At 40.4% G+C, this 72,089-nt stretch overlaps 4 protein-coding genes and 1 pseudogene across 4 annotated transcripts in view; all 5 read left to right on the forward strand.

Annotated features, from left to right (window-relative positions):
* Positions 1-2,960: 2,960 nt before the first annotated feature.
* LOC113042620 (tripartite motif-containing protein 16-like) lies at positions 2,961-8,591 on the forward strand. Its single transcript, XM_026201601.1, has 7 exons — positions 2,961-3,052; positions 3,952-4,516; positions 4,721-4,816; positions 4,896-5,132; positions 7,173-7,332; positions 7,458-7,505; positions 7,719-8,591. Exons 2-7 carry the CDS (start codon positions 3,956-3,958, stop codon positions 8,240-8,242), a joined length of 1,626 nt encoding a protein of 541 aa, XP_026057386.1. The 5' UTR covers positions 2,961-3,052; positions 3,952-3,955; the 3' UTR covers positions 8,243-8,591.
* A 6,471-nt stretch (positions 8,592-15,062) lies between these two features.
* On the forward strand, positions 15,063-21,228 carry LOC113042708 (tripartite motif-containing protein 16-like; annotated as a pseudogene).
* A 6,776-nt stretch (positions 21,229-28,004) lies between these two features.
* LOC113042709 (uncharacterized) lies at positions 28,005-44,047 on the forward strand. Its single transcript, XM_026201731.1, has 14 exons — positions 28,005-29,128; positions 29,338-29,433; positions 29,513-29,746; positions 30,328-30,487; positions 30,642-30,689; positions 31,448-31,955; positions 34,753-34,885; positions 36,707-36,832; positions 38,095-38,643; positions 38,993-39,082; positions 39,162-39,395; positions 42,736-42,895; positions 43,025-43,072; positions 43,291-44,047. The coding sequence occupies exons 1-14, from the start codon at positions 28,559-28,561 to the stop codon at positions 43,833-43,835; spliced, it is 3,501 nt and encodes a 1,166-aa protein (XP_026057516.1). The 5' UTR covers positions 28,005-28,558; the 3' UTR covers positions 43,836-44,047.
* Positions 44,048-48,723: 4,676 nt separating this feature from the next.
* On the forward strand, positions 48,724-56,754 carry LOC113042639 (tripartite motif-containing protein 16-like). The gene is made up of 6 exons (XM_026201619.1): positions 48,724-50,041; positions 51,060-51,155; positions 51,235-51,468; positions 54,881-55,040; positions 55,171-55,218; positions 55,426-56,754. Exons 1-6 carry the CDS (start codon positions 49,469-49,471, stop codon positions 55,950-55,952), a joined length of 1,638 nt encoding a protein of 545 aa, XP_026057404.1. The 5' UTR covers positions 48,724-49,468; the 3' UTR covers positions 55,953-56,754.
* A 5,633-nt stretch (positions 56,755-62,387) lies between these two features.
* The window catches only part of LOC113042619 (tripartite motif-containing protein 16-like), a 24,233-nt gene continuing 14,531 nt past the window's right edge, over positions 62,388-72,089 (forward strand). Inside the window, exons 1-3 of the mRNA XM_026201600.1 lie at positions 62,388-63,035; positions 63,276-63,371; positions 63,451-63,684. Of these exons, the coding sequence (XP_026057385.1) occupies positions 62,463-63,035; positions 63,276-63,371; positions 63,451-63,684 (903 nt within the window). The 5' untranslated portion in view covers positions 62,388-62,462. The remainder of the gene's footprint in view (positions 63,036-63,275; positions 63,372-63,450; positions 63,685-72,089) is intronic.

Below are 72,089 nucleotides of genomic sequence, written 5' to 3' on the forward strand. Positions count from 1 at the left end.
ATAAACCAGGGCAATGCCGAATCCAATCAGCAGAATACCTGTTATCATGGTTCTGAATAGGTAGATATAATGTCCTCCATGGAAAGAGCCACCAGACACATGACCCGCCACCTCTCCCACGTGTCCATCGTGTAGCCAGCTGCGAACGTTCCGGCAGGGCAGTCAGGTTCCCCCGAAACCGAAAGATGGTGTCAATTGCCTTGAGAGACCAGTTATCAAATCCATGATTTTTTGTTGGAGAGCAGTGCAGAGAGAGTCTCTCAGAGTATACGAGACAAGAGGAGCAAAGCAGGGAAGGTAAGGGAGAGGAGAGGGAGAGAAAATGCGAACGCCTTCGTTGAGAGCCAGAGAGAGATCCCAGTCAAATAGATCAACTTATAAAGGTCTTTGTATTTACTTAAATAGTGTGTAAAAACTAAACTCAGGAATGAGGCTCCACAGGACCAGGAATGAGGAACCTGCTTAACTTCAGAAATGGAAAATAAGGGATAATGTCTTACCTATCCTCAAGGCATCTTAAGTGTAAGTGACTTTCTTCTTTCAGACGAATATAAATGGAGGTGTATAAAAAATGATCCTTGCTCTTCCAAGCTTTAGAATTGCAGTAGACAGGTGTAAAAGTACTCAAACAAAATGCATCCATCTATAATAAAACATACCTCACACAACTCCTAGGGGTGAAAAAAGACCTCCAGTAGAGAATCGATGCATTTTTGTAAGAAGAATATACAGATTTAAAACATTATAAATAATAGCCAACAATCATGTCAATAAAGTTATGTCTATTTCTGTTATGTTTAGTTATGTCTATTCCTATGTCAGCAGGTGGTGATAAATGAGCTTCTGTTTTAGCTTAGCATAAGCAAGTTATTAAATATTTGACTCAAATGATTAATTAAAATCACTGAATCATTAACAAATGAAATAGTGGACTTAAGAAAAAAAATATTTATATTATTAATATACTTAGGCCTATATTTGTTCATAAACAATTCCTCAATGAAACACCACTAATTATTATATCTTTACAAATACACTTACGATAGACTTACTAATGACTTTAAATTTACTGTAGTAAGTAATACAGAAACACTCATTTGGGCAAATAGTGCTAATGACTTGTTTAAGACTTGAAGCTTAAAGTTGAGGACGTGCAACTCGATTTGGACTTGCACATCTTGACAATGGATTTGACTTTGACTTGTCTTTCTTGACCGTAGACTGTATAAAAACATGGAAGTAGTGTCTGTGACGTCACCCATAGATTTTCAAAGAGCATTTTTGGCCGTCACCATCTTGGAAGCATGTCACTCCTGGATAATTGAAAATGGGCCAAAAAGATGCAAGCTTTTTGATAGACCATGCCCACCTAGCTCGACGGCGATGACAGCGGTGGCAATCCACCTGTCACTCAAATGTTCACGCCCTTAATTATGCAGAACTTTAAGGCTTAATATAATTAAAACAGATAGGTTATAAAAAAATTCACCCCCTGCACAGTTGTCATGAAGGGCAAAAAAAAAAATACAGGCTGTAAACATGTTTTTTTCTTCAGTAAAGTTGGGCATTTTAACATGGGGAGTCTATGGGATTGACTACCTTTTGCAGCCATCCTCTAGTGGCCAGTTGACGAATTACAGTTTAAGTCACTTCCGTGTTGGCTTCATGAGAGAGCGGGAGGTTGATGCTTGGTCTTGACGAAGGACTTGACTTGAGACTTGTCTGTCTTGACTTAGGGCATGTTTGTCTTGACTTGAGATTTGTCTTGACTTGGGACTTGTCTTGACTTGGGACTTGTCTGTCTTGACTTGAGACTTGTCTTGACTTGTTATGTGTCTGTCTTGACTTGGGACTTGTCTGTCTAGACTTGGGACTTGTCTTGACTTGGGACTTGTCTTGACTTGGGACTTGTCTGTCTTGACTTGAGACTTGTCTTGACTTGGGACTTGTCTTGACTTGGGACTTGTCTGTCTAGACTTGGGACTTGTCTTGACTTGGGACTTGTCTGTCTTGACTTGAGACTTGTCTTGACTTGGGACTTGTCTTGACTTGTTACTTGTCTGTCTTAACTTGAGATTTGTCTTGACTTGAGACTTGTCTTGACTTCAGGCTTGTCTTGACTTGGGACTTGTCTGTCTTTACTTGAGACTTGTCTTGACTTGTTACTTGTCTTGACTTGTTACTTGTCTTGACTTGGGACTTGTCTTGACTTGGGACTTGTCTTGACTTCAGACTTGTCTTGACTTGTTACTTGTCTTGACTTGGGACTTGTCTTGACTTGTTACTTGTCTGTCTTAACTTGTCACATGTTCGTCTTGACTTGAGACTTGTCTTGACTTGGGACTTGTCTGTCTCTACTTGAGACTTGTCTGTCTTGACTCAGGACTTGACTCAAGACTTGAATGCAAAGACTAGAGACTTACCTGTCACTTGCAAAACAATGACTTGGTCCCAATTCTGCGTGCAACTATTCAGGACTCTTGGACTCTTGTTTGCCAAAGAAAATTTAGACTTTTGTTTCATGACTTTTTAAACTTTTGCCTTTTAAAACACTTATGGATTGGTCTTTTTCAGAAACTGTTGCTTTGATATAAAAAGTTAACTATCATGTTGGGTGCAATCCGAAGGCTGAACAGTTACAAGACCTCTGGCACAACACAATATGTGTGAAACACAAAACAGACTGAAAGACTTGTGTTGAAAGAGAATGGTAATGTGGAGATGACTTTTTGTAGGTAAGTGTGTGATAGATCAAAATGGTAATAGAGAAATGTCATAATATAATCCAAAAAGGAACATGATTAAAAAGAGTTTTTAAAATGATAAAAAAGTTTAAAATAGTTTGTTCAAAACATGTAAATGGTAAGTTAGTTTGCATGGTTTCTTGTGGATCAGGGATCTATTAGTTAAACTAAGGTATGTTAGTGATTGATTAGTTTTGCCTGATGATACACTAGGGGGAACTTTGGCGGGTTTTTCTCAGTCTGCATGAAGTTTCAGTAGAGAGAACACCACTGGAGTTTGTTGTCATTAATATTTTCCCCCTTTACAGGTAATATGAATAATGCTTGGTAAAAAGTGTAAAATAGATGAATGCATAATATTTCATTTGAACTGTTATATGTGTTTAAATAAGTCATAACTGATGCACAGTAAAGAGCATTGGTAAGAGGGAGTGTAACGACTCCATTTTGTGGACGGAAAGCACCAGATGCATGTGAAAATTGTAAGTTAACAAGTTAGACTTTGATGTTTAATGTGTAAATGAGTGTTTATTCTAAAATGAATTGTTTATTTGTGACTGGAATGTGTTTCTAATGGGAGAACAATGGAAAGGATACAGAAGAAATAGACAGAGACAGTCTCTCTCTCTCTTTCTCTCTCTCTCTCTCACACACACATTTACATTAAGACATTTTCAGTATGTATACATGAGAAATGAGTAACTGAATAAAGGAATGGTCTAAAAAGTACATGTTATTTACAAGAGAAAATGTTTTGATTATTTCAAGTGTATCAGTTGATAGTTAACTATTTTTACAATTAGTCTTGTTACAGTATTAAAGTATAATAATTCTGGAACCTTAAAGAAACTGAGCAATGTTTTAAAAATGTGCTTTATTGGAATTTTTCTTATAAATCTGCATAAAGTTTCAGTAGATTTCAGTAGTTTCATATCATATTAATATTTCCCCACTTGTGTGATACAGTAATTTTGTAATAATTAGGATGCAGTTATTACGGCACTTTTTAAGGCTGTTGTCCTGCTTCTCTGTAACTTGCATTTTTTGTGTGTTTGTCTAAAACTGACATCTAGTAGATATTTAATACAGACACGCCAGTTTTACACACATCACTCAAACTCAGAAACAGGAATCACACGACTTAATGGAAAAAGAAAGTGAAAGTGTGACTGAGATGCCATGTGTTTGTGTCTCTGTATTCATGCAGTAAAATGGCAGAAGCCAGATTTTCTCAGGATGAGTTCAATTGTCCAGTGTGTCTGGATCTCCTTGAGGATCCAGTGACCATCCAGTGCGGACACAGTTACTGTAAGAGCTGTATTACAGGCTGCTGGGATAAAGAGGATCAGATGAGAGTCTACAGCTGTCCTCAGTGCAGACAGACCTTCAGCCCAAGACCTGCTTTAGCTAGAAACACCATGCTGGCTGAAGTGGTGAGGAAACTGAAGAAGAACAAACCTCCTGCTGACGCTGGAGCTGTGCAGTGTGACGTCTGTACTGGAGAAAAACACCTAGCCGTCAAGTCCTGTCTGGTGTGTCAGGAATCTTACTGTCAAACTCATTTTGACCGTCATGAGGAATTTCATTCACGTAAGCCACACAAATTGATTGATGCCACTGGACGACTGCAGGAGATGATCTGCCAGAAACATGAGAAACATCTGGAGATGTACTGTATTACTGACCAACAATGCATTTGTGAGCTATGTACAAAATATGAACATAAAGACCATGACACTGTATCAGCTGCAGCACAGAGGACAGAGAATCAGGTATTTAACACTAGCGCTTAAACTTGTAGTGTGAAATAACCTTTAATATTCATGATAATTTGTGTTCAATAGTGGTAAACAATCAATCACCCTTTCTGGAATTTACAGCCATTAGTTATCAGTTCGATCTTTTCTGTATTCATCTTTTCAGATGATGATTTAGTGGCAGTAGTTTTCTGTGACTATAATCTATTCGTCCTGCAGATTCAGCTGAAGGAGACACAGAAGACGTTCCAGCAGAGAATCCAGCAGAGAGAGAAAGATCTCCAGCAGCTGAGAGAGACTGTGGAGTCCCGTAAGGTGAGTCTGGAGAAGAAGAGAAGTTTGTCTCCGTCTCAGTTCAGACTCACTGAAGCTGAATCACTGTGTGTCCTAACAGCGCTCTGCACAGACAGCAGTGGAGGACAGTGAGATCTTTACTAAATGTTCCATTGAGAGAAGCTGCTTTGACCTGATACAGCTCCTGATTCCTGATATCAGAGATCAGGTAAAGATTGCAGTGAGTCAAGCTGAAGAACGCCTGGAGAAAATGGAGAAGAAAATCAATGATCTGAGGAGGAGAGACGCTGAGCTGGAGCAGCTTTCACACACACAGGATCACATCCAGTTCCTGCAGGTAACACAGATCTAGAAGAACAGGATCAGAGGGGACTTGAGCAGATCCTGCTGTGACAGAGACTCACTATTCATGAGTGTCTTTTTAATATGTATACATTGCCTGCATGTTAAACTACACCATGAAGACCACAAACATGAAATGATGCTGTATATTAGCTCTCAGTCCCCACAAAGATTTCAGAATAAAATTAAAGGTGCTGAAAATGATTTGTTTTTAGCTGAAACTGTGTTCCTTGGTGAAATTGTTACATGCAGCATGACAACAGAGTAGTTGATCGAAGTGCAAGCTTTATTAAAGAGCAAAACAACACTCAGCAATGTGTGAGTGCATCATAAATAGTACTCCTAATGGGAAGCAGATGTGTCCATAATCAGTTCAAAAGGAGTCCGAGATGAGACGGTCAAGGTAAGGGATGGAGATTCCTCTAGAGGAGCTCATGTGCACTCCAGCTGGAGATCATGATAGAGACCTCCCCAAGACGCGGCTTCTAGATGCTCCCCAAAGGGTCACAGGAGGAGGGCAGAGGCAATGTCCCTGTGGAGGTGGATCGGTCTGCTAAGCAGGAGGAGCCGAAGACCACCAGAGCGGAGCTGAGGACTAAAAGGGTGGAACTGGTGGAGCTGAAGAGCAACAGGGCAGAGCTGAGGACCACTACTGAGCAGATGGGGCTGAAGATCCCTACAGTGTAGCTGATGACCACCAGGGTGGAGCTGATGGTGGTGAGGACCACTATGCAGCCGTAAAAGGACAGGCAGACAGTTCAAAGATGGCCTCCTTGGCTGTGATAGGACAAGCTGAGAGATCGGAGATGGCTCCACCCACAGAGGAGCTGAAGTAGACACCTTTGACTCGGGAGGAGCTGGAGCAGACTCCTGGACTTGAGCGAGCTGTGGATCAGACCCACAGACCGAAGCAGATTCATGGACTGGAGCAGGCTCAGAAGTAGTAGAGCAGTGTGTAGCCCAAACACAAAGGATGGCCATTACAGGGAGAACTGAGGACAGGGGAACAGCTTCCATGGTGGGACATCCATGATGGCTGGGAGCTCAGGCATGTCAGCAATCTTGGGAAGAGACTCTGGGCTGGCGGCAATCTTGTGAAGGGACTCTGGAGTGGTGGCCTGCAGGATGAGGTTCTGGAATAGCGTCCATGTTATGAACTGACTCAGGTGCCGGGACCAAAAGACAAGAAGGGGCTAAAAACACTGTAGTGGCAAGCATAATAACTTGACATATGGTGGTGATCTTGAGGAGTCAAGTTCCATGGCCACCGGAGCTTGGTGAGTCCTGCCCCCCACCCTCCAAAAAAATGTTTAAGGGAAACATCATCCTCAACATTCCTCACAATGAAGGAAAACCCACATAAAAGCAGGGCATAATCCAGAAACTGACCAAGTGACCCTCGAAGACCATCACAAGTGAGTATCGGCAATTGTTTATTATGTCCATTTACAGAAAAAGACAATGAGTGAAAAGTTCAGGAGATCGGAGATATATGCAATATCCAAAAAGACTTGAACGTGGTCCTCAAGGGAATGCATTCCCTGATAGAGGCAAACTAACCTGATTGCTGGGTCCATGATTTCACAAATTTCATGCAAAGTCAAACACTGCATTATTTGCGGCACCTTGCATTTTTGACTGAAATCCGGATGAGTCTGATTACTAATATACAGCATCGTGTTCTGAAGTTTCAGTGTCTTGAACTGCTCTGAAGTTGAAAATAACAGTCAAACTAATCATAGCCTTTGAGCTGCTCTACAATGAAAGTCTGTTGATGTGCTTAAGGACATTAATGCTCTTAGCAGATGTTTTATCCACACGGTTTCCTAGAAAGTTCACATTTAGTGTAAGTGGCAAATATTAGAATCTGTTGCTCTAATGTGATTCAATGAATATGAGAAGAATGAAGCTGATGCTGTGAAAGTCCTGAGGTGAATTTCTGAGGATTGAGGTGAGGTGATGAGGAGATGATCACTCAATTCAACAAGAGGTAAGTGTGGAGCTGATGAGTTTTATTTCTGTTTGTTTTCTGTAGAGTTTCCAGTCTCTCTCAGCTCCCCCTGAATCTACAGATGTACATGACGATCCTTTCAGATCTGTCTTCTCTTTTAATGACCTGAGAGAATCTGTCCATCAGCTGAGAGACAAACTGGAGGATTCCTGTAAAGAGGAGCTGAAGAAGATCTCAGACAGAGGTAAAGTCCTGGAGATCCATCTGCTCTCAGAAACGAGTTCATCATCATCTCATATCATGACGAACATCATATTAGAAATGACTTAGAAATGGATAACACTGTTCACATCTGTTTTTTTTCCACAGTCACATTCCCCAACATTGTTCCCAGGCCAATGAATGACTTCCTACAATGTAAGTCAGTAAGAAAACAAGTAGAAAAACTCACTGAATGTGTTCATGTTTATGTTTAATTTTCAAGAAGAGTTTCATAATTGATTATTCAGAGGATTTGCACAGATATCTGTACTGAGACACTGATGATACAGTGAACACGAAGAGTTCAGCTACATGAAAAGATCAAACAGATTCATAATTCCTGATTCTGATGTGTTTTATCTCCATCAGATTCCCATCAGCTCACTCTGGATCTAAACACAGTGAATAAACACCTCCGTCTGTCTGAGAACAACAGAGTGATTGCTGGCACTAACACAGTCCAGTCTTATCCAGATCATCCAGAAAGATTTGATTATTGGTATCAGGTGTTGTGTAGAGAGAGTGTGTGTGGGCGCTGTTACTGGGAGCTGGAGTGGAGTGGGAATAATGGTGTGTATATATCAGTGTCATATAAGAGAATCAGCAGAAAGGGTAAGAGTAATGATTGTTTGTTTGGATGTAATGATCAGTCCTGGAGTTTCGACTGCTCTCCTTCCAGTTACTCATTCTCACACAATAACATACGGACTGATCTCCCTGTAAAGCCCACCAGCAGTAGAATAGGAGTGTTTGTAGATCACAGTGCAGGAACTCTGTCCTTCTACAGTGTCTCTGACACAATGAGCCTCATCCACACAGTCCAGACCACATTCACTCAGCCGCTCTATCCTGGGTTTGGTGTTTATAAAGAATCATCAGTGAAACTGTGTTGATGAATCAGAATAGAATTGAAAAGAGATTCTACTCATAATGCTTTGAGCTGAATGGTAAATCAATAACAGTAAGATGTTATAGTCTTTTTTTTCTCTTCATGACATAAACACTGCAGTTGAACTTCTTTCACTGAAACAACATGTCAGAATAAATATCTGATAAGTTCCCTTATATAGACAGTGTGAGTACTGCTGTTCTGTGGTCTTCTAATTTTCCGTTTGTGTTGATTGAAATCAGGCATTTAGTTTTTAATGTAGACACATCAGTTATTTTTATTTTTCCTATCAAAATTACCTATCAATTCAAATGATTACAGTCAATAAATGTTTTTCATGATTCACCTCATATAGCTCCAACACTTTTTTGGTGTTTTTTGTTCTTCTGTCCTCTGGTGTCACAAGTCGCTGATTTTATTTTCATGCATTTTTATTTGTGTGAGTGTGTGTGTTTGTGTGTGTGTTCAGTAGTTGCTTCACTCAGCTGACCTATCAGCAGTGCTGGGTAGTAACTGATTACAATCAGTCTGGATTACATAATCAGATAAAAAAATTAAGAATTAAAATGGAAAGAAAGAAAATGTTCATAGTTACTTCTAGTTACACTTTATTTTAAAGCTGCAGTCTCCATAAGGTTTTTGGGATAAAAATTATTTAAAATAAATCATTGAGCAATTAGTGTATAAAACTATATCCTTACCTTAGCCCATTTCACAATAGTAAGCTTTTAATGTTTTCCAATTTGAGTGGCACTAGTAGGTTTTCATGGGGAATACTAGCATTCCACCATTCGTCTTTGCATCATTATGTCACATCTGTAAACAGAAAAAAAATAACATTTTGCTTTTGAGGATGGTGCAGGTGACAGATTATTTATAGCCTTTTCTCACAGCAGCTAGAATAATTAAAGGATTAGTTCACCCAAAAATTAAATTTCTGCTGTGTTTTGAGTCTCGTGAAAACAATGTTTCTAGTCTTACTTGATCTTAGTGCTGCGTTCGACACCATAGATCATGACATACTCATAGATCGATTACAAAACTATACAGGTATTCAAGGGCAGGCTCTAAGATGGTTTAGATCCTACCTGTCCGATCGCTACCATTTTGTTTACTTAAATGGGGAGTCATCTCATTTATCAACAGTAAAATATGGAGTGCCACAAGGATCCGTCCTAGGTCCCCTTCTATTTTCAATATATATGTTGCCCCTTGGTAATATTATTAGAAAATACGGAATTAGCTTCCACTGTTATGCTGATGATACTCAGCTATATATCTCAACGAGACCAGATGAAACTTCCCAATTATCTAAGCTAACAGAGTGTGTTAAAAATGTAAAAGATTGGATGACACACAATTTTCTCCAATTAAATTCGGATAAGACAGAGATATTAATTATTGGACCAAAAAACACTACACAGAATCTTGTAGATTACAATCTGCAACTAGACGGATGTACTGTTACTTCCTCTACAGTCAGAAATCTGGGTGTTATATTAGACAGCAATTTGTCTTTTGAAAATCATATTTCCAATGTTACAAAAACTGCATTCTTCCATCTTAGAAACATTGCCAAGCTACGAAACATGTTATCTGTTTCTGATGCAGAAAAGCTAGTTCATGCATTCATGACCTCTAGACTGGACTATTGTAATGCACTTCTAGGTGGTTGTCCTGCTTCTTCAATAAACAAGCTACAGGTCGTCCAAAATGCAGCAGCTAGAGTCCTTACCAGGTCAAGAAAATATGATCATATTACCCCAATTTTACAGTCTCTGCACTGGCTACCTATTAAGTTCCGTATCAGTTACAAATTATCATTACTTACCTATAAGGCCCTAAATGGTTTAGCTCCAGCGTACCTAACTAGCATTCTACCATGTTGCAACCCATCACGCACCCTAAGGTCACAAAACGCTGGACTTTTGGTCGTTCCTAGGATAGCAAAGTCCACTAAAGGAGGTAGAGCTTTCTCACATTTGGCTCCCAAACTCTGGAATAGCCTTCCTGATAATGTTCGGGGTTCAGACACACTCTCTCTGTTTAAATCTAGATTAAAAACACATCTCTTTCACCAAGCATTCGAATAATGTATCTTTTTAATTGTGAGTGTAGTTGCATCTGTTCAAAGTTGCATTTTTATTCATTAGCTTGGGTTAAACTAATTTTACTTTGTTGGATCAGCAGCTATGCTAATGATGTCTGTATTTTGTTTCTATGTTTCGCCACGGGATTTACATCCCGTGGTAACTAGGATTTAAACAAGCTCCAGTCTGGATCCAGAACACCTGAGAAGAGATGATGCTGACCCTCAGAGGACCCCAGATGATGCTAACCTTGAATCAACAAACAGAACTAACAATTATTGCTAAATGTGTGACTGAATCATATAATAACTTAATAATATTGATAGTTCATCGTCTAGCTGACTACGTCTTGTATTATTATTATTATTTTTTCTAAAATCCTGTCAAATGTGAACAAACTACTAGCTACTACTAAATATTGTAGAAACATAATTTTCTGTAAAGTTGCTTTGTAACGATTTATTTTGTAAAAAGCGCTATACAAATAAACTTGAATTGAATTGAATTGAATTGAATGTTTGTATACTGGAGCAAAGGAAGCAAAGTTTCCTTACTTTAGCAAAGGAAAACCAGTCTCCTCTTGATTTATATTGAAATTCTCTGACATTCTTTTTTACACATTCTTGTTATGTACTTCTAATAAGTAACCGTTATTTTGTTTTGATCTCTCTAGTGCATTTCCGCGTGCATCACTTCTGATCAGGGCATTCGCAAAGTCAAACGACATCCACCTGAAACTGCTTCCATTTACAACAGTGAGCGCAAGCTAGAGTCAAGTGATTATTACATTTTGAATATGGATATTTTTCTTACAAAATGCATCGAAGAGGCCCTTTTTTATGGATGGGCGCTTTTTATTTAACTTCTTTTGGACTGATGCATGCAACACCCACTAATTGGCATTAAACAGCTTGAAAGATCAAATACAATTTTTAATACATCTCATATACACCATGTCAACTATGATGTTGTTAACATTAACCATTAAAAAAAAAAGTTAAGTGATCATTAGATTTAATCATCATTGGTAGCATGATTAATTGTAATGTTTTTTTGTTTAGTTGGTCAGAACTAAAATGGCAGACTTGTTACTTATTCAGATGACAATATCTCATACTATATACTTATTCTAGTAAATACAATAACTATGTAATAACTAGGTACTAACCCTGAACCTACCCCTAAACCTAACCCATGTAGTTACCTTGTGTTACCAGAACTTTCTTAGATTAATACACTACAATGTTAGAACACGTACTGTAAAATAAAGTGCAACCGAAAATTCTTATTTGGGGCATGCTTCAAAGACAAAGAATCTGTGATTCCTAAGTACGGTATCCACACTGGTAGATACAGTACTCCTTAAAACATTAGATTAAAATCTGTGCTGAGGAGCAGTACTGAAGCATAAAAAAATCAGTAAAAAAAGTCTCTCACACGGCTCCAGGGGGTGAACAAAGGCCTCCTCGATGCATTTTGTAAGAAAAATATCCATATTCAAAATGTAATAATCACTTGACTCTAGCTTGCCACTCTAAATGGAAGCAGTTTCAGGTGGATGTCGTATGTGTTCGGCTTTGCGAACGCCCTGATCAGAAATGACGCACGCGGAAACGCAGCGGAGAGATCAAAACAAAATAACGATTACTTATTAGAAGTACATAACAAGAATGTGTAAATATGATAATTCTGCAAATAACTGTAACTGCAGGTTCCAAACAGAGATGCCGACACAGAGAAAAAACTTACAAACTTCAGCTTTTTTTACAGTGCAATTACACAGTTAAGTACTGAATATTATTAATTAACTATGTGTACTTACTATATTGTTAGGGTTTGGATTAAGCTTTGTGGGTTCGAGTCTCGGGCCGGCAATACCTTGGGTGCCGCAGCACAAATGGCTGCCCACTGCTCTGGGTGTGTGTTCATTGTGTGTGTGTGTTAGGGGTTGCACCGACTAATCGATAAGTCACTTGAACTCCAACAAATATCATAATTAAGGTATACAATGACACTGATCACAATATTACTCTGATGGGCCAGACTCTGACTGGTACAGTGCAGCTCGTCAAGAATGTTTTCCATGCTAGTATGTCTGAGGTGCTAGCAAACCCTACCACTGTTGGGGTATGCCACATCCAGGAAGGGATGCAGCGATTAACTGGTTTCACAATTAACCACAACCTTTTATACTGCATACAGATGCGTCAGCTCAAGGCTTACGTGCAGTAATATGTTATTATTTTGGTATTATTTGCTTATTACTATTATTATTAGAAACTTTGTGTGATTGCTTATGAGTAGTTGTCGTCAGATGTAATAAGTGCAATCATTCTGGCAATAGAAACTCAAGAAGGACCCAGCATCCCATGGTCAGTCTCATCTATTGAGACATGTCCAGCAGCTCGGAAAATATCTCCATTGTCTGTAAATGAAATCAAAGGGGCTCAAATGAATGACCATGAATCATGTCTTGTATATGAATGCAAACTGTCTGGTAAAACCAAAAGTGAAACTGCTCAAAACAGTCAGCCTAAAAACAAAATGCCTGTTTCACGAAGGGGGGAAACACACCATCAAGGAGGGTATCCTTTGCCTAGCCACTTACACCTGCACCCAGTTGGTCCTGCCGGAGATGGAATGATCTTGTGAGAGCTTCACAATCAAATGTGCCATCAAGGTACAGATCACACACTCTCACTCATCTGTGAACATTTCTTTTGCCAGTATATGCAGGCAGACATTGAGAACTATGCTTGTTCTCTATTAAAATGCTGGACAGTTACAAAAACTGTGGCGCTAGAAAAATTTGTGTAAAACACATAAGGGATGGTTAAAATTGTTTGTTTAAATTATGCAAATGAAAAGTTAGTTTTCGTGGTTTCTTTTGGATCTGTGATCTGTTAGTTAAACTAAGGTGTGTTGGTAATTGACTAGTTTTGCCTGATGATACACTAGGGGGAACTTTCGCGGGTTTTTCTCAATCTGCATTAAGTTTCAGTAGAGAGAACACCTCCGGAGTTTTGTGTCATTAATATTTCTCCCTTTTCAGGTAACAGGAATAATGCTTGTTAAAAAGTGTAAAATAGGTTAATGCATAATATTTAACTTTTTATAGTGGATATTTTAAATGCTTTATATGTGTTTGATTGAGTTAAAACTGATGCATAGTAAATGGATTGGTAAGAGGGAGTGTAGCGACTCCATTTTGTGCACGGAAAGCACCAGATGCACGTGGAAATTAGTCTTACAAAGTTAAACTTTGATGCTTTATGTGTAAATGAGTGTTTATTCTAAAATTAATTGTTTAGTTGTGCCAGAAATGTATTTATAATATATATATATATATATATATATAGAGAGAGAGAGAGAGAGAGAGAGAGTGAGAGAGAGAGAGAGAGAGATGTTTGATGTTTGAGTATGTATTTATAAGGAAATATGTATTTTAAGAAAGAACAATAGTTTAAAAAGTAAATTTTTATTTATAAGAGAGTATTTTGATTATTTCAAGTGTATCCGTTGTAGTTAACTATTTTTTACAACTAGTCTTGGTACAGTATTAAATTATAATAATTCTGGACCCTCAAAGAACACAAGCAATGTTGTGAAAATGTCATTAATTGCAATTTGTCTTCAATATGCAAATAGTTTCAGTAGAGTAAGTTTCACAGATGGAATTTTATTCAATATTAAATCCCCTTTTGCAGAGTATAATATAGTAATTCTGTAGTAATTAGGATGGAGTATTACTGTACTTTTTAAGGGTGTTATCTTTCTTCCACCCTCTATGCTCACCTTGGCAGTATTATCGCCATTGGCTAGTACATTTTTTAGTTTACTTGCCAGAATAATATACTATTTTACATATATATGTACTAAACTACTAAATGATTCCCCCAAATCAGCTTATCTTTGTGAAATGGCAGAGCTTCGTAAATATCTAAATGTACACTGTTAACATCAGTCAATCAAGCATTATATTATGATTATCAATATAGCACCATTTAGAACTAAAACTTGGTAACCATGTACAAATACATATTTGTAATTTTAACTGAACTTAGGATTGGTGCTTAAGATATTGTTGGTCATATATAATAGTAATTATTATTAAAAGATAATACTACTACTACTATTACTACAAACAGCTGGGTTCATGAATATTAATAATGTTGTCAGCGTTTGCTCGAAATGATTTGCTGAAATCAAAACAGGGACTGTAATAGATAAGCGTCAGCCAATGAGATCGTCGTTTGTGCAGTTAGTTAGCGCATTAGTATTCGAGAAACCGGCAGTATCTTAAATAATTCTAAATGAACTCTTTTTCTTTGACAGGATGCTGCGCATCCATTGAGATGAATTAAAAAATAGCACAGATAGCTTGAGGTAGAGTAAACTCTGAAGCACTGAGTCAGAGTTTTCGGTAGGTGAAAATATATCAGTGCTAAATTTGCAATTAGCCTTCAACTCACGCACTGGCAAGTAAAATCTAAGAATTTATTAGCCAATGGCTAACGATAGAAATTATTTAGTCAAGTAAGATTTAGTGGCATATGCGAGTGATTTAGAGAGTGTTTGCCTGAGACTGACATCTAGTAGACATTTCATGCTTTACAGACTCACAGACACGCCTGTTTTACACATGTCACTCAAACACAGAACTTTTTCTTTTTGACTGGAGGGGAAGTGCGATTGAGGTGTCGTGTGTTTGTGTCTCTGTATTCATGCAGTAAAATGGCAGGGGCCAGATTTTCTCAGGATGAGCTTTCATGTCCAGTGTGTCTGGATATCCTGAAGGATCCCGTGGCCATTCCCTGTGGACACAGTTACTGTAAGAGCTGTATTACAGACTGCTGGGATCAGGAGGATCAGAAGAGAGTCTACAGCTGTCCTCAGTGCAGACAGACCTTCAGCCCAAGACCTGCTTTAGCTAGAAACACCATGCTGGCTGAAGTGGTGGAGAAACTGAAGAAGACCAGACTCTCTGCTGACTGTTACGCTGGAGCTGGAGATGTGCAGTGTGACGTCTGTACTGGAGAAAAACACCTAGCCATCAAGTCCTGTCTGGTGTGTCAGGAATCTTACTGTCAACATCATTTTGAGCGTCATGAGGAATTTCATTCACGTAAGCCACACAAAGTGATTGAAGCCACTGGACGACTGCAGGTGATGATCTGCCAGAAACATGAGAAACATCTGGAGATGTACTGTATTACTGACCAACAATGCATTTGTGAGCTATGTACAAAATATGAACATAAAGACCATGACACTGTATCAGCTGCAGCACAGAGGACAGAGAATCAGGTATTTAAAACTAGCGCTTAAACTTGTAGTGTGAGTCAAGATTTAATCTTCATGTTAATTAATGTACAATAGTTGTAAACAATCATCCTTTCTGGAGTTTACAGCCTTTTGTGATCAGTTCCACTTTTACTGGATTCATCTGTTCACATAATGATTAAGTGCCAGTACTTTTTTTTTTTATACTGACTGTCATCTGTTTGTCCTGCAGAAGCAGCTGAAGGAGACACAGAATACGTTCCAGCAGAGAATCCAGCAGGAAGAGAAAGATCTCCAGCAGCTGAGATAGACTGTGGAGTCTCATAAGGTGAGTCTGGAGAAGAAGAGACGTTTGTCTCCGTCTCAGTTCAGACTCACTGAAGCTGAATAACTGTGTGTCCTAACAGCACTCTGCACAGACAGCAGAGGAATACAGTGAGAGGATCTTTACTGAGCTCATCCTCTCCATTGAGAGACGCTGCTCTGGCCTGGTACAGCTCCTGATTCCTGATATCAAAAATCAGGAAAAGATTGCAGTGAGTCGAGCTGAAGAACAACTGGAGCGACTGGAGCAGGAGATCAATGATCTGAGGAGGAGAGACGCCGAGCTGGAGCAGCTTTCACACACACAGGATCACATCCAGTTCCTGCAGGTAACACAGATCTAGAAGAACAGGATCAGAGTGGACTTGAGCAGATCCTGCTGTGACAGAGACTCACAGAGAAACAGTTCATGAGTGTCTTATTTTATAATCATCAGAGTCTCATCAGATCATCTTCTTTTGAAAGAGGCACCACTTCGGAAATATCTTCGGAATCATTTCTCTGAGCTCTTTCTTCTGTAAGATATATTTAGCGGCAAAACACCCTAGCACTACCAACAATTCAAAACCTCACAAAACTATTTTTTACATATTCAAAATCAGATCAGGTGATTTTCAAAGCAGATAAAATGTATTTTTATTTGCCTGCATGATAAATCTGACCATGAAGACCCCAAACATGAAGTGATGCTGCATATAAGCAATCATTCCCACAAAGATTTTGAGTTTTTAGCTGAAAATGTGTTCCTTAGTGATATTGTTACAGGTGGCATGATAACAGAATAGTGGATCCAAGTGCAAGCTTTATTAAAGAGTGTAATCAAAACAGGCAGGGTCAACAGATCCAAATAACAGGTGTTGGTCAGGGTAGGCAGTAAATGATTACAAACCAGGGAACAATTCAAAGACAAAAACACAAATGCAAGAAAACAAGGAAATACTTAGAAATATCCACTAACAGCCAAACAAAGCTTAGCAATGTGTGAGTGTGCGACTTAAATAGTCCTCCTAATGGGAAATAGATGTGTAAATAAGAACTTTCTAGACTGGGGTTTCTGGGAAATGGAGTCCAAGGTGAGAAGGTGAAGGTAAGGGATGGAAATTCCTCTAGAGGAGCTCATTGGCACTCCAGCTGGAGATCATGACAGGGTCCTCCCCAAGAATCAGCTTCCAGATGCTCCCCAAAGAATCACAGAATTCCAGGATGAAGGTGGCATGGAGGCGGAACAGGGGGAAGGATGGAGGGCAAGGTCCCTGTTGAGGTGGAGGACCTGGAGACTGAGTCAGAGTGGAATGAGCAGGTGGAGCCGAAGACCACTAGAGTGGAGCTAAGTCCGGATGGCATACCCCCAGAGGTGCTGAAGAACTGTGACTTTGATGACATCATTCTAGATTTCTGCAACCTTGCTCTGCTGCACAATCGGCTGCCTGATATGTGGTCTCTATCAAACATCGTGCCAGTGCCCAAATCCGGAGACCTCTGGAAGCCTCTGGAAACCTCTGGATCTGATGACCAACAGGGTGGAGCTGATGGTGCTGAGAACTACTCTGCAGCCATAACAGGACAGGCAGACAGTACAGAGATGGCATCTTTGGCCTTGACAGGAGAGTCTGAGAGATCAAAGATTGCCTCCTTACCCGGGACAGAGCAGGCGAAGAGCTCATAAACAGCCTTTTTGTCTGGGACAAAACAGACAAAGAGCTCAGAGATGGCCTCCTTGTATGGTATAGGACAGGTGAAAAACACTGATATGGCCTCCTTTTCCGAGACAGGACAGGCAAAAAAAACACAGAGATGGCTTCCTTGTCTGGGACAAGAGAGACAAAGAGCTCAGACACAGCCTCCTTGGCCAGGACAGGCAAAGAGATCATTGATGGCCTCCTTGTCCGAGACAGGACTGACCGAGTGTTCAGAAGTGGGCACCACTGACCAGAGAGGAGCTGAAGTAGACTCCTTCGACACAGGAGGAACTGGAGCACACTCATGGACTGCAGCAGGCATCAGACCAGACACACAGACCGGAGCAGGTTCTGAAGCGGATTCAGCAGATTCAATGCAGTGTTTAGCCCAAACAGGCAGGATGGCCATTAAAGGGAGCACAGAGAATAGGGGAACAGCTTCTAAGACAGTCAATACTGAGGCCCTTGGAATACCAACGTAACCAGCAGTGGGTCCACCAAACTGAAAATGGGCTCCAAATGTCTTTGGCCATGAGGGCTGAAGATTGGTGGGACATCCATGCCAGCTGGAAGAGGCTCTTGATTGGTGGCCATGTTGTGAACTGGGACCACAAGAGGGGAAGGTGCATAAAAACTGGACATGGTGGTGGTCTTGATGGACCAGGTGCCGAGACCAGCGGAACTTGGTGTGTCCTGCCCCAATACCCCCCAAAAAAGTGTTTAGGGGGGATATACTCCTTGAAAGCACAGACAGTGAGGGATCCAGAAACTGACAAAGCAACCCTCGAGAGGACATCTCGAATGAATATTGACTTCAATGGTTCATTTATATAAAAAGGTCTATGACTTTGGTCCTTAAGGGAATGCATTTCCTGCTGGAGGCAATCTAACCAGGTTTGCTGAGTCAATGATTGGCCTGGAAAGAATCAAATAGCTGCTGAGTATTCTGACTCCTGACAATATATTAAGGACAAACAACTGAAACATTTCTACAACATTAACACTGGTAATCCAGACCCCTGGGCAATGTAGAAATCCAATTCTTTAAGACAGTTGTTTTGAGTAAACCGGTTCAACTCACTAGTTTGTCCTTTTTGAATAAACATTGAGAAACCATAAAAACATTACTTCCCTTAATTCAAGTGTTTGGTTCACACATACGCATATAAGTGGCTCATCTGTATTTGGTCTAATCAAGTCAAACTAATTCCTCAGTTCAGTGACTGTTGGAGGAACTGGAGGTATTCATTTAATGTTCCTTGTTATAGATTTTTTATTCTCAAAGACAGAAAGCTACTGACTTACATTTTATGATTTACCAAGGACCATGGTTTCAGCCTAAAATCTTTAATGTACAGTACTACTGAAAAAAGCCTTTAAGATACAGTCAGGTCCTGTTTGCTTTCAAGGTGCTAAAGCATTGTTAAGTCACACCAGGATTTCATGATTCTTCGACTGCAAAATTTAATGCAAAATGAAACACCACATTATTTGCAGAACCTTGTATTTTTGACTGATATCCTGATGAGACTGATAGCTAATATACAGCCTCATGTTTGTGAAGTTTTAGTGTCACTAAATTGCTGTAAAGTTCGCACAAATCTGATGTTCCTGCAGGTTATTGGGTGAAGCGTGGAGCTGATGTATGTTTATTTCTGTTTTTTGTAGAGTTTCCAGTCTCTCTCAGCACCTCCTGAATCTACAGATGTAAATGATGATATCTTTAGTTCTCTCTTCTCTTTGGATGACCTGAGAGAATCTGTCCATCAACTGAGAGACAAACTGGAGAATTCCTGCAAAGAGGATCTCAAGAAGATCTCAGACAGAGGTAAAGTCCTGGAGTCCATCATCATGTCATATCATAAAGCACTTCATATAGAAATGTCTAAGGAGTGGATGCATGATCATGAGAATCACACTGTTCATATCTCTTTTTTCCACAGTCATATCCACTAAGATCAGGAAAAACATCCTACAATGTAAGTCAGTAAGAAAACAAGCAGAAAATTAATTGAGTGTGTTCATGTTCTTCCTTTTATTGTTGATTAAATAAATGATGATTTGCACAGGATATCTGGTCAACTGTAATGAGACACTGATGCAGGGCTCCAGACAAAAAAAAATCAACCTAGGAGACATTGGCTCCTATAAGAAACAAAATTAGGCGCCAAATTATTTTTTTTAGGTGACACATAATAAACATGTTTTATTTATTTTTTAACACTTTAACATTTAAGTCATACTGTCATATGTTTATGTCTTCACTTTTATTGTCCACGTTTTAATCCATCTTTCAGATGTCCTTGGCACTAATATACACTTAAAGTGGGAACTAAGTGTATTTTTCAACATGAGAACTATACAGTCACAAATAATTGTTTATTTCACAGAATCTGTGCCAATATCATTGATAATAACTATATCAGGATCTCTTGGCCACTGAGTGTAGTTTGGAATTCTTCTCAGTGCATCCTATAAATGTTGTCACATGTCCTCTCGACAAATCTAGTTGTTTTCTTCATTAGTAACATGCAATTTTATGGGAGATGTTAAACTTTATCTTTAGCTCCTTGGATTCTTTCTTATCATCAAATAAATAGGTTAAGTAAAACCATGAATATGCAACAGCGCATTACATTTAAGAAAATCATCAGATTGTGCCATCAGATTTTTGAGTCATAACATGGAATGTAGTGATACACTGATCATGAAGTGTTCAGCTACATAAAAAGATCAAACGGATTCATAATTCCTGATTCTGATGTGTTTTATCTCCATCAGATTCCCATCAGCTCACTCTGGATCCGAACACAGCACATAAACGTCTCCGTCTTTCTGAGAACAACAGAGTGATTACTGGAACTAAAACAGATCAGTCATATCCCGATCATCCAGAAAGATTTGATGTGTATCAGCAGGTGTTGTGTAGAGAGAGTGTGTGTGGACGCTGTTACTGGGAGCTGGAGTGGAGAGGAGGTGAACATGGTGTGCGAATATCAGTGTCATATAAGAGCATCAGCAGGAAGGGACAGAATAAGGCATGTTTGTTTGGAAACAATGATCAGTCCTGGAGTTTGCAGTGCAATCCCCCCAGTTACTTATTCAGACACAATAACATTGTGACTGATCTCCCTGTAGAGTCCATCAGCAGTAGAATAGGAGTGTTTGTGGATCACAGTGCAGGAATTCTGTCCTTCTACAGCGTCTCTGACACAATGAGCCTCATCCACACAGTCCAGACCACATTCACTCAGACGCTCTATCCTGGGTTTTATGTTTCTAGGGGATCAAGAGTGGAACTGTGTTGATGAAACCCATAATGCTTTGAGCTGCATGATAAATCAGTAACAGAGATGTTATAGAGTCTCTTCTTTTCTCTTCTTTACTTCAGCTGAACTTCTTTCATTGAAATAACATGTCAGAATAATTGTAATAAATCCTCATTTAGACAGATGTGTTTCTGTACTTTTTATGTGTATCAGTGAAATTATTTTTCAATTCAAATGTTCACAGTCAATAAATCATTTATACTATTCACATTATATAGCTCTGGCCCTCTTCAGCATTTTGTGTTCTTCTGTCAATGCTGAGTATGATGTGTTCCTAGTTCCTGGAACAACATTTTAATAAAAAAATAAAGTCTTGATCATAACCAGTGGTGTATAAAGTACCTAAAAGTCATACTCAAGTAAAAGTACAGATATCTTACCAGAAAATAACTTCGGTAGAAGTTGAAGTCACCGTTTAGAATATTACTTGAGTAAAAGTCTTAAAGTATGTGATATTTATTGTACTTTAGTACGAAAAGTATTTTTAAAATCCTAAACATACTTAAGTATTAAAAGTAAATGTAAAAGAAGCAAATATGTTGTTGTGTTCCATTTTAACTATGTATTCCATTTTGTATTTTTGGGTAAGAATAAAAAGCACTTCATCTGCTACTTAATATCTTTTACTCCAACATAAGGAAACATTTCTGGAATCTGCATTTAAAAATAGCATTTAGATGTATTTACACAGTTTATGTATCTCTGAGGGGACATTAATACATTTACACTGCACCTACAGATGTATAAATAGGCCTAATGATTTGTTTTTAACAAAAAAAAACATTAAAGACTGATATTTAAAATAACTTAAAAGATGAAATATATACTCGAAGTATGGCATAAACGTTTTTTGTTTCTGCTGTAAAGTTGGGAATTTTAACATGGGGAGTCTATGAGATTGACTCCTTTTTGCAACCAGCCTCTAGCTACTAGTTGATAAATTCCAGTTTAAGTCACTTCCTTGTTGGCCTGACGAGTTATTAGATTATGCCTAACTTTTTCTTTGGACTGTTACAAGGTCTTGGCGCATAAAGAAGATCTGTAAAGTTGCAAAGACTAAAGTCTTAAATCCAAAGAGATATTCTTTATTAAAGTTACGAGTCAATAACACACCCCTACAATGGCTCATTCTAACACGCTTCCACATGTCTATGTCATGATTTGGGAAGATTTGCATAACGCCACTCAAATGTTCAGGCAAAGAAAGGAGGTGTAACTTTAATTGTCGCTGTTGCCAATGGTGCTCTGTCGTGGAGATGCTGTGTGTTTCCTTGTGAAAGTGAAACTACTTTTTTTGGCTTCATAAAAGAGAACACCACTAGAAATCAGTGCAAATCAGTGAATGTTCCGAAGTGAAGTAAACTTCAACAGATTTCTCCTGCTCAGGGATTAGGGCGCAATGAACACTGTGTAGGGACCATGTCAATCAGAAGATAGTTCATGCAAAGAGCTTACTTCTAACAAGCTGATTATCTGAATTAGATATGTTAAAAAAGAAAGACATACAAAATATGCAGAGCTGATGGTGATTCTATTCTATTCTATTCCTGGCTTTGACAGAAAAACCAATCCAACAGGAACCCAGAGATGCCCAGCACACAAGAGCTACTCACTACTGTGGCTCAGCATGAGGCCTCAGTTCAACATCATAAAGCAGTGCTTCATGATGTTGTGATGGTTCACATTCATGATGGTTAAGCATTCTCAATTACTGTCTGATGTCATGACCTCTGTCCGTCAAATCTTTGATCGTCTGCCCTCTACTCAAGCTACGGCCATAACTGCAGATTCTGTTCCACTTCCAGGTCCTCAAACGTCAGCTCCCCTTGTAGAACCCCACCTACCTCCACAACAACAGTTCTCTGGAGACCCCAGTGCTTGCTGTGGATTCCTCAATCTGTGTTCCCTCACATTTGAGCTACAGACCTCATCCTTCCTTTCAGATAGGACCAAGTTTGCATATGTCATCACACTCCTTTCTGGCAAGAACCTCTCCTGGTCAACAGCTATTTGGAATGCCCAGAGCCCTTTCTGTTCAGGTTATTCTGAATTTGAGGAGGAATTCAAATGTGTCTTTGATCATCCCATCAGTGGTCAAGAAGCATCTAAACGTTTGTTGTCTCTATGCCTGGACATTTCCGTTCTGCCTACCCAGAGCCCTCGGGAAACGCTCTGTCCTATACAGGCAAGGAAGGACTGTAACGGAATTAATCATATTGCCCCACCTTCCAATTAGGGATTGTTTCTCCCCATCACACTCACTTGGGAAAATCATAAGCATCAACTCAATGCCTTGGTGGACTCATGTGCAGCCGGGAACTTTATGGACCTCTCTCTTGCTAAGAGTCTCCAGATCCCCTCAGAATCACTCGCTACCCCTCTGACAGTTACTGCTCTGGATGGAAGGTCTCTAGGTCCAGGCAAAGTAACACTTCTTATCTCTATCCTTCGTCTCTCTGGTCGCCAACACCAGGAGGAGTTGTGTTTTCATCTGATACAGTCTCCAGAATTCGCGGTTATCCTTGGTCACCCCTGGCTTCTTCATCATAACCCTCATCCTTACTGATCCACTGCCACTATCCTCAGTTGGGGTCCCACTTGTCATGTTACCTGTTTAGTCCAGAGCTCCCCTGACCCTATTCTCAAGTCTTAAGATCCCCTAGACCTTTCTCAAGTCCCATCTCAAGGCAGTCTTCAATAAAAAGAAAGACAACCTCTTTACCACCACACCATTGACCTGCTTCCAGGTACCTGTCCCTCCAGAGGCCACATCTTTTCGTTGTCTTCTCCTGAACTTGCTGCCATGGACAACTACATTGAAGAGGCCCTCACAGCAGGGATTATTCGTATGTGGATCGACAGGAAAAAAGGATAGTGGTCTTCGGCTGTGCATAGATTACAGAGGCCTCAACAAAATCACCATCCGAAATAGTTATTAATTGCCTCTTATGGCTACAGCCTTTGAGTTATTGCAGGGAGCTTCAATATTTACCAGATTTGACTTGCGCAATGCTACTTGTTTGTCCCTAAAGCTTATCGCTCACAGGTTCTTCAGTGGGGTCACTCCTCACCTGCCATGCAGGTACCACTCGCACCCTTAAATTCCTCCATAGACATTTTTGGTGGCCGACCATCAAGGAGGATACCAAGATCTTTGATATCACCTATCCCACATGCAATCAGGGGAAGGTCTCCCATCGTTCACCTAGAGGGTTGCTCCATCCTCTCTCTATACCACAAAGATTGTGGTCTCACCTCTCCATGGATTTCATGACCATGCTCCTGCCATCCAAAGGTAACACCATCATTATGGCTGTTGTTGACAGATTTTCTAAGGCTGGCAGATTCATTCCTTTGCCTAAATTGCCAACTGCTAAAGAGACTGCGGAGTTGATCATTAACCATGTTTTCAGAGTTTTTGGCATCCCAAAGGACATTGTTTCTGATCGAGGCCCTCAGTTCAGCTCTCGTTTCTGGAGGGCATTCTGTCAACTTTTGGGGGCTAGTATGAATTTATCTTCTGGATTCCATCCTGATTTCATTGGCCAAAGGGAGAGGTTGAACCAGGATCTGTAAACTACTCTGAGATGCATGGCTGCCAACAACCCATCTTCTAGGTCATCTTTCATTATGTGTACGCTTCTCAGCCACAGGCATGTTTCCCCATTTGAATGTCAGTTTGGTTATGCCCCTCCACTGTTACCTGACCAAGAAGTTGAAGTTGGAGTTCCCTCTGCTCAACAGTTCATCTGACGTTGTCGTTTGACCTGGAAGAAGGCTCAGCACAAGCTTTTTAGAGTCTCTCAGAGGTCTCTTTAGAGTCTGCCCCAACTCTGCATCTTGGACAAATAGTTTGGCTCTCCACAAAGAACCTTCCCTTATGAGTAGAGTCCCACAAACTCTCACAGCGATTCATTGGACCTTTCAACACTGCAAGGAAAGTTAACTCTGTTACCTACCGATTATACTTACATAAGTCCTTAAAGATTAATCCCACATTTCATGTTTGCCTTCTAAAACCTGTTTTGTCTTCACCTTTTGCTCTGGCAGGTAAACCTACCCCTCCTCCAAGCATCATTGGAGGCCAACTAGCTCACACAGTCCACCGTATACTGGATTCCTGTCTGGTGCGAGGATCTCTTCAGTATCTTGTGAACTGGGAAGGCTATGGCCGGAGGATGTGTTCCTGCCAGAGACATCTTGGACCCCAAATTGATTCGGGATTTTCTATCAAATCAACGATATCGCTGTGGATGAAGTGACCCCAACTAACCAAGCGGCGGCAAGGAACCGAAAATCCATCAGTGACAGAATGGAGAAAAAAACCTTGGGAGAAACCAGGCTCAGTTGGGGGGCCAGTTCTCCTCTGAACAGACGAAACCAGTAGTTCAATTCCAGACTGCAGCAAAGTCAGATTGTGCAGAAGAATCATATGTTTCCTGTGGTCTTGTCCTGGTGCTCCTCTGAGACAAGGTATTTACAGGGGATCTGTATCTGGGGCTCTAGTTGTCCTGGTCTTTGCTGTCTTTCAGTGATGTAGAGATCCTTTCTAGGAGCTGATCCACCATCTGGTCTGGATACGTACTGGATCCGGGTGAGTGCAGTGACCCTCTTATCTGAATACAGACTGGATCTGGTGGCAACGGTGACCTCAGAATAAGAGAAAAACAGACTAATATTAGCGTAGGGGCCATTCTTTTAATGATGTAGCAAGTACATAGGGTGTTATGGGAAGTGTTCCTGGTTCCGGTTTACCTAATTAATGCAGCCTAAAAATCCTTAAACGGATTTGGAAATTAATAGCATATTAGTATGTTTGGAGGTCTTGCATTTTGTTCGGCAAAGTCCTACAGTATATTAAGCATGCCCATGCAACAGGTGCATACACTTACTTGTGACTCTCATGCTGGAGACCCAAGTTCTAGTCCTGGCTCTTACAAGTATACTGCAAGTGTATTTTATTAAGTATAATTAAATAAAGTTAAATTATATTTTAAGTATACTTTATGTAGCAAGTATACAAATATCAATGTTCTAGGTATACTTGTAAGTGTACAGTTTCAATACTCTTTGGGACTAAAATGGCCCACTTTCTAGTATATATAAAGTACACTTTGAGTACACTATTAGTTTACCTCTATGTTTGCAGTTTGTACTGCAATTATACTAAAAGTGAACTCATAAGTATACTGATAGTTTACTAATTAAATACTTCGTACACTTTGAAGTATACTCTCAGTGAACTACTAGTTTAGTAGTTTTATACTGCAAGTATACTCATAAGTTTTCTTTAAGTGAACTTATCATCATCCTTTAATTATACTACTATGTCACTATTTAGTTTTTAATGTGTATATATATTTTGTTGTATGAATATCTGAACATACAAAACATCCAAAAAAAGAACAGGATATCTGTTTGCAAACAAACATTTTATTCTAGCATCATGCACTCTTTTTTTCTGCATCATGCATTCTTCGGTCAATGTTTTATTCCATAACATTATAGTTTTGATGCTATTTATATCTGATGATAATGTTACATGTGTTAGTAGCTGTTGTTTCTTCTTCTCCACTTCTTTTTTTTTTGGGGGGGGGGGGGGGGGGGGGGGTTCTGTACACAAGATGTGTACTAGCGCCCTCTACTATATAGCAATGAAAACACAGATTCTAGGAGCACAAGTATAGCTCAAATATATTTAGAATTTTTGTAAGTATAGGTCAAGTATACTTATATGTAATTTTAAATATATTTCTGAGGAGTACATAAAGCCCATTTCTTAGAAGTACATAAAAAGTAAACTATAAGCATACTTTCCTATTTTTTGTTTAAAAGCAATATTCTAATAGCACATTTGTATAAAGTTGGCTGTGTTCACAATGTGCGTTAGTGTGTGTGTGTGTGTGTGTGTGTGTGTGTGTACTTAAATACAGAGCAATAATTCCAAGTATAGATCACCATAATTTTCACGTCACTTTCACTGACACAATAAATTTGATCATATCTGGATACACGTTCTCATATATGTGAGACATTATATTTATATATGTTAAATTATATGTGTAGCCAATATTTATATATGAAAAAATATATATAATTCCATATATGAAAATATATTCAAATAAATATGTACCTTTAATTGTGTTTATACATTGCTAATATATATTCCCATATAAATGTGACTAAATGAGCACCATATATGTTTACATATATTCCCCAATATATGGAAAGTGGCAATTCCTAGTGTAGCGTTATGTTTAATAGGTTTCATAATGTTGATTATATTAATTTAATATATTATTCTTGTTGCATGGAGTCAGAGACTTTGGATCCATATGCAGTATGTTTAATAAGAATGGTCAGACAGGCAGAATTCAGGTAACAGCGTCAAGTGTGTCAAGGGATATCCAGAAACAATAACAATACCAGGCAGAGGTCGGGGCAGGCGGCAGAGTATCACAGGTGGTGTATACAATCTAAAGTCAGACACGGAAAGAACAAACACAGGGAAAATGCTTGACAGCAACACAACAAGCTGAGAGAACTTTGCGGGGTGCAACAGACAGGATGTGATGAGGCTCTGTAAGTTCAGCTGAGATGTGACGAGACTCTGGAAGATCTGTTGTGGCATGATGAAGCTCTGGATGATCTGTTGATGAATTTCTGGAAGATCGGTAGTGATTTGACTGAGCTCATAAGTCAGCATAGTCCATAATGTCTCTTAAACTACAGATAAATTTTCCCTCAGGCAACAATGATTTTGTTGGTTCATTAATTCCATAATGGAAAATGTCTTTTAACATGATCTCATCAAAAGGCACAACTCACAAAACTGATGAACTTCAATCCTCAATAGACAAATCTCATTGCCAAAGGTGCAGTAGCTGGTCCACTGGGTCAATGATAGAGCTGGATAGTTGTCACGCTGACCTTGAAGTGGGAACAGTAACGAGAGGATACCGGGCTGCTGGATCATGGTATGTCGAAGTGCAGTGACCGGATCATGACAATTCTCTTTGCTTTTTTACATTAATTAATATGGTACATTTAATTCCAAGTTTATTACAAGATTGATAAAGAATCGTCTAAACGTTATTTAAAGAGTAGTCTGACTACATTATCTAAAATGAGTAACCTAAACTACGTTACTAACTAGAGTTTTAATCATGCAATTTGTAATCAGTTACAGACTACAATTTGTTAGTTATCTACCCAGCGCTGCCTATCATTGGATGGTGGCAGGTCATGTGACTCATCAGTATCAGCTCCTGCCAGCCAGCTGTAGACTGAACCCATGTTCTTTTTAGAAAACAGATTTAACAGTGTGATCATGAAGAAACTGTAAATCAGTCATGCAGTTAGAGTGTAGTAATTAGGATGCAACATTACTGCAGTTGTTAATTTTGTTGTTCTGCTTTGCTGTTACTTTCTTTGTGTGTTTGTCTGAGACTGACAGCTATTAGACATGTCATAATCTACAGACTCACAGACACGCCTGTTTTACACACGTGACTCACACAGAACCAGGAAACAGGAATTACATGATTTCAGGAAAATAGAAACTGAAGCGCAGCTGAGCTGTCGTGTGTTTGTGTCTCTGTATTTAAGCAGTAAAATGGCAGAAGCCAGATTTTCTCAGGATGAGTTCATGTGCGCAGTGTGTCTGGATCTCCTGAAGGATCCAGTGACCATCCAATGTGGACACAGTTACTGTAAGAGCTGTATTACAGACTGCTGGGATCAGGAGGATCAGAAGAGAGTCTACAGCTGTCCTCAGTGCAGACAGACCTTCAGTCCAAGACCTGCTTTATCTAGAAACACCATGCTGGCTGAACTGGTGGAGAAACTGAAGAAGACCAGACTCTCTGCTGACTGTTACGCTGGAGCTGGAGATGTGCAGTGTGACGTCTGTACTGGAAGAAAATACAGAGCCGTCAAGTCCTGTCTGATGTGTCTGAACTCTTACTGTCAGAATCACCTCGAGCAACATGAGAGTTTCTTTAGAGGAAAGAGACACAATTTGACCGAAGCCACTGGACGACTGCAGGAGATGATCTGCCAGAAACATGAGAAGCTTCTTGAGGTTTTCTGTCGCACTGATCAGAAGTGTATTTGTGTGCTGTGTATGGATGAACACAAAAACCATGACACTGTATCAGCTGCAGCACAGAGGACAGAGAATCAGGTATTTAACACTAGACACTGATCAAATAATGCTCAACACATCTTGTGCTTAATGATAATTAATGTGACATGATTGTAACCGATCATCAGTTCTGGAGTTTGAAACAGCCTTTAGTTATCAGCTCCACTTTTACTGGATTCATCTGTTCAGATTATGATTTAGTGGCAGTAGTTTTCTGTGAGATTCACCATCATCTGTTCGTCCTGCAGAAGCAGCTGAAGAAGACGCAGAAGACGCTCCAGCAGAGAATCCAGCAGAGAGAGAAAGATCTCCAGCAGCTGAGAGAGACTGTGGAGTCTCATAAGGTGAGTCTGGAGAAGAAGAGAAGTTTGTCTCCGTCTCAGTTCAGACTCACTGAAGCTGAATCACTGTGTGTCCTAACAGCGCTCTGCACAGACAGCAGTGGAGGACAGTGAGAGGATCTTTACTGAGCTCATCCGCTCCATTGAGAGAAGCCGCTCTGAGCTGATACGACTGATCCGAGATCAGGAAAAGACTGCAGTGAGTCGAGCTGAAGAACAACTGGAGAAACTGGAGCAGGAGATCAATGATCTGAGGAGGAGAGACGCTGAGCTGGAGCAGCTTTCACACACACAGGATCACATCCAGTTCCTGCAGGTAACACACATCTAGAAGAACAGGATCAGAGTGGACTTGAGCAGATCCTGCTGTGACAGAGACTCACAGAGAAACATGTCATGAGTGTCTTATTATAAAATCATCAGTCAGACTCACATCTGATCATCTTATTCTGAAAGAGACACATCTTACAAATGGCTTTCAGCTCTGGAAATAATTTCTCTGAGCTCTTCTAGAAGATATATTTATCAGCCAAAAACCAGTAGCATCACCAACCTTCACTAAAATATAAGGGTCCTTATGAAGTTTCAGTGTCTATAACTGATTTAAATAATTGTCAGTCTAAGCTCTGCTTTTCCTTTTCAAATCTGCTAAATCTTACCATGAGACTCCATTGATGTGCTTGAGCTGTTTAATGGACATTTATGTTTTTAGATGTTTTATCATCCAAACTATTGCCTAGAATATTTTCATAGAGTGTAAGTGATGAATACCAGAATCTGTAGCTGGATTGAGTTACTAAAGATTTGTCAACTCAACAAGAGCTGTTCATATCTGATATTCATGCAGATTTTGGGTGAAGTGTGGAGCTGATGAGTTTTGATTTCTGTTTTCTGTAGAGTTTCCAGTCTCTCTCAGCTCCTCCTGAATCTACAGATGTAAATGATGATCTCTTCAGTTCTCTCTTCTCTTCTGATGCTCTGAGAGAATCTGTCCATCAGCTGAGAGACAAACTGGAGGATTTCTGCAGAGAGGAGCTCAAGGAGATCTCAGACAGAGGTAAAGTCCTGGAGATTCATCTGCTCTCAGAAATCAGTCCATCATCATCTCATATCATGGAGAACATCATATTAGAAATGTTTTAGGAATGAATGCAGGATATGTTTTCTCTTGAATTGAGAATCACACTGTTCATGTCTCTTGATTTCCACAGTCACATTCACCAACATTGTTCCCAGAACCAGGAAGGACTTCCTGAAATGTAAGTCCGTAAGAAAACAAGCTAAAAACTCACTGAATGTCTTCATGTTTGTTACGGCCCATAACCATTTCAAGGCTCGTGAATTCTAAGGACACAGTCCGAACATATAAAAAAGAATCCCAACCCCTGATGTGAGTTCCAAGACGATTAACAGTATTCAAATCAAACATTCACAAATAATATTTATAAGAAAGAAAACAATCTAATGGATGATAATGGATGATAAAGAAAACAATCAGTTCAGGGGTAGGGAAGCTAAGAAAACAGTCCCCTAACTACACCTGTTCTCGGAATAAAGTTCTTACCTGATTATCGAAAAATAAAAACAAGTGAGTCTTCCGGACATCTGCTTCCCTCGCTCAGTTCTTACTAAATAGACAAATGTAAACTTATAAATAAATACATACACCACCCTCAACTGAGAAGTAAGAAATATACCAAATATCAAAACACAACTTTATACGTTAAACCTAAGCTTAACATAAAACAAACATTCTCCGATGTCACATAACTCTCGCCTAAGAATCCTCCCACAATGCCACCTACGGACTCAAAAATAAATATCACACAGATACATATAACAATGTTCTTCCTGTAGAAGGTGAAAGAAGAGTTTTATAATTGATGATATAAATGACGATTTGTACAGGATATCTGCACTGAGACACTGATGATACACTGAACATGAAGAGTTCAGCTACATGAAAAGATCAAACAGATTCATAATTCCTGATTCTGATGTGTTTTATCTCCATCAGATTCCCATCAGCTCACTCTGGATCTGAACACAGTGAATAAACACGTCCGTCTGTCTGAGAACAACAGAGTGATTACTTACACTGGCACAGTCCAGTCTTATCCGGATCATCCAGAAGGATTTGATGTTTATCAGCAAGTGTTGTGTAGAGAGAGAGTGTGTGGACGCTGTTACTGGGAGATTGAGTGGAGAGGAGGTGTGCGTATATCAGTGTCATATAAGAGCCTCAGCAGGAAGGGATGGGGTTCTGAGTGTTTATTTGGATATAATGATCAGTCCTGGAGTTTGTACTGTTCTCCCTTCAGTTACTCTTTCACTCACAATAACATACACACTGTTCTCCCTGTAAAGCCCATCAGCAGGAGAATAGGAGTGTTTGTGGATCACAGAGCAGGAACTCTGTCCTTCTACAGCGTCTCTGACACAATGAGCCTCATCCACACACTCCAGACCACATTCACTCAGCCGCTCTATCCTGGGTTTTATGTTTGGTCTGGATCAGTGAAACTGTGTTGAATCAGAATAGATTGACGAGAGATTCTACCCATAATGCTTTGAGCTGAATGATACATCAGTAACAGTGATGTTATAGAGTCTCTTCTCTTCATTACATTAATACTGCAGCTGAACTTCTGTCACTGAAATAACGTCAGAATAAATGTGTGTAAAATCCGCATGTTGACAGTAAGATCAGTGTGTGTGTGTGTGTGTGTGTGTGTGAGAGAGTGCTTCTCAGATGATGTGTTTCTGTGCTTTTCTCAACCTCTGTTTGTGTTGATTAGAATCAGTCGTTTAGTTTTTAATGTAGTGAGTGTCTCATCAGTCATTATTATTACTATCAAAATTACCTTTAAAATCAAATAAAAGCTTTTTGCAAAATGCATAACAGAAATGTTTGAACTGAACTATGTTTCCGCGGGTCCTTAAAAAGTCTTTAGTTAAATCGGTTTCATTTAAGAACATGTAAACTCTAAATGATACATAAAGTCTGGAATAGAGATTAGTATGCAGATTAAACTTCAAAGGGTTACGATTTAATATCTATTTTGCAGTTTAGAACGTAGTTATTCGTAAATTAAAACAATCTGCAAAGTTATTATCCAAAAAAGTGCATGATAAACAAAGATATTGTCTCTCGAAAGAGCCTTTTACCCATATACATCACTGGGTAACACATTTGCATAATCACTGTCTACCCGAGAAATACAAACACTCTGACCTGCCCACAAACACTTACGCTATTAGTGTGTTTACATCATGTTTAAGAAGAAGCTGTGTTCAAAGATACCACAAAAATACAATTTGAACCTTTTGTTTGTAGTAGATTAAGCTCAAAAGGGAAATGTATATAAATAATTACAATTAATTATGATTAATTACAATTATTTATATGAGCTGCCAGTAGTAATTGTAGCAGAATTAAATTGGCATCAACTAATCTGTTCATCCATCGAACCCTTCTCAATTTCATATCAACTCTAAGAAAGGATATATTTCCGTGGCCACAGAAAATACTTTCATACAGTATTAATGCATTAGAGAATTTGGCAAAATCAGAATCATAAAGTGACATTTATTTGTAAGGCAGTATCAGTAACTCATGTAATTTTTGTGCACAAGATTTAAACACTTACGCAAACTAGTCTAATAAACAAACAAACATGTATACATACAATCACTCATACAAGGGAAAGGGCAAATGAGATTTGATGGATGATACCATCAGGAAACCCAGAGAATGAAGCTATGAAAAGAGTCAGTTAACCACCAAGAGTAAAACAATCAGCGCCGTTTATAACAGGGTCTATAGCTTATACTAAACCTCTGTTTCATTTAGTTAAATGTATGATACTTGCATTTCCTTGGCCTGGAATGAGCGTCTGGATGCAAAGTCTTGATGGTTTGGAGGTTCGATGGTGTAGGAGTCGAGATCACGTTCTTCTGGTTTTGAAGAGTGATGAATTACAAAGGTGCCCTGACTCGATGGTGATTGGGAGTTTCTTTCCAGTGGAAAGTGAATAGGACTAAGAGAGACATCAGCTGAGATCCTAAGATCTTTGGTGAATGGAAAGTCAAGGCACGAGGTCTGGCGCAGACTTAGGGGTCCAAGAGAGTTCTAGATCACATACTCTTAGCAGAAGAAAGGAAAAGAGATCAAAAAGAGTAGGCAAAACTGCATGTTCGCCTTTATAAAGTCTAAGATGGTTCACGCCTCTTAGGAAGGGCTTGTCCAATGAGAAAGACTGAAATTCCAAGCCGGAGTTTGGAAATACTGGTGAGTTATACATCCCTTTGTGTGAAAGCCTTGTAATTTGCATATGTTACTGGATCAGAAGTTGATACACAAACTAGTAAGGATTCTTAGAACACTAATATGTTGCATAGGTATCAACATATAATATACACTCTCGTTTAGATCATCAGAAGATACTAAACATGGTAAGATTACATTAATGAAGATACACAAACAGGATACAAGACAAAAAGACAATATACCCGAATACCTGCAGTGGTGCGAAGTCATGCTGGATGCCCCAGAAGGCATCACGCTATGGCTCATCACGGCAGGATTCCCTGTGTCCACGGGGGGTGCGTAACCACAATCTCTTAGTCGCTGACAATAGGGACATCATGGGTGAGAGTGAGGAGGCAGTGCATCACTCACTGTCAACCTACGAGACTGATGGCCTGGAGGAAAAGGAAACTGCTCTTTCTTTTAAAATGTGGGTACCACTGGCCTTTGAGCAAATCCAAGGAACTGCACTTCTGAAACTTCATCCTCTGAAGACGACAGCCTATCCCCTGATGATCAACATCTGATCCTGCCATGGCGTGCAGAATGAAATGCTGAAACCTTTGAGAGATGCCTCAGTCAAATCACCGGGAGGCCACACAGCACAGTCACTGAGAGGGAGGGACAGATCCATGGAGACGGACCCAGCGGAGAAGCTCTCACTGTAACCCTCAGATAACCCAAAGCACCAACCTGCGGGCCTCTGCTCATGGCAGAGAAACCGGGATGGGTGGTGACCGAGGTGTTAAGTGCATGGACCATCCACATACGCATACTAAGAAAGCTGGATGCCCAGACACTGAAGAAAACACTGAGTCATTCTACAGCGTCTCTGACACAATGAGCCTCATCCACACAGTCCAGACCACATTCACTCAGCCACTCTATCCTGGGTTTTGTGTCGATCTAGGATCATCAGTGAAACTGTGTGTAACGATTTGTAAAAGGAAGGGAAGGAAGCAAGTGCGAGTTAAACAGTATTTAATGAAGGCAAACAAACAATGAACATGAAGACAGGGGAACTGGAGATTCTTGACGGGGATGCACAGTCCAGGAAGAGGCAGCTTCTCAGATGATCCAGGGTGCGATGGTGAGCTGGCAGCAGGAGAGTGTGACACAGGAACTGTGGGGGAAAGAGCCGTGAAGGTAAGTGGTGTAATCCAGTGATGAGGTGAGTGGAAGGGGTTCTGGGGAGACAGGACAATCCAACGATGAGAAACAAACACAAGGAAGGCAGAACATGAGACACTATATAGGGAGAGGTAATGAGTGACAGCTGGTGCTGACATGAACCAATCAGTGCTGAAGCGAAACACACAAATTCCTCCCACATAGTGCAAAACCCGAGATCACGGTTTACCAACCGTGACAGTACCCTCCCCTCTAGGAACGCCTCCTGGAATTCCCAGATAGGCTTACCTGTTGATTGTACTCATCAATCAGGGAGTGATCCAGTATGTCCCTAGCAGGTACCCAACTCCTCTCCTCCGGACCGTAACATTCCCAGTCCACTAAGTACTGGAATCCTCGTCCCCTCCATCTCGAGTCCAGAATATCATTAACTGAATAAGTCGGCTCCCTATCTATGAGACGCAGAGGTGGGGAACAGAGGTAGGCAGATTAATGCGTGAATAAAACACAGCTTAATTTTGGACACATGGAAGGCGGGATGAATCCTGCTGTACGCTAAAGGAGGTTTGAGGTGGACTGTTACCGGACTTATAATCTTGGTGACAGGAAACGGGTCAATAAATTTGGGAGCTAATTTATTAGAAACGGAACGGAGCGAAATGTTGTTAGTAGAAAGCCTTACTTTTTGACCCACGGCGTATAAAATTGGGATCCCCTGTCACAAACCACATCTACCGGGAGGCCATGTAACCGAAAGACGTGATCATTAAAAGTGACCGCTGTCTCCTTGGCTGTAGGTAATTTGGGCAAGGGAATGAAATATTTCGCCTTCGAGAACCGGTCCACTATGGTCAAAACGTCCATCATGCCATTAGAGGACGGGAGGGCGGTAACAAAATCTAGAACGATATGTGACCAGGGTCTCGAAGGGACAGACAGTGGTTGAAGAAGCCCAACCGGAGGTCGGCTAGACAACTTACCACTGGCGCAAACTGAGAAAGCCAAAACAAAATTGTGAACGTCGCGAGCGATAAGTGGCCACCAGAATCATTGCTTTACTAAACCCTTGGTGTGGCTTATCCCTGGATGACAAGCAACATTAGAGCAGTGACCCCACTGAATAAAGTCGGACCGTAACTCCTCCGGCACAAATAAACGATTCGGTGGGCATCCGGGCGGAGGCGTTAGCCCTTCTAATGACGTCTTGACTTTCGATTCGACCTCCCATATGAGTGCTGAGACGACTATATTCTCAGACATAATACACTCGGGTGTCACCAGGCTTTCGGAAGGATCAAAAAGACGTGACAAAGAATCGGGTTTGACATTTTTGGAACCCGGGCAGTATGACAGAGAAAAATCAAAAAGACTGAAAAAAAGTGCCAACCGAGCCAGCCTCAGTCTTTTGGCAGGTTTTTATGATCAGTCCAAAAGATGAAAGGTACCCCTGACCTCTCCAACCAGTGACACCACTCCTCTAATGCTAATTTGACAGCCAACAATTCTCTGTTACCAATGTCATAATTACGTTCAGCAGGAGATAAATTATGTGAGAAAAACGCGCAAGGATGCATCTTGTTATCTGAGGCAGCAAGTTGAGAAAGAACTGCACCTACTCCCACCTCTGATGCGTCAACCTCCACCACGAACTGCCATGTGGGATCAGAAGCTATTAAGATGTGAGCCGAAATGAAGCAGCTCTCGAGGTTGGAAATTACAATTTCGGCTGTATTAGACCATCTGAACGGAGTACTGGGAGAGGTCAAGGGGGTCAGAGTTGAGACTAGTTGGCTGAAATTACGAATACGAATTATGAAACAAACAATGAACATGAAGACAAGGGAACTGGGAACTGGGATGCACAGTCCGGGAAGAGGCAGGTTCTCAGATGATCCAGGGTGCGATGGTGAGCTGGCAGCAGGAGAGTGTGACACAGGAACTGTGGGGGAAAGAGCCGTGAAGGTAAGTGGTGTAATCCAGTGATGAGGTGAGTGGAAGGGGTTCTGGGGAGACAGGACAATCCAACGATGAGAAACAAACACAAGGAAGGCAGAACATGAGACACGGAATAACTAACAACGCTCTGACAAACACAAGACGCTAGACAGGGCAATATATAGGGAGAGGTAATGAGTGGCAGCTGGTGCTGATGAACAATTAGCGGAGACGCCCACATGAAACAATCAGTGCTGACGCGAAACACAAACTCCACACACAAAGTGCAAAAACCGATGTGGATGAATCAGAATAGATTGACAAGAGATTCTAACGTTTTGAGCTGCATTCTAAATCTGTAACAGTGAGATAATATAGAGTCTCTTCTTTGCTCTTCATGACAGTAATACTGCAGCTGAACTTCTGTCAATGAAACAACATTGTCAGAATAAATGTTTGTATTAAATCCTCATATAGACAGTAAGATCAGTGTGTGTGAGTTTTGCTGGGTGATGATGTGTATTACCCCTCAATTACATCATTACCCGCTTTCACATTTGTACTGTGATTTTGGTTCAGTTCCTTTGTCAGGTGTTATATAGAGACCCAGTTCATTCCCACCACAGAAATCAATCCTGAGTCAATGCATGCTAAGCAGCTAGAGCTAGCAAACCACATCAGTCCCAGAAGAGGAGCCAAAGATCCTGGTTGATCAGGTGTGTGAGCCAGCCAAATCATCCATATACTAGTAGAGATTTCAGTGGAACTAGATGAGCAAAAATGTCTAATTGATTGAGAAATGCTTCCCAACCAGCCCACCCATGAATCTTCCTCCTGTGTGTTTTTATTATCCCTGATCTCGCTCTGCTCAGAGTCTTTGATGTCACCAGTCCCAGCCAGCACAAAGTGTTCTTCATCACACCAGTCCTGTCCATCAGTGAGTCTGCTTCCTCACCCTGTCTTCCTCTCCTTTACGCTCCACTGAAGCCAGCCATTCCATCAGCTCATGTGACTCATCAGTATCAGCTCCTGACTGCCAGCTGAAGATTGAACCCATATTCCTTTTAGAAAACTGATTCAACAGTGTGATCATGAAGGAACTGTAAATGAGTGCAGTGCAAGTGTAATAATTAAGATGCAGCACTGCAGTTTTTAAAGGTTGTTGTTCTGTTTCTCTGTTACTTGGATTCTTTGTGTGTTTGCTGAAACTGACATCTAGTAGACATTTCATGCTGTACAGACTCACAGACACGCCTGTTTTACACACGTGACTCAGAACCAGGAAACAGGAATCACATGATTTCAGGGGAATAGAAACTGAAGCGCAGTTGAGCTGTCTTGTGTTTGTGTCTCTGTATTTAAGCAGTAAAATGGCAGAAGCCAGATTTTCTCAGGATGAGCTTTCGTGTCCAGTGTGTCTGGATCTCCTGAAGGATCCAGTGACCATCCAGTGTGGACACAGTTACTGTAAGATCTGTATTACAGACCGCTGGAATACGGAGGAACAGAAGAGTGTCTACAGCTGTCCTCAGTGCAGACAGACCTTCAGTCCAAGACCTGCTTTAGCTAGAAACACCATGCTGGCTGAACTGGTGGAGAAACTGAAGAAGACCAGACTCTCTGCTGACTGTTACGCTGGAGCTGGAGATGTGCAGTGTGACGTCTGTACTGGAAGAAAATACAAAGCCGTCAAGTCCTGTCTGATGTGTCTGAACTCTTACTGTCAGAATCACCTCGAGCAACATGAGAGTTTGTTTAAAGGAAAGAGACACAATCTGACTGAAGCCACTGGACGACTGCAGGAGATGATCTGCCAGAAACATGAGAAGATCCTCGAGGTTTTCTGTCGCACTGATCAGAAATGTATTTGTGTGCTGTGTACGATGGATGAACATAAAAACCACGACAAGAATCTGTTGTTGCTTAATTACACACAAACATTTTTAATTTAAAGCTCTACATCTGAATTAATTTCACATTTATAATACTACACTTGTAGTGTGACACAGACCTTACTATTCATGTGAATTCATGTACAATGATTGTAACGGTCATCAGTTCTAGAGTTTGAATCTACAGCCTTTAGTTATCAGTTCTACGATTACTGTATTCATCTGTTCAGATGATGATTTAGTGCCAGTAGTTTTCTGTGAGATTGACTATCATCTGTTCGTCCTGCAAAAACAGCTGAAGGACACTCAGAAGACGCTCCATCAGAGAATCCAGCAGAGAGAGAAAGATCTCCAGCAGCTGAGAGAGACTGTGGAGTCTCATAAGGTGAGTCTGGAGAAGAAGAGAAGTTTGTCTCCGTCTCAGTTCAGACTCACTGAAGCTGAATCACTGTGTGTCCTAACAGCGCTCTGCACAGACAGCAGTGGAGGACAGTGAGAGGATCTTTACTGAGCTCATCCGCTCCATTGAGAGAAGCCGCTCTGAGCTGATACGACTGATCAGAGATCAGGAAAAGACTGCAGTGAGTCGAGCTGAAGAACGACTGGAGCGACTGGAGCAGGAGATCAATGATCTGAGGAGGAGAGACGCTGAGCTGGAGCAGCTTTCACACACACAGGATCACATCCAGTTCCTGCAGGTAACACACATCTAGAAGAACAGGATCAGAGGGGACTTGAGCAGATCCTGTAATAAATAATCAGTTAGACTCTAATCTGATGATCTTCTTTTGAAAGAGCTAGATGCTGCTTACAAATGACTTCCTGTTTTGAAAATCTCTTAAAAATCATTTCTCTGAGCTCTTTCTTCTGGAAGATATATTTAGCTGTCAAACTCGAGCCACCAACAGTTCAAAATTTCACTAACATTTCAAAGTTTTAACAAATTTTTCATTCTGATTTATTAAGTCATGGTGAAATCTGTGAACTCAGTAGTACCAATTCTGAGTAACTTTCAGAAATACTGAATCAGGTGATCTTTAAATCTCAATAAAATAGATTTTTATTTGCCTGCATTATATTGATACATTTAACCAAGAATACCCGAAACATGAAGTGAGGCTGTATTTTTATTTTTTTCTCAAATTTTTGTGCCTTTTCTTGCAGCATTTTGGTGTTGTTTCGCCATGGAAACCCTGCAATAATCATTATGTGTTCATCCAATATCTGTCAGTGACAGTAATTAGTACAATTAATAATAGAAATGCTCATAATTCTGCTTCGCTGAAAATACATAAATAAGACACAATTGTTTGCAAAATCTCACTGAATCACAACCTTTTTACAACCTTACAATTATTTTGTCTATTGTGCAAAATTGCTTTTTCTTTGTATAGATATTGTTAGTGATTGCATTCACTAGAAATTGAAGCTCTAGTCTAAAAACCATTAATTTTGACCCACACACTGAACACTAGTGATGTGTGGGTCGGTTTTTTTTCAACCCGTGGGTCCAGCTTTAATGAAATTATTTGGCCCGCCCAAGTTCCTCCTCTGTCCATTTTGATTCATTTTCTGTAGCCGTTAAAAAATGACACATTTGTGCGGTGTACTTGTTGTGGACCAACTCAACTCTGACAGGGACGGAAGAAGGGGCGGGACTGATTGTGGTCATGTAATCTTTATTTATTTATAATTTATTATTATTATTGTTGTTGTTAAGTTAGTGTTCATAAACAAGTTATGTATGGTCTTTTAAGAATTTCAAGTTAATAATAAAACAATTTACGAAAAATATTTTTAAAGCTTGTGTCATGTGGTGCCCCCCTAGTTGTTGTGAATGGTTGGTGCCCCTGGGCACTGGCCCAAGTGCCCTTATGGATAATCCGTCTCTGGGTGCACATACACTTGTTTTCATATTTGGAATACAGAACATAACTCCAAATTGTATCCCCGATAAAACCTCATGCTTTGTTAATCTGAACAATTTATGAAAAACTTGTTATTTTAGAAACAAGTCATGTTTTTCCTTTGAGGCCAAAAGGAGGCTTGTTGCTGCCACTTTCTTGTCAGTGCTGGACTATGGCGATGTTATATACATGAATGCTTCCATCACAAGCTTGAAACTTGAAGGTTTATCACAAACTTTAGAGCACTTACTCATCAATGTTCTTTGTATGACCGGGTTGGTTGGTCTGCATTGTCCACCCATAGACTTAATCATTGGTACATTTTTATCTACAAGGCAATTCTTGGTCTGCTTTCCCCATACCTCCAATCTTACATCGAAAAGAAAAGTACAGGTAGATATTGTCTTCGTTCTGAGGACTTACTGTATTATTATTATCTGTCCCTCAAGTCCAGACTGAACTGGGAAAAGGGGCGTTCGAGTATGCGGCCCCCTGCACTTGGAATCAGCTGCAAAATGTCCTTAAACTTAAGGAGCCAGTTTCATTGGTTGATTTTAATAATAATAATAATTTAGATTATTTATTTAAAGAGCCACACAGATGGGTAATCAAAAATTAGATTCACAGACGCTCTGGTTGGTGTGAGAGCATCATGTCGAGGAGACAGTGTATTTTTAATTGTAAAGGCAAGTTTGTTTTATTTTCACTGCCAAAGAATGAAGATCAGAAGAACCAATGGCTAAAATTCATTTTTACCACAATACCAGAGCAGTACAACAAATCCCTTTTGTTGTGTTCACAACATTTCACTGATGACTGCTTTTCTAATCTCGGTGAGTACAGCAGGATTTTCTAAGCGTTTGGCCATGAAAGAGGGTTCATTACCAACTTTATTTAGAACAACGAGCATCTCCGAATCACAACGCGAAGTATGATTATGAAGTTATGTGTCATTAAAATGAAGTGTAACTCCGTGAATACTCAACGAAGACACATGAGAGAGATATCTATAGAAAGCTTGACATGCCTACTTTAAAACTAAATAAGTGCTGCAGAAAACAGATATTCTGTGATAAAGTAATCCATATGAAAACAACGCGATGTCTGTTTTTCATGTCTCCCTTCGTTATATGTGACCACGCCCCCGCGCTGAACGCTCTATTCAGATTCAAACTGAAGCGCGCGGCTTGAATACACACACACAGAAGAAAAAGCAACGAGACTGTTCAAGTTTTTTATGTTACTGTTTGCTTCGCGATGAGAGGAATAAGACATAATTCACCCCAAACAGATGCTAACACATAGTTTACCGTGGAGGTGTGTGCGGAACAACCAATCAAACCTGACTATGTTAGTTGACCAATCAGAACACAGTATGCTACCGAAAGGTGGGGTTTAAGGAAACTGAATCTTTTGAACAGCTTCGCGTGAACCGTTTGGGGATCTCTGAGAATTGAGGTAATTTTAAAATTATATTTTGACAAAATGGCAATGTTTTTTAACCTTGGATGGATTTAAACCTAATGTACAGGACTTATAAACAGTGATAGGAAGCTTAGACTTTTCATCTTACTGGCTCTGTAATGCAATCATGCACACACTTTAATAAAGCCAAATCAGTTTTTGTCAAAAGTAAATACGTTCATTGACATTGACTCTTTTTCGCCAACTGCTGGCGTATTTGTGTAATATGAAGAAATGGTCACTGAACGAATCAGTGAATGAATCATTTTGGTGAACGGACTGATAATAATCAAATCTCTTGAAAGAATCAAAATATCCACCACTAAATTCCATGCAACATCAATGGATTTTAAAAATTTTGTTTTTAGTGACCCGCCCCAACCCGCCCCGCAATAAAGTGCCAATTTCTTAACCTGCCCAAACCCGACCCACGCATCACTACTGAACACGGAAACGTTTCTCACTCCTTCAGAAACCAACAGGTTGAAAAGTCAATAGACACGTAGGTTGTGAATTAATGACTGGCAGAGATTACTTGGAAATATTAAATATTATTACTCTGTCCTTCACTTAATAGGCTCTCACATCCAAACTTTTTGTTCCTTTTAAAAACACTTGCGTTGTGTGGAGCTGATGAGTGATGAGTTTTGATTTCTGTTTTCTGTAGAGTTTCCAGTCTCTCTCAGCTCCTCCTGAATCTACAGACATAAATTATGATCTCTTCATTTCTCCCGTCCCTTTTAATGACCTGAGAGAATCTGTCCATCAGCTGAGAGACAAACTGGAGGATTTCTGCAAAGAGGAGCTGAAGAAGATCTCAGACAGAGGTAAAGTCCTGGAGATTCATCTGCTCCCAGAAACCAGTCCATCATCTTCTCATATCATGAAGAACATCATATTAGAAATGTCTTCTAGATCATGAGAATCACACTGTTCATGTCTCTTGATTTCCACAGTCACATTCACCAACATTGTTCCCAGAACCAGGAAGGACTTCCTGAAATGTAAGTCAGTAAGAAAACAAGCTAAAAACTCACTGAATGTCTTCATGTTCTTCCTGTAGAAGGAGAAAGAAGAGTTTTATAATTGATGATGTAAATTATGGTTTGCACAGATATCTGTACTGAGACACTGACGATACACTGAACATGAAGAGTTCAGCTACATGAAAAGATCAAACAGATTCATAATTCCTGATTCTGATGTGTTTTATCTCCATCAGATTCCCATCAGCTCACTCTGGATCTGAACACAGTGAATAAACACCTCCGTCTGTCTGAGAACAACAGAGTGATTGCTGGCACTAACACAGTCCAGTCTTATCCTGATCATACAGACAGATTTGATGAAGCATGGCAGGTGTTGTGTAGAGAGAGAGTGTGTGGACGCTGTTACTGGGAGCTGGAGTGGAGTGGGGGACAAGTGTGTATATCAGTGTCATATAAGAGCATCAGCAGGAATGGAGACGATCATCAGAGTTGGTTTGGATTTAATGATCAGTCCTGGGGTTTGCACTGCTATTCCTCCAATTACATATACAGACACAATAACATACACGCTGATCTCCCTGTAAAGTCCATCAGCAGTAGAATAGGAGTGTTTGTGGATCACAGTGCAGGAACTCTGTCCTTCTTCAGCGTCTCTGACACAATGAGCCTCATCCACACAGTCCAGACCACATTCACTCAGCCGCTCTATCCTGGGTTTTGGGTTGATGCTGGATCATCAGTGAAACTGTGTTGTTGCATGATAATGGACTACTTGTAAAACTGCTTCTGTGTTCTACTTATTACAGCTCAGGAGTTTCCGGTCAGCATTTAGCTCACCTACATACAACCGATTTTTATGAGAATGCAGATTATTTCTATTTTTAAACGTTCTCTGCCTTAACACACATTATATTCTAACTGCTGAAATGTTCCTATTAATATTTCCCTTCCAATTGTGCATTCTGAATAATAAATATTGCCACGTTCAAACTGTCAGCCCAAATCCGATCTTGTGTATATCTGGATGGAATCTGATTTTAATAACTGACTGTCCACACAGTATAACATCTGTACATATCCGATATGTGTGTCCATAAGCCCACTTTCGTTTTCATGGAATGTGCATTGGTTTCTTTGGTAATGCCGTTATAGTAATACTGAAGATCTTGGTGTTTCTTCAGCCAGCTAGTGATTGGGTTATCAATAGCCACCAGTCATCAACACTAGATAGTGCTCATGGTAATTTAAACTGAAATCAAATAATTAAACACTAACACTGAGTCAGAAATCAAAATTCAGAGATATCAGTATAAACATTTATATAAGCAATTATTCATGTTCATTATTTTTTAATATATATATTTTTATATATAATTAGTACTAAAAATACTAATACATTTTTAATCAGTAATTATGCTTATAAAGATACATAAAGACACACTTTATTTAATAATAATAATTATATTTATTTTTATATATTTAATTATAAAACATTTCTTTGTATTTTACATTTTTTTTTTTTTTTTTTATTTATTCATTAATTCATTCAAAAATATTTTGTCCTGAGCAATAAAAGAAACTTATGAACTTACGTATAAGTCGATATCGATCGATTACATCCAGGCCTGATGAAATAGCTTTATCCTGACAGATCAGAGATGCATTAATATTTTTTAGTTCAAATAAATGCTGTTCCATTTAACTTTCTATTTATTTGTGAATCCTGAAAATAAAATGCATCATGGTCTCCACAAAAATATTGTGCAGCACAACTGTGCTCAACATTGATAATAATCAGAAATGTTTCCTGAGCAGCAAATCAGTATATCACAATGATTTCTTAAGATAATGTGACACTGAAGACTGGAGTAATGATGCTGAAAATACAGCTGCACATCAGAGAAATAAAAACACTTTAACAGATATTTACATAGAAAACAGCTGTTTTGAATAGTAATAATATGCTTAATGACCAAACACACAGTCATTACACACATCGTTGTTTTTGGTCGGGAGGTAGGTAAGTTTTATCTTGTGCTGTAGTTATGTGAGATCAGGATTTTCTTTCTGTTTGTTTTGTTATTTTTACCACCACGCTCTGTTTATTCTGGTTTTGACCCCGGCTTGTTGGATTTCGATTTGGATTACCCTAAATAAACCATACTGCAATTGGATCTCTCTTTCCCTGTGTTTCACTGGGTCCCAAACGTCACAGAAGGAGTCCATCCACTAAGATCCAGCGGTATGTTTTTTGATGTTTCCTCCCCATCCACCGAGCGGGATAGAAGGAGTGGTTTTAAGGGGACCCGCCTGGTCGTTTTTTGTGGGACTAGGGGAGGACGCAGAAGAGTGAGTGGTCGAGAGGAGGTCCGGCATCGCTCTTTACCATGGCCCCTCTTCAACCCTGGGCTCGGGAGGGACGGATCGGAGCCGCCATCTCACCATTGCGGACGGAGAGGGGAGAGGAGGTGCACGTCTGCCGAGCCAGAGCCGCTGCACAAGATGTCTGCCATCCCAACGCCGCTACACAAGATGGCCGTCAGCCCAGCGCCGATGCCTAGGATGGTCGCCAGCCCAGCGCCACTGCACAACATGGCCGCCAGCCCAGCGCCACGATGCAAGATGGACGCCAGCCCAGCACCACAGCACAAGATGGCTGCAAGCCCAGCGCCACTGCCCAAGATGGCCACCAGCCCAGTGCCACTGCCCAAAATGGCCACCGGTCCAGCGCCACAGCCCAAGATGGCTGCCAGTCCAGAGTCATGACACAAGCTGGTTGCTTGTCCAGCGCCTCTGCACAGAATGACAGCCACAGTTGACCCTCCAGAATCAAGTCAGGTTCCCGTTGACCCTCCGGAGTCGAGTCAGGTGCCCGTTGACCCTCCAGAGTCGAGTCAGGTTCCCGTTGACCCTCCAGAGTCGAGTCAGGTTCCCGTTGACCCACCAGAGTCGAGTCAGGTCCTCGTGGACCCTCCAGAGTCGAGTCAGGTCCTCATGGACCCTCCAGAGTAGAGTCGGGTGAAAATGCATCGGTGAAATTCAGGGACAGGGGCAAGTCCAGTCACCAGTATTCTTCGTGAAGTGAGTGAGTGAGTGAGTGAAGTGACATTCAGCCAAGTATGGTGACCCATACTCAGAATTTTTGCTCTGCATTTAACCAATCCGAAATGCACACACACAGAGCAGTGAACACACACACTGTGAGCACACACCCGGAGCAGTGGGCAGCCATTTATGCTGCGGCGCCCGGGGAGCAGTTGGGGGGTTCGGTGCCTTGCTCAAGGGCACCTAAGTCGTGGTATTGAAGGTGGAGAGAGAGCTGTTCATGCACTACCCCCACCCACAATTCCGTCCGGCCCGAGACTAGAACTCACAACCCTTCGATTGGGAGTCCAACCCTCTAACCTCTAACCATTAGGCCACGACTTGAACAATGTCAAGTCACCATTCATCTCTGTGGACTTCAGACTTGCCTAACCACACTTGCTCTCCTGTGTCATCGATCCCACTGTGGTGATTTTCTGTGCCGACCTGGGGGGCTTCTGTCTCGACCGCACAGATGTGGTGCTCTTCTGCGCCGCTCTGGTGGGCTTCTGTCTTGACCGCAGGGATGTGGTGGTCTTCTGCGCCACACTGGTGGGCTTCTGTCTCGACCACACGGATGTGGTGGTCTTCCGCCCTGGTGGGCTTCACGTTATGTCCTTCCTGGACTTGTGTGTTGTTTTTTTTTTTTTTTTGCTTGTCTTTGTTTCCCCATTTTACCTGGTCCTCTTTTCTCTGTTTCCCCATTTTACCTGGCCCTCTGTCCCTCCCCCTGGTCCTCCACCGTTCCACCTCCCTCCTGGTCTCTTTTATTGTTTGGTCTCTTCTTGGGTTCGGGTGGAGCATCTAGTAGCTGCTCTGTGGAGGAGGGGGTAATGTCACGCTGTCTGGTCTCTGTTTCCCTGGGTGTCCACTAGTGGGCTCACTTCCCCTTAGGCACCTCACCATAGGCACTACAATTCCCACTAGCCTTGTCCCTTCAACACAGTAATTGCACTCCTGTTAATTGCACCAGGTGCCTTCACTTATTAGTCATCATTAGCCTCCCTATATTAGCCAGTCTTTTCTTGTTGTCTGCATGGAGTCCTTTCCTTCCGTTTCCTTTCGTTACCCAGTCTTCTCGTCTTCCAAGTCCCTCGTATTCTGAGTTCCTGTTCCTGTTCCTGTTCCCGTTCCTGTTCCCTTGCCTATTCCTCCTTTTTTGTTTGTTTGGACTGTATTCTGGTTTTGACCCCGGCTTGTTGGATTTCGATTTGGATTACCCTAAATACACCATACTGCAATTGGATCTCTCTTTCCCTGTGTTTCACTGGGTCCTGAACCTCACACTTAGGCAAGAATGTGTTATCCTCCGTGAGCCTCCTTGCACACACCCTATGCAAGATCAAGGAGCAGGTCTTGATGGATGTGTTTATGGGCCAACCTGGACCTAGTTCTCAGACCTGATACTCCTTGTGAAAGTCCCTCCCTGATAAATCCCTCTGAGGAAGGACCTCCTTTCTCAGAGGAAGGGCACAGTTGGCACCCACATACAGATCTTCAAAACCTCTATGGGATGCGGCGGACATAAGTGGCCTACCACAGGGAGTGGTTAGGCCCTATGCCTCTTTCAGCAAGTTTATGCCTTAGTCTAGTCACTGTATTGTGTTCTGCCCGCTGGGAAGACCCCGGAGATGCTCAATTGACTTTGAGCTTTGCTTTCTGTAAGAGAAACTGGAGCAAAGGCTGTCCCCCTTCACCTCATTGAAAGCAGGTGACACTATAATAGCAACACATCACTGTTCAGATCCTTAGGGGATCGATTTGGAGGCTAAATTGTCCCAGCCCGTGCCCCATTATCTCTCTGTAATCCTTTCTAGCGACTGCTAAGAGGTCCCTTTGAGCTGCTGAGTCAGTCGAGGTTAAGATACGGTCTTTTCCCGCCCCTGCTCACATGCATCAAGAGGGAAGGAATCTGCAGCATTTTCATTTAGCAAAATGTGCCTTAATTTTTGGCTGACCTTTTCTCTCGTGGACCTGAGACCTCAGCCTGGATATTTGCCTTTTTTACATAGTCCACACGCAAAGCATTAGCAGATCTGAAGAGTTCTTGCCTGTTTTTCAAGGTCAGCAGAAAGGAAAGGCTGTCTCTGACAAAGGTTGGCCCACTAGAGAATGAATGCCATCATCTTTGCTCACCAGACATACGGCAAGCCATGCATTCTATGAATAAGAGCTCAATCCACCTGCTGAGTATTGCCACCTGGTGTTTCCTTGTAGAACTACTTCTGTCCTGTCTTTGTGTTGTGTATCTGTCATAATTGTTGACACAGTACACTTTGATTCACACATTAATAACTTGAGACAAAAGGTAAATAATAAGCTAGAGTTTTGCTTACATTACAGTGACAGCTTTTGTACCTTTATTTCTGAAAGTGTACTGTAAAAGACATTTTTAATCTCAGTGAGGATTTCCTGGTTTAAAAAAAGGCTTTAAAAAAAAAATATATATATATAAATCTTTTTTTTAAAACAAACTCAGAGTAAAGGAACAACAGCTGCAAACCTCCTTGTTGTGAGTACTTTCTTTCAATATAATTTTCAGCATAAAGAGCCATTTGACTCAAAAGAGGCGTAGGGTTGGTTATGACCTGGCACACCCAAATCTGCATCCCCAAATCTAGAAACACAGAACAGTGTTTGTGGCACTTTCAATAGGGACCAATTTGTCAGTATTGATGCAATGGGTGAATATGACTGACTGAAAGGGAATATCTCAGTTACGTATGTAATCCTCTTTCACTGAAGGGGAATGAAGACATTACGTCCCTCATACATGTACCACATCCCTGAACTACACAGGACATCACAAAACTGAATGCAAATTCCAATCGCCAGTGTTCAATATCCTTATTGTACCACTCAGAGGTGGTTAGGGTTCCCATGGGAAACCCTATATGTCAATATCAAAGTAATGTCTCTGTTCCCTCGTTCTGGGAACACATTATATATCTTAACAGAGACATTTTAAGGCTGTTTTCTTGCTTCGCTCTAACTTGTATTCTTTGAGGATTTGTCTGAGACTGACATCTAACTTACATTTTATTACCAGGGTTCCTAGTCCTGGAGAGTCACTTTCACATAGAGTTTAGTGTGATCTCTAAATAAATGCACCTGAATCAACTGGTCATGGTCTATTCATATTCTTAAATAACAGCAGGAATGTGACTCTACTGGGGGAACTTGCTTTTAATACTCACAGACACGCCTGTTTTACCCACATTAATCAAACACAGAACCAGGAAACTGGAATCACATGATTTCAGGGAAAGAGAAACTGAAGTGCAGCTGAGCTGTTGTAAGTTTGTGTCTCTGTATTCACACAGTAAAATGGCAGAAGCCAGATTTTCTCAGGATGAGCTTTCGTGTCCAGTGTGTCTGGATCTCCTGAAGGATCCAGTGACCATCCACTGTGGACACAATTACTGTAAGATCTGTATTACAGGCTGCTGGGATCAGGAGGATCAGAAGAGAGTCTACAGCTGTCCTCAGTGCAGACAGACCTTCAGTCCAAGACCTGCTTTAGCTAGAAACACCATGCTGGCTGAACTGGTGGAGAAACTGAAGAAGACCAGACTCTCTGATGACTGTTACGCTGGAGCTGGAGATGTGCAGTGTGACGTCTGTACTGGAAGAAAATACAAAGCCGTCAAGTCCTGTCTGATGTGTCTGAACTCTTACTGTCAGAATCACCTCGAGCAACATGAGAGTTTCTTTAGAGGAAAGAGACACAATTTGACTGGAGCCACTGGACGACTGCAGGAGATGATCTGCCAGAAACATGAGAAGCTTCTTGAGGTTTTCTGTTGCACTGATCAGAAATGTATTTGTGTGCTGTGTACGATGGATGAACATAAAAACCATGACACTGTATCAGCTGCAGCACATAGGACAGAGAAACAGGTATTTAACACTAGCGATCAGTTAATACTCAGTGTAGTGATCCAGTAGTACATTTATTTTCTGTGTAGAGCCCCATATTAATGATACAGAAACAGTTCCAATTGAAGCTCTACGTTTGGGTCAGTTTAACTTTTATAAAACTTACACTTGTAGTGTGAAACAGGCCTGAATCTTTATATTATTCATGTACAGTGGTGGTAAATGAACAATGATCCTTCCTGGATTTTAGACCTACAGCCATTAGTTATCAGTTCCACTTTTACTGGATTCATCTGGTCACATGTCAATGACAATTATGACAATAACAATTTATTTATATAGCACAATTAATCACAACTTCTGTCGACCAATGTGCTTTCCATTATGTAAAAAAAATAAAATAATTAAAATAAAAAACAGGAAAATACAACAAACAAATAGAAAAATGATCAAATCGTACAAATATCCCATTAGCCATATGCTTTAGAAAATAAAAATGTCTTTAGCTTGGACTTAAAAATATTAAGACAAGAGACTTGTCTAATGGATAGTGGCAAGGCATTCCAAAGCCTGGGGCAGCAAAACAGAAAGCAAGATCTTCCCTGCCCTTAGGCCTTGATTTAGGGGTAAACAATAGATCCCGGCTGGAAGACCGAAGGATTTATTGGATTTGATACTCAGTCACAAACTATGAAAGATAGGAAGGGGTCAACCGATTTAGAGATTTATAAACAAGGAGCAACATTTTAAAATCCACTCTAAGACAAACAGGCAACCAATGTAGTGAACATAAAATAGAAGTAAATGCTTCCTCTTTTTAACCCCACACAAGAGTCAAGTCGAAGCATTTTGAAAAACCTGCAAACGGGATAAAGCTGTATTGGGTAATCCCAAAATAATGTGAGTTACAGTAGTCCAGCCTAGATGAAATAAAAAAGTGATTTACTTTTTCAAAATCTTTAAAAGAAAGAAAAGGCTTTTTGATGATTTAGAGCCAGTAGTTTTCGGTTATATTTATTGTCATCCATTTGTCTTCCAGCACCAGCTGAAGGAGACGCAGAAGACGCTCCAGCAGAGAATCCAGCAGAGAGAGAAAGATCTCCAGCAGCTGAGAGAGACTGTGGAGTCTCATAAGGTGAGTCTGGAGAAGAAGAGAAGTTTGTCTCCGTCTCAGTTCAGACTCACTGAAGCTGAATCACTGTGTGTCCTAACAGCGCTCTGCACAGACAGCAGTGGAGGACAGTGAGAGGATCTTTACTGAGCTCATCCGCTCCATTAAGAGAAGCCGCTCTGAGCTGATACGACTGATCAGAGATCAGGAAAAGACTGCATTGAGTCGAGCTGAAGAACAACTGGAGCGACTGGAGCAGGAGATCAATGATCTGAGGAGGAGAGACACTGAGCTGGAGCAGCTTTCACACACACAGGATCACATCCAGTTCCTGCAGGTAACACTGATCATCTCTGTTACGTTTGAAACCCTCAATTCCTTATGGAGGGAACGGATTATGACATTAGGGGGCTTACTTGGCAGCCTGAATCCTCCCTGATTAAGAGAAAATGCCTCTGAAATTTGGCTAGTGGATTTTGCATGCTGAGCCACTCCCCATGCATATGGGAATAAAGAGATGATGGGGCATTCACTGAATTCAAGTTTTATGCTGAGGAGCGGAGAATGTGTCCCTGGCAACCAGCGACGGTTCAAGGTTGTGGCATAGGTACATAACTTATCCATTCCCTCCATCAGGGAATGAGGGTTATGTACATAACCGAGACGTTCCCTTTTGCCATTCACTACAAGTTAAGTTGTGATGACATTAGGGGTCTATGGAAAGCACCATAACCTGAACACCATCACAATCTTGTGATGCTACAAATGTTGGCAAGCCACAGCGTGTGAGACAAATGTAATGTAAAAGTCATAGTCTTCCCAATGCCCCAGCACAAACACTCTGATCCTGGTGCCCAAAGGGACCAGAGGTGAGTGCATTGATGCCGGAGATAGTCATGCCGCTGTTCCTAAACACAGAAGTCTTTTCTAAAAGAAGGAATTTCAACCTTCATGAAAAGTGCTTCAGGCCGTTCCTAATTGTTGTTACAGCACAGTGGTAATGATGGGGAGGTGAGCCTTCCAGAGAAGGGCACTGCAGAAGCCACATCCAACCCCTAGGAAGGTATGATGTGGCAACAATGATATGGACTGACCCAGGCCTGGGACAGTACTACAAAAAGAATGGGTCTCTGAGGGTGGTCTTACCTGAGAGTAGGGATGGAACAACTGCGAGCAGAAAGACAGGAAGACACGGGTTCACAGAGAGAGAGACCTTACAGTGGAAGAATACACCTATGGGATAGCAGGGAATCAAGCCATATGGACTCCTGGTCCAGTTCAGGGGCTGAACGGAGATCCGGGCAACCTAATGCTCAGGATGTAAAATCAGTCACAGTGTTGGACCAAGGCACGTTTGTCTTGCAGCAGTGGCCAGAACTGCTGCAAGGCTAGATGCACTGCCAACAGCTCCAGGCAGTTGATGTGCCAAAGCAGTCGAGGCCCTGTCTAGATCCCAGAGGCTGCCAGCCGATTGCATGTGGCGCCCCAGTCCATACTGGAGGCATCCGTCATGACAATGACATGTCGGGACACTTATTCTAAGGGCACTCCGGCCTGTAGAAAGACACGTCCGAGCGGTGTGACTACTGCTACGGGATGCCATATGCCCCAGGAGCCTATGTAAGGGTTTTAGTGATACCATCATCCTGCCTCTGAAGGAACTTAGGCAGTTCAGCATTGACTAGACATGCTATTTTGTGAAATGCAACTTCATACTCACAGAGTCTAACTCTCTCTCTCTGCAAAGGGGAGAGCTTGCTCTTTTCCCAGTTGACCCAAAGCCCCAACTGGCTGAGGTGCTGGAGCACCAGGTCCCTCTGATCGCACAACTGCTCTAGCGACTAGGCCATGATGAGCCAGTCATCAAGATAGTTGAAGACCCTGATGCACACTTCCCATAATGGGGCAAGGGTGTCCTCCGTGATCTTTGTAAAGACACAGGGGTTCAGCGACAGCCCGAAGGGGAGGACCCTGTACTGCCATGCTCGACCCTCAGACTCAAACCAAAGGAACAGCCTGTGTCAAGGAAGGATCGAGACATGAAAGTAAGCATCCTTCGGCTCAACTGCTGCAAACCAATCCTGGGGCTGGATGCAGCTGATGATGTGCTTCTGCATCAACATCTTGAACGCAGGTTTGTGAAGGGCCTGATTCAAGACTTGCAGATCCGGAATTGGCCAAAGGTCACTGCCTTTATTGGGTATGATGAAGTAAGGGCTGTAAAACCCTGACTCCATCCAAGCTGGAGGGACAGGCTCAATTGCTTCCTTCGTCAATAGGACAGCAATCTCCTCAGATTCTGATTGTCTGCATGAGCCAGTGGAATGGGTAAGGCACCGCAAGCCATGCTCCCAAATTCTGTGCAAGTTGCAGGGATAATCAACAGACTTTGCAGTGGTGCCTGTGTCCCCAGGGGTGCGTGGGGAGACATTGCATCTCCAAAACCGCAATCGTTTGGCCGCTGACGATAGGGGCATCATGGTGAGAGTGAGGAGGAAGTCCATCACTCACTGTCAACCTACGAGCCTGATGGCCTGGAGGAAAAGGAAACTGCTCTTTCTTTTAAAATGTGTGTACCACTGGCCTTTGAGCAAAACCAAGGCTCATTCATCCAGCCATGAGGGTTTGGGACTGGTAGTGTGCACCAGAGGCGGCAGTGGTGACAACACCCGAGGGGAACTGCATTTCCAAATCTTCATCCTCTGAAGATGACAGCCTATCCCCTGATGATCAATATCTGATCCTCCCATGGCGTGCCGAATGAAATGCTGAAACTTTTTCGGGATGGCCCATTTGAATCAAAGAGAAGCCACACAGGACAGTCACTGCAGGAGGAGTGACAGATCCATGGGTACGGACCCAGCGGAGAAGCTCTCACTATAACCCTAAGATCACCAAAAGAACCAGCCTGCAGTCCTCTGCTCATGGCAGAGAAACCGGGATGGGTGGTGACAGAGGGTCCCGCTTTCATTCCTTTAAGGAGGATTTGGGCTCCCAAGTAAGACCCCTAATGTCGTCACGCCATAACTCTTACTGAACAACAGAAAGGGAACAAGAAGAACAGGATCATAGTTGACTTGAGCAGATCCTGCTGTGACAGGAGACTCACAGATAAACATTAAAATCTGGAAGATATATTTAGCTGTCAAAAACCACTATTGTCATCATAAGTTAAAACGTTATTACATTTCAACTTTTTACATGCTTTTCCCTTCTGGTTTAACACATCATGAAGAAATCTGAACTTGATGATATCAATTATGTTTTTGCTTTATTCCCAAAAAAATTTATAGTAATAAATGATTGCATTTAATAGAAATATTTAAAAAGAGCATATCCAATAAAATAATGTACTTATTTAAATCTAATCTAGGCTACTGGTGAAATCAGGTGTTATAGCAAGTATTCGCCCTAATATGCATTATATTCAGTATTCACACAATATTAGCCTTTACTAAAGCTCTTGTCTAGAAACATTCATTTCATCACTGAATATGGAGATTAAACAAGACGTTTGATCGTTTTTGCAGCCGCGTCTCTTGTAGCTTGTGTCAGAAACCTACAGGTTGAAAAACGAATAGACATGTAGGTCATGAATGAATGATTGGGTGAGATTGCTTGATAATATTAAATATTATTACTCTGACTATTGCTCAGTCTCTTGTCAGAAATGTACATTCCATTTTAATCACTCATATAAGCAGCATCACCATGTGGCTCTGATGAGTTTTGATTTCTGTTTTCTGTAGAGTTTCCAGTCTCTCTCAGCTCCTGCTGAATCTACAGACCTTAATAACGATGCCTTCATTTCTCTCGTTTCATCTGATGGTCTGAGAGAATCTGTCCATCAGCTGACAGACAAACTGGAGGATTTCTGCAAAGAGGAGCTGAAGAAGATCTCAGACAGAGGTAAAGTCCTGGATCATCTGCTTACAGAAACAAGTCCATCATCATCTCATATCATGAAGAACATCATATAAGAAATGCCTTAGGAATAGATCATGAGAATCACACTGTTCATGTCTGTTGATTTCCACAGTCACAATCACCAACATTGTTCTCTGGACCAGGAAGAACTTCCTACAATGTAAGTCAGTAAGAAAACAAGCTGAAAACTCACTGAGTGTGTTCATTTTCTTCCTGTAGAAGTTTTAGAATTGTTGATATAAATGACGATTTGTACAGGATAGCTGTACTGAGACAATGATGATACACTGAACATGAAAAGTTCAGCTACATGAAAAGATCAAACAGATTCATAATTCCTGATTCTGATGTGTTTTATCTCCATCAGATTCCCATCAGCTCACTCTGGATCTGAACACAGTGAATAAACGCCTCCATCTGTCTGAGAACAACAGAGTGATTACTTACACTGGCACAGTCCAGTCTTATCCTGATCATCCTGATAGATTTGATAGTTATCAGCAGGTGTTGTGTAGAGAGGGTGTGTGTGGACGCTGTTACTGGGAGCTGCGGTGGAGTGGATCTGTATTTGGCGTGTATATATCAGTGTCATATAAGAGCATCAGCAGGAAGGGACGGGGTTATGAGTGTTTATTTGGATCTAATGATCAGTCCTGGAGTTTGTACTGTACTCCGTCCAAATACTCATTCATTCACAGTAACATAAAAACTGATCTTCCTGTAGAATCCATGAGCAGGAGAATAGGAGTGTTTGTGGATCACAGTGCAGGAACTCTGTCCTTCTACAGCGTCTCTGACACAATGAGCCTCATCCACACAGTCCAGACCACATTCACTCAGCCGCTCTATCCTGGGTTCTGTGTCGATCTAGGATCATCAGTGAAACTTTGTTGAATAGATTGACAAGAAAATCTAATGTTTTGAGCTGCATTCAGAATTTCTGTCAATGAAACAACATGTCAGAATAAATGTTTGTAATAAATCCTCATATAGACAGTAAGATCAGTGTGTGTGAGTTTTGCTGAGTGATGATGTGTATTACCCCTAAATTATATCATTACCCACTTTCAAATTTGTACTGTCATTTTGGTTCTGTTCCTTTGTCAGGTGTTATAGAGAGACCCAGTTCATTCCCACCACAGAAATCAAGCCTGAGTCAATGCATGCTAAGCAGCTAGAGCTAGCAAACCACATCAGTCCCATAAGAGGAGCCCAAGATCCTGGTTGATCAGGTGTGTGAGCCAGCCAAATCACCAATATACTAGTAGATATTTCAGTGGAACTAGATGAGCAAAAATGTCTAATTGATTGAGAAATGGAGGTAGTGCTTCCCAACCAGCCCACCCATGAATCTTCCTCCTGTGTATTTTTATTATCCCTGATCTCGCTCTACTCAGAGTCTTTGATGTCACCAGTCCCAGCCAGCACAAAGTGTTCTTCATCACACCAGTCCTGTCCATCTCTGAGTCTGCTTCCTCACCCTGTCTTCCTCTCTTTTACGCTCCACTGAAGCCAGCCATTCCATCAGCTCATGTGACTCATCAGTATCAGCTCCTGCCAGCCAGCTGAAGATTGAACCCATATTCCTTTTAGAAAACAGATTCAACAGCGTGATCTTGAAGGAACTGTGAATCAGTTGAGACCTTTGGAGGGGCAGGTGCTCAAAGTATAAAAGGGGTTCATGGAACAAGGCTTTAAATAGCACGGTTTAATATAGCAATACAGCAATATATTGTGATGCATTCCTTGTCGATTCACGTGTCGATATGGATGATTATGTATTGATACGGCAGCAAATGCTGTGATGCAGTTTTGAAAAAGAAACAGATTAGAAGAGACCATTTTAAGTTTAAAAGTAAAAAAAAAAATTCTTTCCACCTAATAATAACTGAACTGAAATGTATTAAATTGTCCCAACCTGATGCCTTTTTCTTCTCTGTTCCACAGAATAATTAAGAACAGCGGTTATAGTAAAAACTATAGAAAACACTTGTGCCTCTACATTTTCCTCTTTCTCACCAGCCTCTGTCTCCTAGCTTGCTGTTCCCTGCTCTCTTTCTGTCACGTGTGCCTCTACATTTTCCTATTTCTCACCAGCCTCTGTCTCCTAACTTGCTGTTCCCTGCTCTCTTTCTGTCACTTGTACCTCAAGGCTCAGTACTAGGGCCACTACTCTTCACGCTTTATATGTTACCCTTGGGAGATATCATCAGGAAACATGGTGTTAGCTTTCACTGTTATGCTGATGATACGCAGCTCTATATTTCCTCGCAGCCCGGTGAAACACACCAATTTGAAAAACTAATGGAATGCATAGTCGATATAAAAAATTGGATGACGAGTAATTTCTTACTGCTAAATTCAGAAAAAACAGAGGTGTTAATCATAGGGCCTAAAAACTCTGCTTGTAATAACCTAGAACACTGTCTAAGACTTGATGGTTGCTCTGTCAATTCTTTGTCATCAGTTAGGAACCTAGATGTGCTACTTGATCGCAATCTTTCCTTAGAAAGCCATGTTTCTAGCATTTGTAAAACTGCATTTTTCCATCTCAGAAATATATCTAAATTACGGCCTATGCTCTCAATGTCAAATGCAGAAACGTTAATCCATGCATTTATGACTTCAAGGTTAGACTATTGTAATGCTTTATTGGGTGGTTGTTCTGCATGCTTGGTAAACAAACTACAGCTAGTCCAAAATGCAGCAGCAAGAGTTCTTACTAGAACCAGGAAGTATGACCATATTAGCCCGGTCCTGGAACCGGAAACACTTCACATAACACCGTACTTTCTACATCATTAGAAGAATGGCATCTACGCTAATATTTGTCTGTTTCTGTCTTATTCCGAGGTCACCGTAGCCACCAGATCCAGTCCGTATCCAGATCAGAGGGTCACTGCAGTCGCCCGGATCCAGTACGTATCCAGACCAGATGGTGGATCAGCACCTAGAAAGGACCTCTACTGCCCTGAAAGACAGCGGAGACCAGGACAACTAGAGCCCAGATACAGATCCCCTGTAAAGACCTTGTCTCAGAGGAGCACCAGGACAAGACCACAGGAAACAGATGATTCTTCTGCACAATCTGACTTTGCTGCAGTCTGGAATTGAACTACTGGTTTCGTCTGGTCAGAGGAGAACTGGCCCCCCAACTGAGCCTGGTTTCTCCCAAGGTTTTTTTCTCCATTCTGTCACCGATGGAGTTTCGGTTCCTTGCCGCTGTCGCCTCTGGCTTGCTTAGTTGGGGTCACTTCATCTACAGCGATATCATTGACTTGATTGCAAATAAAAACAGACACTATTTAAACTGAACAGAGATGACATAACTGAATTCAATGATGAACTGCCTTTAACTATCATTTTGCATTAATGAGACACTGTTTTCCAAATGAATGTTGTTCAGTGCTTTGACGCAATGTATTTTGTTTAAAGCACTACATAAATAAATAAAGGTAAAAATAAAGGTGACTTGTGCCTCTACATTTTCCTCTTTCTCACCAGCCTCTGTCTCCTAGCTTGCTGTTACCTGCTCTCTTTCTATCACTTGTGCCTCTATATTTCCTTCTTTTTCTTCCTCTATCTCCATCTCCACATCTGATCTATTACATTCCACTCTCTGTCCATCTAGGAACAAGGCTCAATTTACTATTTCAGCATTAATATATTATTTTAACCATCACTACTACTCTTGCACCTAATCAATAAGTCCACCTTAAATATGGATACAAAACATTAAACAACTGATACACTGGAATATAGTGATTAATATTATTATTACTGTTGTAGTTCTTGTTGTCTAAAATTTAACACCTTTGCAATGTTAACAAATGACAGGCTACATGTGTTATTCATCTCCTTGACACTGCACTTTGATGGCAGGTCAGGTATATTATTCATTTTATATTGACATTGATATTTGTACATTTATTTCCAGAGAGATATTATTGAGTTTACAGGCTAAAGTGGTCTTGCTGTTGTAAACACTAGGGGTGTAACGATACGCGTATTCGTATTGAACCGTTCGGTACGAGGCTTTCGGTTCGGTACGCGGTACGCATTATGTACCGAACGGTTCGTTGGACTAATTAATTAAATTTGGAAAATAAAAAAGGTGTGTGAAATATAATGTTATGCGTTCAACAAGGTAGCCCAATAACCCAAACGACGTAACAGGCAATGCCCCTGACACCCCCGAAGAAAAAAAAAACACCAATTTATATGTTTATGTTAGGCTACTCAGTCAGGCGCTCGCTCACTCAGTACGCGCTGAAGGCTCGGTACGGAGCCCCGCACGTCACCTGTAGGAGAGAAAAAACATCAATCCGTGGCGACGGTTTTGCAATCCGTCCCCTCAGTTTATAAACCGTGCTCATGAATTAATAGACTGTTCACTCGGTTTAACAAATCGTACCCAGGATTAACAAACCGTGCCCACGAATTCCCAGTCCGTGCGTTTAGATTGTGTAAACCGTACCCTCGGTTTTTGAATCCGTACCCACGAATTCATAATCCGTGCGCACGCTTTCGCAATCCGTTCCCTCGGATTTGAAAACTGACACGCATTTTACACTTAACAGTGAAACATGCATCTAACTCCGGCAGGTGGGGTGAGGTGGGTGCAGCTTAGTATAATAAAATCACAAAAATAAGTCTTCATGTTAAGAAAGAATTGTACACAAGCATTTCCAAAACTGTCCAAAGGTTATTTAAAAATAAAGCAATTCACAAATTATTTTATGACAAATATTTTTACTGTCTTGTACTCATTTATTTAGCCTACAAATTAAAATTATAAAAAATAACTTTATTTTTATTTGTATCATTATTATATATTATTAAACAGGTTATGCATAAGAATCTTTTATCCAAAATAACTTACAAAAGAGGAAAAAATTACTCCAGAGTCAGTCACAATGCCAGGTTTATTGCACAATAATAATCAAGTGCTATTATAGATTATCAGCAATTGAACAAGATTTTAATGCGCATCTTTCTTATTAAATCTTTGTATTCCACCTCGTACTACACTTGATAGAGAATCACTTAAGACACTTTGCTGTAAACCTATTCCACATAATAATATTCAATAAAACTGTATGTTAACACGTAGGAGTTTGCTGCATGAATCCGTGAGTACGGTTTACAAATCCGAGGGAACGGATTGCGAAAGCGTGCGCACGGATTATGAATTCGTGGGTACGGATTCAAAAACCGAGGGTACGGTTTACAAAATCTAAGTGCACGGATTGGAAATTCGTGGGCACGGTTTGTTAAATCGAGTGAACAGTTTATGAATTCGTGAGTACGGTTTATAAACTGAGGGGACGGATTGCAAAACCGGGCTCCGTATACGGACATCACCGCAGCGAATGGTGCATTTACGTTATAGCCGCGGATATGAGACCTTACTCTGTAGTGGAAAACGCAGGTTTTAAGAACATGCTTAATGTAATTGAGCCCCATTACAATATTCCTTCACGAGCCCATTTCAGACAGACCGTAATTCCTGCTTTGTTCCAAAAAACATAAGCCCAAATAGAGAACCAATTGAGTAAAAACACACTCAATATAAAGAGTTATAGAGTTCCATATAAAAAGAGTTACATCTTTGTATTTGTTCATAACCACTACAACAATATTACATTTAATTTTTAAAAAAAAATTTATAAGGAGCTATTTTTGTTTTATACAGTATGCTGCTAAGAAAACACCATAGAAGATGGGTAAAGAATAGCTCCATCATTGTTCAATGTAAAAAAAACACATACTTTGTTAGTTTTAATAAATAAAACATTTTTAAAAAAATCAAGGAAATTTATCTGCCAATTTTTTCTTTTTGCTGTATCTAAAACGTACCGAACCGTACCGAACCGAACCGTGACATCAGTGTATTGAACCGAACCGAACCGTGAATTTTGTGAACCGTTACACCCCTAGTAAACACTGTTGCTATTGTAGAAAAAAATATATATATTTGTGTCACATTTAAAATATAATTATATTTTAATTCCTTTCTGAATTTTTCTAATTTTCATAATGATACTTCAGAGAATGAGAAAATCTGAATAAGCCGTACCAGTGTTGTGATAATTATTTTTAAGGCACTCTGCGTGTTAAAAAAAAAAAAAAAATACTATAATATAATAAAAGTTTAGTCAAATAACATAAAAATACCCGACCCCTCGATCAGGGACGTCATGCATTCATGATTTTTGAGGGGGCACATAGGGGGGTTTAAGTCATGCTACGAAAGCACTGTATAACTGATATAGGATTATGTTTTATTTATTTTTGCTTTTTATTCAAAACAATTCTAAACATGCTTAATATATCAGGAAATATCTCGATTCTCAAACGTTTAAGTAAACGCGTTTTGCACCTTTATAGATTGTTATTTGATCAATATATGGCAAAGTAGTGTAATCTATCATCTACACATAATACCCCGACTTTTTACTTAAGTACCATATAATATTTTCAATATGAAATTTGCATTTAATGTAAATTTTAATAACAATATTGTAAGTTACTTACTTTAACACTTTCATTTTACAGAAAGTAAAGAAAATTTACAAGTGAACAAAACACTGCGTTTCAGTGACGACTCTTCTGCACGTCTCTGATTGGCCATTGAATTCATAAGCGCAAAGGAATCGTTTTTGATTGGTTATCATGAAGCATTATACGAACGCGTCTGTCTCTGGCTCAGCGCCAGCCAGTGAACACAGATTTGAATTTAGCATTGAATTTGGAAGTTGCATTTAAAATCCACTTTGCTCAGAACTCTTTGAATGGGCATGACGCCTCTGCCCTCGATGCCTGTGAAACGATTCTCCCTCAAACAGCACGCTAACGTTACTTCTACACTACAGGCTACACACCGCAATATAAACAACATATCTGCATGTTCTCACATCACGTCGTTCTTGTAAGATAATAATAAGTAAATAAATATCAAAATCACTTCGCTGAGAATGAAACACCACTTACCAGCTTCCGCGGTGTTGAAAATATCCTCTGGTAATTAAAAAATGCGCGCGGCGTGACGAATCTTCCCGGTCGTAGTCAGGTGAAAGGTCATCATGTGGGTCATCTTATTGACGGCTAAATTATTATTCAGAAATATTACTAATATTTAGATTGGGCATGGGCAGGCATTCACAAAAGGGTACTTTATGACAAAAAAGAAAAAAATAGAATTTTGCTTTGACAAAAGGGCACTTTGGGCACCAAGGGGCAAAGGGGCAGGTGCTCAAGCACCCAATGTACAGACTCACAGACACACCTGTTTTACACACGTGACTCAGAACCAGGAAACAGCAATCACATGATTTCAGGAAAATAGAAACTGAAGTGCAGCTGAGCTGTCTTGTGTTTGTGTCTCTGTATTTAAGCAGTAAAATGGCAGAAGCCAGATTTTCTCAGGATGAGTTCATGTGTCCAGTGTGTCTGGATCTCCTGAAGGATCCAGTGACCGTCCACTGTGGACACAGTTACTGTAAGATCTGTATTACAGACTGCTGGGATCAGGAGGATCAGACAAGAGTCTACAGCTGTCCTCAGTGCAGACAGACCTTCAGTCCAAGACCTGCTTTAGCTAGAAACACCATGCTGGCTGAACTGGTGGAGAAACTGAAGAAGACCAGACTCTCTGCTGACTGTTACGCTGGAGCTGGAGATGTGCAGTGTGACGTCTGTACTGGAAGAAAATACAAAGCCGTCAAGTCCTGTCTGATGTGTCTGAACTCTTACTGTCAGAATCACCTCGAGCAACATGAGAGTTTGTTTAGAGGAAAGAGACACAGTTTGACTGAAGCCACTGGACGACTGCAGGAGATGATCTGCCAGAAACATGAGAAGCTTCTTGAGGTTTTCTGTCGCACTGATCAGAAGTGTATATGTATGCTGTGTACGATGGATGAACACAAAAACCATGACACTGTATCAGCTGCAGCACATAGGACAGAGAAACAGGTATTTAACACTAGACACTAATGAAATAATGCTCAACACACCTTATGCTTAATGATAATTAATGTGACATGATTGTAACCGATCATCACTTCTGGAGTTTGAACCTACAGCCATTTGTTATCAGTTGAGATAAGTGACCTTTAAACTGCCTCACCCTACGATTACTGTATTCATCTGTTCAGATGATGATTTAGTGTCAGTAGTTTCTGTGAGATTCACTATCATCTGTTTGTCCTGCAGAAGCAGCTGAAGAAGACACAGAAGACGCTCAAGCAGAGAATCCAGCAGAGAGAGAAAGATCTCCAGCAGCTGAGAGAGACTGTGGAGTCTCATAAGGTGAGTCTGGAGAAGAAGAGAAGTTTGTCTCCGTCTCAGTTCAGACTCACTGAAGCTGAATCACTGTGTGTCCTAACAGCGCTCTGCACAGACAGCAGTGGAGGACAGTGAGAGGATCTTTACTGAGCTCATCCTCTCCATTGAGAGAAGCCGCTCTGAGCTGATACGACTGATCCGAGATCAGGAAAAGACTGCAGTGATTCGAGCTGAAGAACGACTGGAGCGACTGGAGCAGGAGATCAATGATCTGAGGAGGAGAGACGCTGAGCTGGAGCAGCTTTCACACACACAGGATCACATCCAGTTCCTGCAGGTAACACAGATCTAGAAGAACAGGATCAGAGTGGACTTGGGCAGATCCTGCTGTGACAGAGACTCACAGAGAAACATTTCATGAGTGTCTTATTATAAAATCATCAGTCAGGCTCTCATCTGATCATCTTATTCTGAAAGAGACACATCTTACAAATGGCTTTCAGCTCTGGAAATAATTTCTCTGAGCTCTTCTGGAAGATATATTTAGCTGCCAAAAACCAGTAGCATCAGCAACCTTCACTAAAATGTAAGGGTCCTTGTGAAGTTTCAGTGTCTATAACTGCTTTAAAGGGGGGGTGAAATGCTCGTTTTCACTCAATCTCCTGTTAATCTTGAGTACCTATAGAGTAGTACTGCATCCTTCATAACTCCAAAAAGTCTTTAGTTTTATTATATTCATAAGAGAAAGATAGTCTGTACCGATTTTTCCCGGAAAAACACGAGCGGCTGGAGGCGTGACGTGTGGGCGGAGCTAAAGAATCACGAGCGCCAGTAGGCTTTTGCGTTGAGAGCGTTTGGAAGCTGTGACATTACCGTGAGGGAAAACCCATCATCCAAAACAAACCATGGCTTACAGTCAGATTCAGCCGTTTATTTATGATCCAGAATCAGATCCAGAGGCTGAAACTGAACGAGAGCAGCAGCAGCAACGACTCGCTCCGAGCGGGGCTCGAACCCGGGTCTCCGGCAGGGGAGGGGACGCACTAACAAGGAGGCAGAGATATTTGAAGCAGTTTTACTCACCGCCTGCGGTTCCAACACACGATCGTGACCCTTTTTCGTTGGGATTGCATTATCCTTAAGAAATAAACGATGTTCAAATCCGTCGTCAAACTGGGCCTTGTTTGTAAAACAAGCATCTTCGAAATGCAGGGAACAAACACAAACACTTGCACAACTCCGTTGATGCTCTGTAAAAATAAACTCCATCCACTGGTCCCTTAATGCTGTTTCTCTTTTGGTAATCTGTGCAGGGTTGTCTTGCCCTGGCAACCAAAAACACACTTCTTTTGTGACATTTGGCGACGCTCTCGCTCTGATCAGTGAAGTCTGTTGTGCTCTCAGTGCTCTGCTATGCGCTCAGTATGCATGAAATAGCATTTCACCCCCCTTTTAAATAATGGTCAGTCTAAGCTCTGCTTTTGAGACTCCATTGATGTGCTTGAGCTGTTTGATGGACATTTATGTTTTTAGATGTTTTATCATCCAAACTATTGCCTAGAATATTTTCATAGAGTGTAAGTGGTGAATACTAGAATCTGTAGCTCTAATGTGATAAAATAAATATGAGAAGCATGAAGCTGATGCTGTGGAAGTGCTGGACTGAGTTACTAAAGACTTGTCAACTCAACAAGAGCTGTTCATATCTGATATTCATGTAGATTTTTGGGTGAAGTGTGGAGCTGATGAGTTTTGATTTCTGTTTTCTGTAGAGTTTCAAGTCTCTCTCATCACCTCCTGAATCTACAGATGTTAATGATGATCTCTTCAGTTCTCTCGTCTCTTTTGATGACCTGAGAGAATCTGTCCATCAGCTGAGAGACAAACTGGAGGATTTCTGCAAACAGGAGCTCATGAAGATCACAGACAGAGGTAAAGTCCTGGAGATTCATCTGCTCTCAGAAACGAGTCCATCATCATCTCATATCATGAAGAACATCATATTAGAAATGTGTTAGGAATGGATGCAGAATCCTTTTTCTCTTGAATTGAGAATCACACTTTTCATGTCTCTTGATTTCCACAGTCACGATCACCAACATTGTTCCCAGAACCAGGAAGGACTTCCTGAAATGTAAGTCAGTTAGAAAACAAGCAGAAAACTCCAGGAGCGAGTGAAGATAAAAGAAGAGCTTTATAATTGATGATGTAAATGATGATTTGCACAGATATCTGTACTGAGACACTGATGATACACTGAACACGAAGAGTTCAGCTACATGAAAAGATCAAACAGATTCATAATTCCTGATTCTGATGTGTTTTATCTCCATCAGATTCCCATCAGCTCACTCTGGATCTGAACACAGTGAATAAACACGTCCATCTGTCTGAGAACAACAGAGTGATTGCTGGCACTAACACAGTCCAGTCTTATCCTGATCATCCAGACAGATTTGATGGACAATGTCAGGTGTTGTGTAGAGAGAGTGTGTGTGGACGCTGTTACTGGGAGCTGGAGTGGAGTGTATTTGTTCGTATATCAGTGTCATATAAGAGCATCAGCAGGAAGGGACAGGGTAATGAGTGTGTGTTTGGATGTAATGATCAGTCCTGGAGTTTGTACTGTTCTCCCTCCAGTTACTCTTTCATGCACAATAACATAAAGACTGATCTCCCTGTAGAGTCCATCATCAGTAGAATAGGAGTGTTTGTGGATCACAGTGCAGGAACTCTGTCCTTCTACAGCGTCTCTGACACAATGAGCCTCATCCACACAGTCCAGACCACATTCACTCAGCCGCTCTATCCTGGGTTTCATGTATGGTTTGGATCAGTGAAACTGTGTTGATTAATCAGAATAGACTGACGAGAGATTCTACCCATAATGCTTTGAGCTGCATGATACATCAGCAACATATATGTTACTTTTGTCACTGAAATACCGTCAGAATAAATGTGTGTAAAATGTGTGTAAAATCCTCATGTTGACAGTAAGATCAGTGTGTGTGTGTGTGTGCATGCGTGTGTGTGCTTCTCAATGATGATGTTTTTCTGTGCTTTTTATTAAGGCTGGGACACAGGGTTAAAATCAACAATGGCAATTATAGGTTTCCATGAAAATGGGTTATGCGATGTATGTGGTGTATCTGAAAAAAATTTACTTTTGAGGTGTGGTAAATATACAGTGTATATCGTGATATATTATTTGGTCACTTCGGGGAGGAGAGAATGACACATGAAGATATTTAGCAGAATGTTTTATGGATAGACAGGTGTGTGTGTGTGTGTGTGTGTGTGTATGAAATGCTAATTGTGAGTGTTAGAGGAGCTGAACACACAGCACAAAAGCATGTGATCTGAGAAAATATGCAATAAAAAACAACTAAAAAGTTTTTTTATTTTGGGTTTTTAAAGTTTAGTAAATACTTGACATCCAGTACAGTAGGTGGCGATATGCCTCATTGGGAGTTATCCGCCATTAAACAAGAACAAGAAGAAGAAGAAGAACTTTCGGGCACACGCTGTATAAATATATGTTTAAAAGGTTTCTCACTGCTCCTTAATCTCCTGGCTGAGGAAGGGCACAAGGTACAGTTTTATGTTCATTCTGTGTAGTAAACTTCGAGAGACTTATTGTGTTTGTATAGCGATCTCCTATAAAGCTGTTAGGTAAAGTTTAGCTGGTCGTTAGCATATATAGCAGGTTTTGAATATCAGATGACCATTTCATTTGTTAATGTTGTTATTCAGATGTTATTAATTGTATGATTCTGTCACTGCCATAAGCAGAACAGTGTTTTATTGCCTCGTCAGTGTTATAATTTCACTTGGTTTGCACTTCAGATAGATTGTTTACAGCAAATCAGCTCTTTATTTGGTCATTATATATATAATTGATTATTTATTTATATATATTTTTTTTTATTCTAAATTGATATCGTCAGTTGTACCAAAATCAATTAATTAATCAATTAAGAAGTTGTCAAGTTGTTGAAGTCAGTTGTTAAGAACAAATTTTTGGTAGGTGCTTTATCTGCATACTGCATCTCTTTCTGTCAGTGTTAAAATAATTCATATTATTCAGGCTTACTACAGTAGGAAATGTTATTAAAAATATCCTGTATGCATAAAATGGGATTTATTGTCACACTATGTATTGTGTGGGCCAACTAGATTGCAAATGTGTATTAATTAATTTATAGGTTTGTTATGTGCATTTATATAGGATTTGCAGGGAAATGTTTATTCAGCTCTTCGTTTTCGTTTATTCAGACTAAATTCTTTATAGAGATCAGTTCCTGAAAGTAAAGTGCATCTGTTCTACTGGGAATGCTTCAAGTCAGAATTCATTACCTAAAATTATTAACATATATTCTGTTACTAACAACAGTTTTCATCATGTAATCAGAAACCGATTAGGATCATGTGACTCATCAATAGTGTCATATATACTCCTTTTAGAAAACGAAAGAAACTGTACATTTTGGGGACAGTTTTGAGTCCTGCAGCACAACTGTAGTAATTAGGATTAGGGATGGGTACCGAAACCTGGTATTTAATCAGTCCCAGGGCTAAATTCTAAAATTTACTCGGCTAAACCGAGTATCAAAAAGCTCTGACGTTAACTGTTCTGCTATCAGTACTGGAGAAATTATGAGAATGCAAATACATTTATTATTGTATATTATAGGGATGTCAAATTTCGATTATTTCCATGATCGATCGTCGTTTAAATTAACGATCAATTAATCGATTAATCGTTAACCATAATACTGCAAAATGCGTCTATTGCAGGCACACAGTCAGCGGTATGACAGGATGTGCAAAAGCCACACACACACACAAAACGCTTTCTCACTTGAATTAAAGAGGTTTTAGTCTGAATAAAATGCTACTAGCAGGATTATAAAATGAATAGATGCGATTATGATCATTTGATAAAATGAAGAGAGCGCGCCATACTTTTGAGGTCATTTTACTTTGTTGACAGTTTCCAATCCCGCACGGAGAACGCTGAACGCGCCTCTTTAAATGGTTTTGTGGTGCTCGTTGTTGTATTTTAAAGCACAATTGCAATGTTTTCAACTGACATTATTGTATAAAATTATCCGAAATGTGGAGCGCGTGTGACTGCGCTGCACATTAAGTGAACTACATCGGCGTTGCTGCACCAAAACACAGTTGCTCACATTAATTTGATCCTGCTGGATTCTGTCCTAGAAAATGTCAGATTTTTAAAAATCCGGCATACAGATTTATTTGGAGGTTATTGCTCATGTCTCATTCGGCACAAATCGAAATGTTTCCATATTCGCAATGTATTTGAATGTTAAACTATTATTTATAATGGCTTGTACTTAACACGCATTCGCATATAGACGGAAAAGATGATCCTCTTCATATGAGCAAAAACGTCCTTGGCATAACAGCAGAGTGGACCGGTATACTACGGTCTATTTAAACTGACCAGTGTAACCTTTTAATGTTTAGTTGACATTTTATTTTGATAATGAACAGACTGCGATGTAAGTTTGAATCGCTAGAATATACGTGTGCAGCAGGCCCCGGCGCGAACGAAACAGCTGAGACATTAAAAAATATATATATTTTCCGCAAAAGTGTTTACTTTCATTTGTGCACACTCACAATAAAAACAGAAGATTTGTGCTCTTGTAAAATAAAGCAAACAAACAGAATGCGTTGTCATCCTTTTTTTTTTTTTTTTTTTTGTGAACTTATGGAGCGCCCACACTTCTGTTTTAAATCCGTTAATCTTAATTAGCCTATTTAAATCGGATATATTTCGCATAGCCTATTTAAAAAAAAAAAAAAAACATGAAAACAAATTGTTATTTTTATGTTGGGCCTATTACTTAGTAGGCTATACATTTTCCTTAAAGCATCCCATTTTGTCCCAGGGCTTAGAACCTGTGCCCTAGTCAGGTCCATGCAGAAACTTGTAAACAATGCTCGGCGTCACCGTTTAGTGACAGCAGTGAATGCTCCAGGAATGTGTCGGTCACAGCGCCTATTAATCGCTGTTTTGAATCCAGCAATTATTTATTTAGAAATGATAAAATCTGATTATGACAAGTGTGGTATAAAAGCTTTGTTTATTAGAGGAATAATAGGTTAACTGGAAAATGTTAGATCGCGACCATGCTTTTGGACCCCATAGTCTTCATTTACGCGGCTTTGTTCTGGTTTGCCGGTTGGTCACGAATTTCCACAAATTCAGTATATTTAGGCATTGTTTCTTTTCCTAAATCTTCATAGTCTAACCCTCTAATTTCCCAGGTTTATTTTATTATCTTTCGCTTTTAATAACTTTTTCGCATCTCTTACTGTGGTAAACATGGGAAGGGAAATTAAAAATTTCATGAATTAAGAATTCGTTCGATTTATTAATTTGTTCCCTTATTTCACTTAAATCATGGGTTATTTAGGGAACAAAATTAATGAAACATGGACAATTGCCACATTAATAATTCGTAGGAATGAATTAACAAGTTGTAGGAATGAATAGACTACCTGTCCTGTCACTGTGTCCCGCAGCCCTGCAAAGCGCACGATATAAAACAGTTATCTGATGAAATGATTAGTAACTACATTTCTATTGCATTTAATGTTGAAGAACTTTTATGTTGTTTAAATTTTAATGTACTTTAAAGTTTAAATCACATTAAAAGCTTAATTTGTACATTGTGAATGAATGATGATGCTTTTATATATCGTCACCGTCACTCACAGCCGCTCGCACGTGTTGAGTGCGCATGAGCCGCACGCAGCCCAACATTGAATCGGTTAACCGACCATCGATAGCATTAATCGATTGCATCTCTTATCGACAGTTAATCGATCATCGATTAATCGTTGACATCCCTAGTATATTATTATTATTATATACATTATCTTCCAAGTTCTGTTTCACCAAGTTCTGAGTCGCCAGCTATTTTTATATGCGGTAATATTCAAACATTTGTCTATGACGCATTTTTGCTATTCGTAATTCCGAAGCGAGATCGCGTTCGTGCAGTCGATAAGCTTCCACACGCAAAACATGAAAGCCCTGCTTAGTTATGATAAAGGACAGAACTAAACATTCAAACGTCTGCTTACACTTTTTTTTTTTTCTATTAAGCTAATTAATTTTTTTTATTTAGATTTTGGCTTCTAATGGTGGTTTCACACCAGATACGAATTAAGCGTTAAGCGCGAGTGATTTACATGTTAAGTTAATGCAAAGACGTGAATAGACAACCTGCTGTGCGATTCGCACGAATGAGGCGACGCGAATGACACATGCCATGAATTTGGCGTTTTTGGACATTTTGATGCGCAAGTTGAAAAATCAGAACTTTAGTGAATATTTGTGCCGCGTGAACCAATCAGGAGCTTGCACTGCAAAAATGGCTTATCTTAGTATTTTTGTCTGGTTTCTAGTCAAAATATATTACAATTCTTAACTCAGGATACTTTAACTAGATATTTAGTCTTGTTTTCAAGGGGAAAAATAAATTTTGCTTAAAACAAGTAAAATTATCTGCCAGAGGGGCAAGTAAAATATTCTTAAATCAAGCGAATTCGCTCCTGTTGTGAAGTGAGTTTCATGTGCAAGTGAAGCGAGTAAACTCAAAATGTTCAAGCGTCCAACTATCCGAGAATAGCGCTATTTATTCGCGCAAGTCACGTCTGGTGTGGATGCTCCATAAGGATTGTAGCATATTTCTTCTATTGCAACTTTTTCCCCTTCACAGTGGTGTGCATTCATTCCTCCCTAAAATCCAAACTTAAAGTCCGAATCAGTACAGTTGAATAATGGCTGCTTTTACTGTTGCTAAATTGCGGGACATTTTTGATAATAAAATGTTGAAAGCACAATCCGCACATAACACAGGTTGAACTGTGTGCGGCGATGTGCTCCAAAACGGACAAGCTAATTACACTTTAAGCTTCGGGCGTACACTATCAAATACACACAAAATATGTCCAAATGGCATTTACTTAAACACAGTTTATGTCTTAAGTGGATGAGAACAGTTGGGAGAAAATCCAATGTGTATTGATATATATATCACTATATTGTCTGAAAGTGACAGACTGGCGTTTGGGCCATCAGTTAATCAAACAACAAAATACAAAGACAAAATCAATCACAGCTCTTTATCTAAATTATGTTATAGATTTAATAAGCATTAATCTATCAATACAGACAGTGGAAACTGTAACAACTTAATTTACTTGTAATGCTTGTAATTGCTATACATTTTTACCTGAACTGTAGTTTCAGTAGCATTTCGTGGAAAAATTAAAGCACTGTTTTTAATTTCATCAGTATATTTGTTTTATTGTATTTGTCAGTTTGTTTTTCTTTGTTGATGTAGTTACTGTATCTAATGTTATGTACAGTATACAGTGTGCATACTGCCGCATTTACACATTGATTTTTTATATTCATTTCATTAAATATTTATCTTACATTTCAGAATATAAAGCAGTGTTAATTCAGCTCTTAATTTTTCATATAACAAAAAGTACTGATAAGAATACTGTTATTGTTCCGAATTGATAAGCAGTATCGGTAAGAGTAGTAATACTGTTAAAACTGTAACTAAAGACATGGATTAGGATGCAGGATTACAGTAGTTTTTAAAGGGGTCACTGGATGCCCATTTTTCACAAGTTGATATGATTCTTTAGGGTCTTAATGCAAAGTCTGTATCATGCTTTGGTTTAAAT

This window comes from Carassius auratus, chromosome 24 (genome assembly GCF_003368295.1).
Source record: "Carassius auratus strain Wakin chromosome 24, ASM336829v1, whole genome shotgun sequence".
NCBI classification, from domain to species: Eukaryota; Metazoa; Chordata; class Actinopteri; order Cypriniformes; family Cyprinidae; genus Carassius; species Carassius auratus.

Bases quoted from the DNA above. Each gene is read 5' to 3' on its own strand.
- LOC113042620 (XM_026201601.1), top strand. From the start codon at position 3,956: ATGGCAGAAGCCAGATTTTCTCAGGATGAGTTCAATTGTCCAGTGTGT. The intron at 4,817-4,895 runs GTGAGTCTGGAG...GTGTCCTAACAG, and splicing joins AGACTGTGGAGTCCCGTAAG to CGCTCTGCACAGACAGCAGT. The intron at 7,333-7,457 runs GTAAAGTCCTGG...TTTTTTCCACAG, and splicing joins GAAGAAGATCTCAGACAGAG to TCACATTCCCCAACATTGTT.
- LOC113042709 (XM_026201731.1), top strand. From the start codon at position 28,559: ATGGCAGAAGCCAGATTTTCTCAGGATGAGTTCATGTGCGCAGTGTGT. The intron at 30,488-30,641 runs GTAAAGTCCTGG...TGATTTCCACAG, and splicing joins CAAGGAGATCTCAGACAGAG to TCACATTCACCAACATTGTT. The intron at 34,886-36,706 runs GTAAGTGGTGTA...ATGAACATGAAG, and splicing joins TGGGGGAAAGAGCCGTGAAG to ACAAGGGAACTGGGAACTGG.
- LOC113042639 (XM_026201619.1), top strand. From the start codon at position 49,469: ATGGCAGAAGCCAGATTTTCTCAGGATGAGCTTTCGTGTCCAGTGTGT. The intron at 50,042-51,059 runs GTATTTAACACT...TTTGTCTTCCAG, and splicing joins CACATAGGACAGAGAAACAG to CACCAGCTGAAGGAGACGCA. The intron at 51,156-51,234 runs GTGAGTCTGGAG...GTGTCCTAACAG, and splicing joins AGACTGTGGAGTCTCATAAG to CGCTCTGCACAGACAGCAGT.